General features: G+C 43.0%; 2 long non-coding RNA genes across 2 annotated transcripts; both read left to right on the top strand.

Moving 5' to 3' along the window:
• The first annotated feature begins 9,469 nt into the window (after positions 1 to 9,469).
• On the top strand, positions 9,470 to 37,822 carry LOC148110807 (uncharacterized). Its single transcript, XR_015724817.1, has 3 exons — positions 9,470 to 9,615; positions 35,598 to 35,733; positions 35,835 to 37,822. It is a non-coding gene; the product is annotated as an uncharacterized LOC148110807 (long non-coding RNA).
• A 3,093-nt stretch (positions 37,823 to 40,915) lies between these two features.
• LOC148110806 (uncharacterized) lies at positions 40,916 to 50,994 on the top strand. Its single transcript, XR_015724816.1, has 3 exons — positions 40,916 to 45,362; positions 46,833 to 46,895; positions 49,560 to 50,994. It is a non-coding gene; the product is annotated as an uncharacterized LOC148110806 (long non-coding RNA).
• The last annotated feature ends 18,929 nt before the right edge of the window (positions 50,995 to 69,923 follow it).

Below are 69,923 nucleotides of genomic sequence, written 5' to 3'. Positions count from 1 at the left end.
TATATGAAGTTCTACTAAATGGATTTTTTGGAGATGAATTTTTTTTTTTAAAGGAAAAAAGGATTATACACCTCCTACGAGCAGTTACTTATAGAAAAGCATTTTTGTGTTGACTAAAGAGTGAAACTGCCTTCATATTTTAAGTTCTGATTCATAAACTAGCTCAATGCTAAAACTGTAAGGACCCACAAAAGTTATGCCCTGAAGTTAAATATTTAAAGCCTACTATTCCACTTACTCAATAAAACCTGCGGGACTATGTGAAAATCACTATGTTCAACTGGAAAATGAATATCCAAGTGTGTTTATAAAGTTAACATTTATTATTTTGACAGGTCTGTTTTGTACTGAATTTTGAAATGCTATTCTTGGTGAATTATTTACAAATTAGACATGGAAGAGTGACAATTCACTTTTCCTGAAGTGAGACAGCACATGTTACAGGAAGTCATAAGACAGGAATCCCGGTTTTAGCTCCGACTTCACAGATGGAGAACTAGACATGTTAAGAGATTTGCAAGGAATTTACAAGACTGCAGAGGTATACCACATAGTCTCCAATATTATAAAATGTGAAGAATTCTTTGTATTTGGCAATGGAACAGCATGGACAATTAAGCCACATGCTAAGCATTTTTTTTTGGCTAACCATTTTTATTATGTTTTGCTTGCTAGAAAAAGCCCAAGCACCTAAGGCACCAAGAATATATTGGACTACATTTAAAAATTAGCCATGGTAAAGCTATAAAGCCGGTAAATTACATGCAGACAACAGCAAAGACTTTATGTACAGTTCTGATAAAAGAGTCACTTCAAGTTTAGATATATTTATTCCTGAAAGAATCAAAATCAAGTCCAATCAGTGATGTACTGTTTTTTTTTTTTTTAAACCAACCTGGTGGTGATTTCTGGTAAAGTCATTTCGATTAATAATAAAATCTCATGACATTTCTCATGTCTCAGAGGCAAAAAGGATTAGTAAAGCACCAGAGTTTAATGAAAACTTGAAGCAGAAAAACTTCTTTTTAAGCTACGGAAAAATGAGCCTAATTTCCTTGGCTTTGAAAAAATAAATCTGTAATTTCAGTAAGTTTTAACTGTCTGAAGCATGTAAGTCTGCTTCCTTTACTGGGTGCATTTCTACAGGAGGACTCTTTCCTGCCCCCTGCCTTTCAAAGTTGTGACCCTCCCAAGAGGGAATCTTTCATTAAACAAATACATTTTCTGTGCCTATTACATAATAAGTGTTCTGCCAAAAACTATGGGGCCTAGAGTTTAAAACAGACAAAAAATTTTCTCTCAAAGAACTTACAAGCTAACAAGAGATAAATATGTGTTATACAAGAACTTACACACACACACACACACACACACACACACAGCTGGTCAAGGATAAACTAATCTTTATAACTAGGTTGCCTATCAATTCCCTCCAAACAAGTATTTAATAACAATGATTTAAAACCATAAAATTCCAGTTTGAAATGACAGATATACAATGAATTATGGGAAAAAAAATAAAGCATGAGCTGGCTATTTATGGTAATCTTTCTACCGATGCTGATCTTTTAAAAATATTTATTATTTATTTATTTATTTATTTATTTATTTATTTATTTATTTAAAGTAGGCTCCACGGCGATCATGGGGCTTGAACTCATGACCCTGCCATCAAGAGTCAACAAACTACAGAGTGAGCCAGCCAGGTGCCCCTCCTATTGATGTAGATCTAATTAGTAAGATAATGAAAACAATGTATTTTTTTAAATACCCTGGCTAGAATACTTCGTCCAAGTGAACTTTTATAAACCTAAACTATTACTTTTTAGGAACAAAAATCCCAGTAATCATTAATAAAGCCAGAAACATGAAACCTTTCTTCACAAAAAGATTATGCTACAAAAACAGTGATGAAGACTATATGCTTACTGTTATTTCTTGCTCAGGGAAAAGGCTCTACCAGCAAATAAATGATTTAAGCTCTCAAGGGCTCAGTTTAGTCATCTGTAAAAAATGAAGGAGTTACTATTCCCTTAATGGTAAACGTTGGTTAAGTTTGAATTCCCCCAATATAGTAGAGTTTATGAGAAATACACTATACCCATACAGACATCATAATAAACTGTTCGTAACAAATAATTCTCAAAATATGGTACTTCAAATGAAAATGTTTCACTGAAAGTTGTTATAGCTTGATTTGTACCTCATTCTACTTCCATGTCTTCATCTTTATTGTCCTTGCCACTACCTAGAACAAACTCCCTTTTATCACTACCTATCCAAGTTCTTTAGTATTCAGTTTATATTCTCACTTTCTCATAAAACTTTTCTTCACTAAATTCCTTCTCTTCTAAACTTATGGCCCTTCAAGACAGTAGTGAAGAACTGACATTGTGCCATGCATACGTCCTTCTTTCTTACACTGCTTTTGTCATCTCCACTATACTGTATGTAGGTTCTCTGAGGGCAGGAGCCATATACTCAGGTTTTACTGTTTACAGCAACTAGCACAATGCATCAATTAATATCTATAAAAATACATAACTGAATAAGTTTTCTTACGATTATTTCACTTACTATAAGAAGTCAACGGTCAATACATGTTCACTGAATAAATGACTAGACTGATAAATGACAGTAAGTTAAACCAAAGCCATTAGTATTACTGGTCACAGCAAACAAAGCTGCTACTGATACTTTCAAGGAAATGATACTCCTTTAGGAGTACAAATAGTTCGGAACAAATAACAATTTTCACTTCAGTGATAAGCAATGTATTTTTGAGTCTCCTATTTGTCAATCATTTACACAAATAGGGATAACAACCCTCAGAAATAATGGTTATTCAGCTTTGGCTAAATTACAAGCATTTTTAGTTATATCTATACCGTCACATAATTATAACCAGAAACTCACAGATAACCAGCTCATTAGAAATACTCTTAAAATTGAAGAAAGAAATCTTAGTTTCAGAGAAGATTCATTAACCTTTGGGCAAGACATTTCCTATTACCATCAACTTTCAGATCTACCTTCTACTTGTACACCAAGGTCATTCTTAGCAATTTTAAGGTCCCACTTAATCCTCTCTTCTACAACAACGTTATCAGTCTTTACTTCTCGCCTTTTGGCAAAAAACTCACCATCAATCCCTCACACCTCTTACTCTCTAAACCTTGCTCTTTATATTAGATTATTCAGAGATCCTAATTTAATCCAAGAGCAGAAAGAACACTTATAAGCGCTTTTCATCTTTGTTCAGACAGCCCATCTCATTCATGGTAAACTCCTTTATTACTTCAACTCAACCATAAGAAAAAGCAACTCGGGCATTTAAAAGTTTATCAAGGAGTATTACTTTTCTTAAGTTGAAATTCATGTAACTAGCCCCAAGAACTGATTAAATAAATGCCAAGGGTAATTTTTCAGCATTGGAGGTGTAAAATAGTGTCTTTTACTTATTTGTTGGAATAAACACCAGAATATGAAAGACTAGTAGCCCCCTCCCTTCTTTTTGATAACCAAGAAGACCCGTGAGTAAGACTCTAGGTAAAATATAACAAAACATATCTCTACAGGGCCACACCTGGCAGAGCTAAGAATGCAAAACAAAACAAAAGAGAGTGTGTGTGTGTGTGTGTATTAAGGGGAGAAGCATTCTGAATAAGGAAATCCAAAAGCTACTCTTTATCCAGGTTTCAAACATGTCTCAAAAACCAACACTTACAGATAATAGTATAGGATAAATTCAAAACCATCTTTTCTTCTTACAGCTTCAGAAAGTTGACCAGGATTATTAGCTCTTCTATCATGACTGAGTTAGCATATAAAACTGGCAGAGGAAAACAGTCATTTTCACATTATCAGTTTGTCCCTTTAGTTCATGATCTTTACCTCCACCACAAAAGACAATTTACTGATTCCAGGATACCGTGAGAAATCATTTAAGTCTCTGGCTGCCCATAGGTATGTTTCAGAAGGAAAATTTTCTGCCTTTACAGATTTCAATTATCTATCTCCATCCCCCCCAAATCTGTAAAGACGAGTGCTTTGTAAACATTTTGGCTGCTGAGCAGGTAAAAACCAAACATGTCAATATTTTATATAAAATACTGTAAATCCTCAAAATACCGGTAAGGCGATATTCTTACATGAAGAAATTTCGCACATCTGTCAACTTGAGCATACAAAAAATGAAATACACCACAACAGGTTCATTTAATGACTTTTTTTGAAAGATAAGAGACTTGTGTGTGTCTCTGCTGCTGGATTATTAGTTATCATTTTCTTTCTAAGTTTAATCAACTTAAAACACAGCATATGTATTTTAAAGATAAATATACTAACTTCATGTAAAATGTACTATAGTTAAATACTACTTAGAAGAGCCAAAAAGGGGCGCCTGGGTGGCACAGCGGGTAAGTGTCTGCCTTTGGCTCAGGGCGTGATCCCGGTGTTATGGGATCGAGCCCCACATCAGGCTCCTCCACTATGAGCCTGCTTCTTCCTCTCCCACTCCCCCTGCTTGTGTTCCCTCTCTCGCTGGCTGTCTTTATCTCTGTCGGATAAATAAATAAAATCTTAAAAAAAAAAAAAAAAGAGCCAAAAAAAGAGAGAGGTACTGAAACTTGTTTTGTGTTCTAGTTGAGATGAGTATTACTTGCTCCAGTTAGCTGACCAGGGACCTCCAAACACACACACACGCATCATACACAATCATCTAAGCAGTAAAGTCTAAGTAAACAAGCATATAGGTGAAACTCATTTATTTCTTGCTATTTATATATTACTAGCTATTATTTATTGCTATTTACTTAGGTATCAAATATAAAACCCACTGATAATTACACTAAGAAATACTGGAAAATCATCAAAGAAAAAGTTAATGAGAATATAAGAAAAAAAAACACACACACAGGGGAAAAAGCTAGCACCCTAATCAGCATTACTGGGTAGTAATATTGCATGAGAATAGTACACTTAAAAAAAAAAAAAGACTGGACTACATGAGATGTCTTTTCTCATTTAGAGAAAAAACTATAGACACTTTTTGGCTGCAATAATAGAAGTCTGTTCAGTGTACAAGAATCTCAACAAGAGAGTTAATTCAGACTGAACTTACTTTGTGAGTTAACCTTTATACAACTTACCTTTTCATGCACGTCTGGATCATTTCACTAAAACTTAAAAACTAGAGCTAAAAAGGTAGTAAGGCAGTTCAAATAACCACTTCCTGTCAGAAACTGGTATTTCTCATTTAAAAGAAATGTCTTTCATTTAAAGAAATAAAGGCATAATGACAGATTCCCTTAGCTTAAAAGGTCATACAAGACCTAAAAATAAAATCAGCTTACTAACTGGTTAATAAATACAGGTACAGCCATACAATGAGATGCCTCATTAAAAAAAAAAAATGAAGCTTTTCATGTACTGATATAAACCAATGGCTAAGCCATTTTAGGTGAAAAAACAAAAGCAAGATATAGAATAGTGTAGATGGTATACTATCATTTGTAAAAAAAAAAAAAGTGTGGAGCATGGGGTGGGGAATACATACAGTATTTGCTTTTACACGGATAGAATTACCTTTGAAAGGACAAAGAAGAAATTGGTAATACTTGGGCAATGGGAATGAGCATGAAGGTCTATCACATGACTATCTGCTGTATTACATTTTATGATTTGAATTATGGACTACCTGAATGAATTACTTATTAAAAAAATAAAACTGGAAGTATAAATATATAATCTTCCTTTCTTCCATTACTTCACCAAGGGTGATCTGATCTCTCCTTTGTTTTCTTATGACATATATTCTGCCTTATTAATCATCATGTCCCCAAAAGTTCCTTGAGGGTAGATATAAAACAGTGTAATTCATCTTTGGATTTGTTGCAGCTTCTGGCTGAGTGTATTAAATGTAGTAATAATAATAATGAATAATTTTTAAAAAGATAGGAAATGTTTGTTGAGCACTTGTGAAATACTAGGCATTTAATATGTATTAACTTATATAACACCCACATTTCTACAAGGTAGAAATAGTACATTTGTGACCAAGGAAATTGAGGAATGGAGAAGAAATTTGCTGAAGGTCCCTCAGACAGGAAGTTAAAGCTTTAAGATGAATAGCTATCACTGAGTCCCTAAGGAGGTACTTTATAATTATCTCACAGCCCTATAAAGTAGGTGGTATTCTAATTTAACAGATAAGGAAACCAAGGTTGAAAGATTTAAGAAAATTCACAGGTCACAAAATTTCTTGAGGGTAGGCAAATGATAGTAGTGGCAACAGCAGGAATGAAACCCAGGCCTGAGTCCAAACCCAATGCTCTTTCCACTAAACTACATTCTCTGTCAGAGTAAATGCTAACTATATATTTGAATTACCACGAACTACTGCCTCAAGTGATTCTGCAGTAGAGATGAGTTCACACATGAGTAAGGAAAAAAAAACTTGCATTTTTTCCATTCCCGGATTATCTAGTATATTCTTAAATTCAGATTTGAGCTCTAACTATTCAATAAAGAAGCCATCACTGGAAGTGACACTGTACATCCAGAAACATATGCTTCTAAGACTTTGACACAGGCTCCTACAAACAAGTCTATATAACCATATCTGATAAATTATTTTATGGAACAAATGAAATTATAAAATTCAGCAATATAAATTTTCAGCAAGAAAAGGAAGGTACCATTTTATGAATCAGGTTTCTAAATTTCCTTAGGTTCTTAACGTGGAAAAAAAAATCATTAAAAAAGGGGTAACACCAGAACTTTAAATTTCACAAGAAGTGGCCCTTTAACATTTTTCAGTGTGTCTGAGTCAAAGATTTATTCGCTTTTTGAATAGATGTATCCATTAAAAAAAAAAGGGTACAAATAGATTTAACTGTAACTTTTACTGATCCCTGAGAAGTGACATAAATGTAACTTATAACCATGCTCCAAGTGAACATTCAAATATTTATGAATATAAAAGTCTGAAACATTCCACTTGGAATTGCTAAGAGTTGCACATTATGAATCTATGAATAAAACAAAATTTAAAAGATCTTTTGGATAAGACAAGAAAAAATCCATCAGAAAACTTTTTTCCCCTTTTAATTCACAAAGAAAAAGTCCCTGTCATACAGTCTCTGTAAGGGAAAAATATTCTACTCAACTGATGCTGTCTTGCAGAAAATCTTATGGAAAAACAGTAATCTATGGCATCATCAATACTATAATTACTTCAGTGTTTGTAAATAAAATCACCTCCCCCATCCTTATGTAAAAACTCTTTACTGCATCTTAATTAATTTTCTCAGCAATAACATACTGCTAATGTGTGGTTTTTTAAAAAAGATTTACAATAAAGTAGGTTTTGAAAAAGTGACTTGGATACAGAAAAATCAAAAGACAGTGCTTCTATTACCAATCACTATTTATTCTTGAGAAGAAACCTTGTATCAACCACAATACTATCCTACTATGACAGTATTTTTAAAACAAATAACTTGTTCATCTTTTGCACCACCTAAAATAACCGTTTTGGCTTTACTTTTAAAGCAGGAAATGAGCTGTGAGTGTAAAAAGATTTCAATAGCTGGCAACCAAAGTATCTTTTACACCAAACCTTTAGAAGGCAGAACTGATGCAAGCTTAAGGCTAGGATAAAATTCTAACTTCTTAGGAACCTATCATAAACTTAAATAGGTCATATTCCAGGTCCTTTCAAAACTGTCTTTTAATCTTCAATGTGTCAGTGATTTTTCTGCCGTTCCTTTTTCCCAACAGGCAAAGAAAAAATAAGCCTTGTGGTTTAAACTACTGTCGGTCCCCGGCTGGAGTTACTTATTGCATGGGAGGCAAACACTGGATACTTTTAAATGCCTATTTTTAGAATTAGTATTAATCAATCTCTTGTTTAAGTTTAGACAGAAACATGTGGGAAACCCGGATCCAGAGGATTACCCAAACTCGGTCCCCCCCCCCCCACAAAGTGATGTAAAACAAAAGTGCATCGGCTAATATGCGTTTCAACGAAGTGTTTCAGAATGATAGATCTCAAGGATTATTACCTTACTAAAAGGGTTAAAACCGAAACTGTTTTCAAACACCAGCTTCCCTTTTACAGGATCCCAACAGTTTTTTAAAAAGTTTTACAAATATGTTTTTTCTTAGCACCCCCTTCCTCCCCAAAGAATGCATTTCCATAACTACTGACTTAAAAAAAGAATGAGGGAAAGAGTAAAAAAATTATATTAAAAAGCACGGCTCTCATCATGTCAACTAAGCAGAAAAGAACAGAAACAGTATCTCCCCAATGGGGTGGGAGCGGGGGAAAAGGGCATGAATAAAATACAGTACGAGAGGAAACCTTTGGTTTCGAACTTTATTGCACAAAGAGAGTGGAAAGAAGAGTAGGTCAGACGTTGCAGCGCTTCCCCTCGCGAAGCGGGCATGGCAGACACCGAGGCTACCGGGAAGGCAGGCACCTTCACCTCCTCTGCCCTCAACTGTCGCCTTCTTCCTCCTCCACCCCCCGCGGGCACCCCGGCGGCGCTGCCCCGGCGGACGGCCGGGCCAGGTCGGGCCAGACCGGGGGCGAGGCGGGCAGCGGGGGCCGGGCGAGCGGACGGGCGGCGCGGGGGGCAGCGCCGGGCCGGGCGGGCGGCGGGCGGCCTCCCCCGGGGCGGCTCCCGGCTCCCGGCTCCGCGCCCGGCCCGGCCCGGCGGCGGCGGCGGGAACGCGGGCGCCAGCTCGCCGCGGCCGGCCGCCCGCACACACCCCCGGCCGCCGGCTCCCACCCCGCCCGCCGCCCGCCGCCCCCCGCCATGAGCGCCGCCGCTGGCTGCAGGCAGAGTCGCTGCCGCCCCGGCCGCCGCTGGCTCCAGTCCGCCGCCATTATTCTTTGTTCGCTGCGAGCGGCGGCGATGTTGTGGGGCTCGGGCGGAGGCTCCATCTTTACCGCGGCCCCTCCTGCGAGGGGAAGGCCCCGAGCGCGGGTGTCCGGCGCCTCCCCGTCCCCCCTCCGTCCCCCCGGCTCTCTCCGGCTCCTGCCTCCTCCTCCTGCTCCTCTTACCGGTGGTACAAGCTCCTCCGTCACTGCTTTCGTTCGCGGCCCGGATCTCGCTGGAGTTTTATTCTCTCCCCCACGTAACACACCGCGTCAAACTACACCTCCGCCGCGTCACTCACCAACACTCCGCTTCTCCCAGCCGCCCGGGCCACAGGCAGCAGCAGCCGCCGCCGACTGAGGAGCCGCAGCCAGGGAGCCAGCCAGCGCCGCCCAGTGCCGAGTGCGCAGCGGCCGCGCACGGAAACAGCCGAGCTCGGCCCGGAGGAGCTCGAGCGGCCCCGCCCCCCGCGCTGGAGGCGGAACTTGCCGAAAGCCTTCGGAGTCCTTCGGCCGAGGCGAAGGCGTTCCGCCGGGATTGGGGTGGTGGCTAAGGTGGGAAGGGACGGGCGGGGGAGGAGTGGTCTGAGCCCCACCTCGCCGTTTTGCGGATAAAACCCGGCGGCGGCAATATGCAGGAGGAAGGCGGGTTCGCGCGTGGCCCTGTGGGGAATTCCCTTGGGGTGTCGACGGCTTGGTGGAAACCCCCGCGCCTGCCTGCCCCTGCGGCGGTAAGCGGCGGGCTCTAGGGCGTCTGCGGCGCGGTGCGCCGGGCCTGAGCCCTGGCCCCTGAGCGCCTCCCGCCCCGGGAACTTTCAAAAGCTGCGGGGACGTGGCCGACGCGCCGCCGGGTGTGGGACTCGGCTGAGAGCCGGAGTCGGGCGAGTTGGGAGGAAGGGCGGCGGAGGCTCTGCAAACGCCCCGAAGCTTGGGGCCTGGGGCGTGGGCCGGGTGCCGGGACGCGGGGCCCCTGCGCTGCCCCGGCGTGGTGGCGCCCGCGTGGGAAGGGTTTGCCCGGCCCGCGGCCTCTCCTCTCCGAGAGTCAGCGGAAAGACCTGGCGGCCGCTCGCCTCACTGTTCGATCTCGGGGGATGGGGGGGGGGCGCGGAGGCCCCGGGACTTGTGGCACCTGGCGGGGTGCAGCCCAGCAGCCAGGCCGTGGATGACCTGTTCGGTCCTGGAGGGCCTCCGAGTAATGACCTGTCCCGACCGAGGTTGCTCTGGGACATTCCAAAATATGACCCCCTTCCCCCACCTGCCCGCCTTTTTGTTCTGGCAACCTCCCGGGTCGCTGTCTTTTCACCGCCGTTTCTTACCGCTGTGGTTTGCACCCACTGCGCCCTTTTCTTCACCACCCACTCCCACTCTAAACCCGACAGTGTGACTAACGTTCCTTCGACTACTGAAACTGCTTTCTCAGAGGTCGCTCAAGGCCACGTTTCTGACTCTTCTTTTTACTGAACTCTGCAGTCCTTTCCCCGGGCTCTCATGGCTTATAATTCTTCTGTGCTTTAAAGCAAACCTATCTTTAGGAAGCCGACCGAGAGGACCGAGTGGGTTCAAATCTGACTGAGCCCCACCCCTTACTGGCTTCCTATCACAAAGAAGAGTTGCTCTTCCTGGTACTCTAGATCCCCTTCTGCTCTCTCAGGGACTTTGGGCTGAAGAGGATCCCTCTCTCCTTCTGTTATATTCAACACTTCCTTCACGGCTGGCTTTTCTAATACTTGAACATGCTCAAGTCTCATTTATTTAAAAATATTAAAAATATTTCTCTCCAGCTATGACTGCAGTTGTGTCTTACCCAATGGACATTCTCACGGGTCCCACTGCTCAGCCCTCTCCAGTCTGGCTTCTGTTCACCACTCACCTGAGGCAGCTCTGAACTGTCACCTACAAGCTTCAGTCCTCCTCTTACAAGACCTCATTCTAGCATTTGGAACTATTGACTACACCTTTATTTAAATATTCTCTTCCCTCTGCTCTTATTTCGGTTTTCCTCTTATTTCTCTGATTGTTCTTTAACAAGCAACTTCTCTGTTATTCAAATATTGGAATCCTGCAGAGCCGAGCCCTCGTGTACACTTTTCTTGGTGGTCTCATCCTCTTCCAGCGGCTTCAGGTACCCTCTGCCAAAGACTGTCCAACCCATACCTCAAGCCTAGATCTGGCTCTTGAACTCTGAATTCATATTTCTAACCGGCTTTGGGACACTTTCATTTGGATGACTGGGCCATGTCAAACTCAACCTATATATCATAATCCCTCCAAAATCCTCTTCTCATAGCCCTTGGATCAGTGAGGGGCATCCCATCCATCTACTCAGTTCAAGCCAGAAACTTGAGATACTTTTGACATACATCCCAATCACCTAGGCTTCTCTGCCTTAAAAAATTGAATTTGTGGGGTGCCTGGGTGGCTCAGTCGGTTAAGTGTCCGACTCTTGATTTTGGTTCAGGTCATAATCTCAGAGTCGTAGGGATCAAGCCTGGCTTTGGGCTCTGTGCTCTGTGCTGTGAGTATGCTTGAGATGCTCTCCCTCTCCCTCTGCCGCCTCCCACCCCCCACGCTCTCTCCCTCACTTTAAAATAAATAAAATCTTTAAAAATTTTTTTTTTTGATTTGTGGCCTCTCCTTACTGATGGCTACTTTTCATACTGTAGTATAGTCAACCCTCATCATTTGAAGTCTTGCAATGACTACCATCTAGGTCCAACAGAACTGCTTTTGGCTTATTCCAATCCAGTTGCCATGCTGTACCAGAGTCTTTTTTTTTTTTTAATATAAATCTGATCAAGTCACTACTCTGCTTGAATTCTTAATGGCTTCCCTTTGCTTACTGAAAACAGTCTAAGCTCCTTATCATGGACACCAGACCCTCTACGATATGGGTTTCTCATTCTCCCCAACTTCCCCAATTGTCCTCCTAGCTCTCAGCACTCCAGCCATATTAGTCTTTTTATTTTTTCTAGGCTCTTCTCCCTCTCTCTCTCTCTCTCTCTCTCTCTCTCTCTTTTTCCTACTGTAGGCTCTCATCTCAAGGTACTTACACATGTTGCCCCTCCTCTGGAATTCTTTTTTGCTACCCACTCCCCTACCAAACTGTAACTTCTCAGTTTATTTTCCGACTCACCATACATACTTATTTAAGTCTGTGCGGGTAAGAATTATGTCTGTCTTATTCACCACCAGCTCTCTTCCTCCCCTCCCATTCCTAGCACCAGCAACAATTTATAGATTGTAGCGGTGCTTGTTAAATATTTATTGAATAAATAATGAATATATCTGGTCCTGGGCAAAGTTCCTTAATATCTTGGTGTGAAATCCTGGCTCAGCCACTTACTAACTATGTGACACTGGACAAATTGTTCATTCTTGTCCCTTAGTTTTCCCGTCTGCAAAATAAAGATGATAATAGCACCTACATCATCGTGTTATTGTGGTAATTAAATGAGACCATTGATGGAATGTGTTCTTGGAACAATGTTTGACATGTAATAAGTTGATTAAAATGTTGCCTATTACTACTTTTACTTGCATATCTCACCCTTATGTCAAATACATTTTCAAAATTGAGCTTATCATCTTGCTCTTCTTACCCTATACATGACACCAAATTCTTGAAATTATTTACTCATAGCCTATTTTTGTCATCCATCAAAATGGTAGTTTTTTGTTTCAAAATTTCCTCACATTCTTCCTATCTGTCCACAATGACCTTCAGTTAGGCCCTATCTCTTCATATCTTACTTGGCTCACTTCCTAGGTGCATTTTGACTGCAGGCCCACGTCCTTTACTCCCTCGTGCTCTGTCGTCAGACCTGTGGACCTTCATCAGTTATTACACCCTGTATTCTCCTTGAGTTCTGCTCTCTTGGCCTCTGTTCTCACCTAACTTTGTTCACTCACTCATTCATTCAATCGTCCATTCATCCAAGTGCAAGTTATTTTACTAAACATTTTGGATATACTCCAAAATTGAAATTGAGTCTCTCAATTTCATCTAGTCTTCTCTAGCATCTCTATGAACCATGAAAATGAACTAGAAATGTCAAACTTTAAACATCCATTTTTTGTCTCTGGGACTTGGAAGCTACCTTTATTTTTGACTCAATTACACCCCTGGAAAATATGATCAATATTGGGAAAAGTAGAGAAGAGCACATGGATATAACTTGACTTAGTTTATGATCGATAAGTACCCTGAGAGAGATCCAGAAAAGGGGGGAGATCTCATAAGTTGATTATAAAAGACTTCAAGGAGAAAGTGATATCTGAGAGCTTCTCTCTAACCACGGCTTCCTTTTCCTGTTATTTTTCTCTCTTGCTTCCGCTGTTGAACCTGACTATCACTCTCACTACAAACTCAAATTCCGTGAGCCCTGCCTATTCTAGTTCATCATCTCTCATGACTTAATTCACTCTCCTACCTAACCCCAAAGCCATGGTGACCTATTTCTTTTATTCTAAAAGTAACTGTTAAACACCTACTTTGTGCCATGCACTCTTAGAAACTGTGGGTAGAGTAGTGACTAAAACATTGTTTCTGTCTCAAAGGTACTAAAATCTTCAACCTCTCCTCTTTCTGACATTTCTTTTTTGTCTACTCCTTTGTGCTCTCATCCAGTCTCATGATTGTAAATACTAGGTCTATACTGACAACTTCCAAAATTATACCTTCCCCACAAATCACTCCCCCAAACTCCAGGCTCATTTAAACCAGTACCTACGCACACCTCAACATGGTTATTGTCTTAGCCTGGGTTTCCCCAGGAAGCAGACCTGAGGTGTAGGCCTCTAAGCTGTTATTTTATTAGGGAATATAATCCCTGGGAAATGACAATAGGGAAAAGAAGTAAGTCAGGGGAAGAGGCAGAGATTCAGTCAATAGGATGGATGCTAACACTACTCTCCCCCCCCCAAATTCAGATACCTCCATTTTGTATGGGCCGGAACATGAAGCAAAACACTGTCGGGTGGTTATGGCCTGAGGTATGTTGGGTATGGCAACAGGGGCAGAGTAAGAGGCCAAAGGATCTGAGATGCTATAGATGTCTAATAGACACCTCAAACTCAATATATCTAAATCTGAACTGAATTTCCCCCTCACATCTGTACTTGCAGCTTTTCCCACCCTAATAGCTGAGGTTAAAAATCTTGGCACAATTCTTAGTGCCTTCCTTTCTCTCACACCTCACATATATTCCTTTAGAAAAATTTATTGGCTATACCTGCAAAATGTATCCAAATCTGACTGCTTACCACCTCCACTGCAAGTGAGCCAAGTCTACAATACCTTCATTTCTTGCCTGGATTACTGCAATTGCTTCTGAAGAAGTCTCCTTACTTCTTGCCTGGCCATATACCAGCCACACTTCTGCCTTAGCACCTCGGGGCTGTTTCAGTGCCTAAAATGTTCTTTTTCCAAGTATGGAGAGAGTTAACTCCCTCACTTCCTTCAAGTCTGCTGAGGGAGAAAGCACTTTCTCACTGAGGCCCGGACCGAACTAACTTCCTTCCTTCCTTCCTTCCTTCCATGCATCCATCTATCTCCTATCTATCTATCTCTCTCTCTCTATCTCTCTATCTATCTATTTTTTGCTTTATTCACGAAGTTTTATTTAGAGTTACTTCCTCACACTGGATATAAATCACTGCGGCAAAGACCCTGAAGCATTCTCAAGTCCTTGATTGTCCAATTGCTATTCAGAAGGGTTATAGCAATTTACACTCCTTTAAGCAATGTATCAAAGTGCCCACCTCAGTCCATCTTTACTCTGATTGCTTATTTATGAGTGAAAAAGGGCATCACATTGTGGGTTTTTTTTTTTTTACCATACTATTTAAAATTGCAACTTGACCCCCACCTCAATCACCACCACCCCCCTGTACCCACCTCATTTTTCTGGAATCTCCATATCCTGTTAATATTTCTTTTCTGTGGCACTTACTACCTTCGAACATACTATTTTACTACTTTTTATGTTTACTGTTGACTGACTCCCCTGCTAAAATACAAGTTTTAAAAAGCAATATTTTCATTTTGTTCACTGATGTATGTCAAGTATTAGAACCATGCCCTAACATATACACGGTGCTCAATATGTATTTGTTGAATGAGTTTCCAACTTGCCTGTCTCTGATCTTCGATGGTTCATACTGTTCAGATTTATTTTCTTGGTTGCTTTTGCAGTTCAAATGAGGAGGTATATAAAAGGCTTTCTTCTTATTTGGTTATTACCTTATAATCTTAATCTTAATGTAATTATCTTAATGAAATAGATATCAATAAAGATTTCTGGATCAGAAAGCAGTTGAAATCATTAACATCTCTCTATTTATAACAGCAAAAAGAAAAAAAAAAGTGAATGACCCAAATATCCCCACTATCAAATAGTTAACTATTTAATTTTTTTTCCCTTATATGTACATGTACCTCTTTTAATACTCATTATATTGTAACTATTCATTCACTTATCTTCATCCTTCATTGAACCATGAGCTTCCTAAAGGCAGAGTGTTGTTTTGTTGAACTTGTATCCCTAGTAACTGGTATATAATAGGTGCTTAGTAATGTTTCTTGAATAAAAGAATGAATGCATGGTTAGAGTTTCTCCAGCACTGGTCAAGGGAGAGGTCCCTTGCCCAGTTGATGCAAGCATATGATCTACTGAGTTGTCCCCAGCAGTACAGAGGGATGCTTGAGGCTCTTCATAGTTGGAATCGGTGCAAGTTATCAATGCTCATGAAGTCATCTTGTGATTTTCCTTTCTTTTCTTTTAAAGATTTTATTTGTTTATTTGACAGAGAGAGCACGTGCGCACAAGCAGGGGGAGCAGTAGGCAGAGGGAGAGGGAGAAGCAAGCTCACCGCCAAGAGTAGGGAACCTGATGTGGGGCTTGATCCCAGGACCCCGGGATCATGACCTGAGCCAAAGGCAGACGCTTAACTAACTGAACCACCTAGGTGCCCCATCTTGTGATTTTCATTGTGCTTTCCAGATAGTTTTCCCACAGAAAAGAGAAAGCACTGACCTGTTATAACTATTCCTGGTCTGTTTACCAGTTATAGTTCCCCATGTAAATTAATACATTGCTTCTTAAAATTAATCTTAACAAGAACAAAAAACAACTCTTGACTTCTACTTCTTCCTCCAGCTACTGTCTCATTTTTCTTTTTCTTTTCTTTTCTTTTTTTTCTCTCTCTACAGTAAATACCCTTGAAAGAGTTCTATATTCACTGTCCCAATTCCTTTTCTCTTATTTTCTGTTAAATCCTCTGCAACTAGCTCTTACCCCCAGCATTCCACCTGACTGCTCTCCATGTTACTTAATCCAGTGACCTGTTTTTAGTCTTCATCTCACTTGACCTGTCAGCAGCATCTGACACAGTTGATGCCTCCCTCCTCCCTGTAACACTTTCTTCACTTGGCCTCTGGGACGCTATGTTCTCCTGGTTTTTGTCCTACACTACTGGTCACTGTTCTCAGTTTCCTTTCCTCACTGACCTCTTAATATTGGAATGTCTCAGGACTCTGTCCTTGGACATCTTTTGTTCTTTTTTTTTTTTTTAAGGATTTTATTTATTTGAGATAGCGAGAGAGAGAGAGCACAAGCAGAGGAGCAGAGGGAGAGGGAGAAGCAGACTCCCCTCTGAGCAGGGAGCCCAACATGGGGTTTGATCCCAGGACCCTGAGATCATGACCTGAGCTGAAGGCAGACACTTAACTAACTGAGCCACCCAGGTGCCCTGGGACTTCTTTTGTTCTTGTACTCTCTGCTTTAATGATCTCCTTCAGTCTTATGACAGTAGATATAAGTAAGTTCACAACTCCTTAGTTTCAGACCCAGACTTGTATATCCAAGTACCTCAGCATCCCTACTTGGATGTTTAATGGACCTCTCCGTTTTATTATAACAAAACTGAGCTCCAGATCTCCTCTCTCCTCAAAAACCTCCTCAAAAACTCCATCATTCCCATTGCAGAGGCTGACTCAGCAACTTTTATACCCCATGTCCAATCTGTCATCAAATCCTGTTGCTCTCTTTTCCAAATATATGACCACTCTCCCCATCTCCTCTGATACCACCACTCCCACCTTTGACTGGGATTTTGTATCAGTTACCCTTAATCTTCATTCTATTCTCAACATAGCAGCCAGAATGATCCTTTTAAAACATAAAGTAACCATGCTATCACTGTCCAGAACTATCCAGCGGGTCCCCATCTCACTCAGAGTGAAAGCCATGATTCTTGCAATTGGTCTATAATTCCCATTAGCTCCCTGCTCTCACTTCCTGTTATTCTTCCCCTTACTTTTCTTTGTTTGGTCATGTTGGCCACTTTGCTGTTCCGCAGATGTCTTGGACATGCTTTCTCCTCAGGGACTGTGCACTTGTTGTTCCTTATGCTTGGAATGCTCCTTCCAGACATTTTCATGTCTTCCTCGGGTTTTGTTTAGATGTCCCCATTTCTGTGAGGGCTTCTCTTCTGATGAAAATCGTTCACCTTATACTCCACCTCTCTTTGCTCTTTTGCTCCCCCATCTCCCTTTGCCACTTTATTTTTCTCCATAGCACCTATCGCTCTGTGGTGTGCTATATACTTGACTCACTTGTTGTATTTATTGTCCATCTGATCCCTCTAGGGCAGGGACATTTTTTTTTTCCACTGCTGTGTCCTTAACCTGTAGAACAGTGTCTTGTACATAGCTGGCATTCAAATATTTGTTGACTGAATGTAGTTGAAATTCTGGATTAAATATGAATCTCCTGGTATTTGGTTAGCAAAACAGATCCCCTTCGGCCTGATCACCTTGGGATACATCCGAAGATACTGAGTTTCTGTACTGCAGCCTGTATCATGAGGGTCCCACCCAGGTACGGGCTGCTCATGGGGCTTGATTGCAGCACGGCCATGCTGTGTGCCGTCTCTGTCTTGGTTCTGTATAACCTGAAGGAGATGAGGACCTCTTTGAAGCTTTCTTATTTTCCCATGTCCCAGAGTCAGAACTGAGGAACTGACCAGCAAGATTCTGGTTACTTTTAATTTCGATTTTGAGGACTAAATGGTAAGCTACCAGGACCGCGACGTTCTCGGCTTCCTGTGACTGAACTCAGTGCCACATAAACAAAGTCAGATGGCCTATTACCCCCTAGAAATTATGAAGGGGCCAGTGGTCGGTGATTGAAATCAGTAGCGGTAACAGGTGAAGATTTATTGAGTCCTTACTTTGTGCCAAGCACTGTTCTAAACACTTTTGCTGTGTTGATTAATTTAATCCTCACAATAACCCAATGAGGGGAAATAGTAACATTAGGAACATTTTATAGATGAGTAAACTGAAGCACAGAAGCGCAAAGAAATGTCTCTGAGATCCTAGAGCTAGTAAGTGGCAAGGTAGAATGTGAACCGGACAGTCTGGCTCTAGTGTTTTACTCTCAACCATGGTGCTCCTCTGCCTGCTTATAGAGGGGACAGTGGGGAGGGACTTTGCATTGAAAGGAAAGCAGAGTAGTTATGATTTCATCAGTATAATTCCACCATTCTGAAAGCCCCATAGTAACCCAAACACTTTTCTTCTGGCATAAGCCTATTGCCATTTTCACACATGCCACAAGAATCAGGCCAACTAGCTTCCAAGATATTGCCCTTCCTCAGCGAAGAGTAGGCTCCTTGAAACACTACCACATCACTCCCTTCCCTCCCTGCTTCACTAGCTCCTACGCTTTAGCTGAGCTTTGAAGGGTATATCATTAGCTCTGAGCCCTACCTAACTGTTCTCCCCATCACACCAACACCCCAGTCCGGTTTAGGGGCCTCTGTTTCCATCAAAGTGCCTCTCACACTTACTGGTTGTGATTTAATTGTCTAGTCCCCTGCTAACTATAATCTCTAGGAGGGCAGAGATTACATCTGCCTTATTCATTGAGATATGCCTAGCAAGCATGATGTTTTTCACATTGGAGGAGTTCAGTAAAATTGTTTTGAATGAATAAAAGTGGTTTTTCCATAGAATATTATATCCATGCAATAAGGTGAATTTTCTTATGGCCAAGTTAGTCCGTCTAGCCTGAAATGAAAAAGATAATTTTCTTTTTGTCTGCCTGTCAGCTCTTGGGTTTCCATGTTATCCTTGGCTACACCCTTATGCTAGTTGTCATTTGGTGCTTCTTTCCACCTCAGATTCAACTATCATTCAACTGCTGTATGATGTCTCACTAGGGTCTTTGATGTCTATGTGCTAATTTAAAACTGAAATAACTTTTCTGGGTTTCAGTTTCCTTGGCCATGTATTAAAGACACCTAATTGACTTGCACAAGATGAAACTGTAAATTTAAAGATGGATTTGAATTTAGAGCCTCCAATTCTAAATTTAGCTTCCTTTTTTCCCATATAGATAATGTTGACTGCCTATTCCCATCTCTGATCTGTGTCTACTAGGCCATGGGTAGCACCTGTATTACTGAGTGATAGCCGTATTTCATAATCTTATCATATGTACCTCCTCCACAAGCCTTTTTTCCCCTCCCCTTTGTTCTGTTTATCACTTTTTATTCATTTTCTTCCCATTTCCACTCTGCTGGCTCCTCTCCCAACCAGTGGCACTCAGGGTGTATGAAAACATTCTCAGGCCTGTCCTAATCTTGTATATGGATTGAGGGCTTTAGTGATAATTGGTTATTTCTATTATATGCTCTCCTTACTTATATCTATTTCAGAAGTAGATAGGAGAAGAATTTCACAGATTTGAACCAGGACACATACTATCTGGGCTCCTGATTAAACATACACTTTTTGTTCTCTGTTCGTTCCTGAGCCTCCATAGCACAGGACTAAGAAAACTTCAAACCCTAATGGTATAGACAGAATAATGCCACCCCATCCCCAGACACTCATGTCCTAATTCCTGAAACCTATGAATATGTCAGCTTACCTGGCAAAAAGAACTTTGCAGATGTAATAAACTTAAGGATTTTGAGATGGGGAGATTTTTTGGGATTATTTGGGTGTAATCACAAATATCCTTAAACGGGAAAAAGGAAGGCAGGAGAATTAGAGTCAGAGCGAAAGAAAAAAAAATCGAAAGATGCTCTGTTTTGAAGATAGATGATGAGGTCATGAGCCAAGGAATACAGAAGCCTCTAGGAGCTAGAAAAGGCAAAGAAACAGATCCTCCCCTAGAGTGTCCGGAAGGAGTGCAGCTCCACCAACACCTGGATTTTAGCCCACCAAGACTGATTTTACACTTCAGACCTTTAGAACTATAAGATAATAAATTTGTGTTTTAAGCCATTAAGTTCGTGGTAATTTGTTACATTGACAATAAGAAATTAATTCAGCCCGCCTAAGGACAAAAGGAACAGGAAAGGAAACCATAGCAGTTGAGAAAATTCAGCACATGCTTAGAAGATGGGCTAGATGGAAGGAAAGTAACAGATGGAAGATGGAAGAAGCTGATACCTGAGTGCCTGCAGGAGGGAGAAGGGACAGCAACAAAAAGGAAGTAACCTGTCCTGTAGGAACCCGAAAGGGTTCAGGAATTAGAGGTCATGCCTGATGCATCCCATGTACAGAGCCCAGGAAAAGAGGACAAAGGGAGACCTACAGAACATTTGGCTAAATATGTAAGTTATAAACCCAGTTAACAAACTGCAAACTAAAGTTTATTCTGTCCTATCTTGAGAAATGCAGAGAAGGGACTTCCATTTGGGGGTATGCCCATGCATTTAAAGGATTTGATCAGCATGACAGAGAGAAACCAACAGACTATTCAACCAACTAACCAACCAATCAACTGGAAAGCCTGATACGTCTGACTATATGAGATGAGAGTTAAAGTGGTGGAGAGTTTTGAGTTAGTGATATGTGCTTAGACAATCACATAAATGAAAAGAACAGTACAATGATTAACTCCAGAAAAAACCAGAAAGTTAGGCAGGAGAGGAAAATTAATTATAGTCTATTATATGGTTCAAATAGAATTGAATACAAGGCTCTAAAAACATAACTACCAATTATTAATCTAATTAAAATTATGACAGGCACCTGGGTGGCTCAGTCGGTTGGGTGACCGACTCTTGATTTCGGCTTAAGTCATGGTCTCAGGGTCGTGGGATCAAGCTCCCTGTCAGGCTCTGTGCTCAGCGTGGGGTCTGCTTGTCCCTCTCTCTGTCTCTCCGCCTGCATGCTCTCTCTTTCTCTCTCTTTCAAATATATAAATAAAATCTTTAAAAAAATAAAATAAAATTACGATATATAATGAAAGAGCACGTATGTGGTGGGCATGCAGGGAGGGAGGAAAATAAACCCTCATTTCCATAATGCAAAGTCAATAAGTAATGCTTAAAGCAGAAATACCAAGTTGCCACAATTAAAACATGTGTAGAGATATGGAGGTCAATTCCAAAGAACCGGTTCAAAAAATTCACAGTGCCTGTCTCTAGGGTAGGGTAAGTGTTCAGTGAGAGGGCTGTGGATTATGCAAACTATGAACACGTGTAGCTTTGCTGAAACTAGATCCTTCCTTTTAAAAAGGAGGGGAATAAAAGATGATCTTAAGGGGAAAAATTATTGAAGACACTTTCCTGGATTTGAAAAACATGAGTATTAAGATTGAAGGAGATACTCAAATCTCTTGCAAAGAGCCCATGTCTAAGCGTATGACCATGCAGTTTTCGAATACCATGTATAAAAACAAACAGAACGTAAAAGCCTCTGGGAGGGGCTGCAGGCACCTACAGAGGACCGGGATGAGAGTGGCACTGGACTTCTCAACAGCATCACTGGAAGCTTGAAGGTGATGTGTTAGTGGGCTCCGATCTTGAGGGAAAATTATTTCAATAGCAGTATCCTGTTATTTTTAGACATGCTAGATTTTTGCCTATCACAAACACTTTCTCAGGAAACTACAAGAAGGTATGCATTACCAAAATGAGGGAGTAAACCAAGAAAGAAGATCCAGGAAACAAGTGCATATCTGTCAGCTTATGGTATGACGCAATCACAACCAACACGGAAGTCTCGAGACCATGGTTTACAACTAAGGTTTAACTTTTACTCACCCAACGTGTTCACCATGTAGTTCTGTTGTCATCTTGATAGTGGGACAGAGGCTGATGGAGCAGCCTCTACCCCGGACATTATGGCTAGCCTTGTGGAAGAGGGAAAGAGAAAGAGAGAGAACAGATCTTGTCTGTCTCTTATGCTTCTACCTTGGGATGACACATGGATTGGCAAGTGACATGGTGACTTCTGAGTGTAACATGGCAGAGATGTAAAATCCTTCCATAGAGTGGAACATCACACATCCTGGCGTGGGCTGTCAAGGGGGTAAGGAAGTACAATCCACCATTGCAGGAGCAGCAAATATTTTGAACAAGAATATAATCTATCTCAAAGGGAACCCCTGGAGAAGGAAGGTAAAAGGAATACCTCAACAGCACCCATGAGAAGGAGGAAGAGAACTTCAGGAGGAAGGTCAGGCTGGCGGAGGGGGAGGAACTGATGGCGACAGCTTTATGACAGCTCTGATTGTTAGCTGGGCCACCTCTCTGGGTAGACCCTAGAAGATTTGGAGTGGTGGGGTAAGAGACTGCTGTTTCTTCACCAGATTTTTTTGCACAAAGTTGAGTTTTTTCAAAAACTAATGTAATAATTTAATGCAAATTTAAATTATTTTTTAAGTGGGTAGAAGCTGACCTATATGGTGTCTTGTGTGCTTGTGTGTGTGTGCTTCCGTGATACGTGTGTGTGTGTGTGTGTCCGTGTTTGCATCTATGTGTGTGATCAGGCAGTCCTTCGGAAACTGTAGTTGGGAATTTTTGTTACCTGTCTGCCACAAGGTCAGTACAGAAATTGAGAGCAAGCATTTCTAAACTTTAATAGCAATTCAACAGAGTATTTTGTGTCTGTTGAAATCAATAACACAAAATGTGAAGGTTCTATTTTGTATTCCTTGTTTTTACATTTTGTTTTCTAGTCATTCATTTGTACTGTATTTTACAAACATCTGCATGGGATTGGAAATTTTAAAAAAATTTGGTCCTTCACCTTTTAGAAGCACTGATTCAGGGTATTAAAGTAAAACTCTAGGATAAAAGTATTTGAGGATTATTGTCCCAGGACAGTCAGCAAATGACCAGTGCTACCTCTCTGACTACGCTGCTTCCCGCGCAATTGTACTCGGAGAATTTTACGTAGAAAGAACAGAAGCATATTGAGGTCAACGCTCCTTGTCCTTCTGTGACAAAGTTATTTACGATATGCTCCTCTTCATCCAGCTTGCCCCCTCAATAAAGCACCTGGAAAGAGTCCAAAGAAAACAGTTGTGTTTTCCAAGAAACCATGGGAAAACAGCATTAGCAACCCTGAGGTGAAGACATTTGACTTTCTAAGGCTAACGGGCTTACTTTTTTTGCAGTTCTGTCCAAATTCTGCATTTGTGACTTCATGGCTCTCATGTTCATAGTCAGATACTTAAGGCATTAGTAATAATAATATAAAAACATAGGGGTTCTCTTGCCTTTTAAACTGCTTCATTAGGTTCTTGCTTCTTTCCCTTCAGGCTTTAGGCGAATGCTACCCAATGCTTAGTAAAAGGAGACAAAACGTCCATACTTAATGTCTGTGAGGGCTTAAAAACTGGTGCTTTACTGTGATAAAGTACAATATAATTTATCACAGGACACATTTCAGAAGGGCCAGAGTGCATTTCTTCCCCGGAATAGTGACATTTCTTTTCAATACATGAGCAAAAATGATGAAGTAGGCTACAGTTACTCTGGCCATTTTAATGCTGAAGTTCACATGTGTCTTGGTAAAACGCTTCTGGTCTCTGTTAGTTGTGGTTTAGTCATGAACGTTGTCTTGGTGACACTGGAAAACAACAGCCGGCTCCTGTCCTAACAGGAATTGTGACTACCTAAACTCGGGTGCAGGGTATAGAGGTTTAAACCACACCCTGAGAAGCACCCCATCTCTGCACAGTGAAAGGCTGTCAAAACCTGGTTAGCTTCTGAGATAGGAGTCACTGTGTCTCCTGAAACTCACCATATCAAGGTATTTGACTTGTGCAGTTAGGTATTTAATGAGTGGTTTTCAAGTTTTCTTTTTCTCACACAGCACATTTCTATCAATAACATCCAAAGATGGAGTGGTGGGGAGGAGCTTTTTACAAAAGCTTTTTACAAAAGCTCCTCCCCCCATGCTTGTAACCCCTCCCCTCTCCCCCCCCCAAGGAATTTAGTAAGAGTTTTCTTGTTTGGGTGTGTAAGGATGATAGGGAAGGAGAGAATAAATCTTTTCACCTGTACACATCACCAGGCAGCAAACGAGCATAAGAGCCCTTCAAAATGTCAATGTCATGACTGCCAGTGTCCCTTCTCTGTGTAGACTTTTCTTAGCAAGGAATCTGGTCCTGTCAACCAAATTGTTATATTTCAGTATTTGACATACTTTTTTTTTTTAAGGGACTTGTCAATGACAATTTAGTGTATGTTTCTGAATGCTGCATGAACCACAGTGCTGCTGCTTCCAGGAAATCTCTTCTTGCCAACAGAACTTTGAGGAAGACAGGCATGCCCATGCCTCCTCAGCACAAGCAGATTTTGTATTGTTAGGGTCGTGCATTTGCAGATCAGAAAAACAGCTTTGTTTCATCCTAATCTACTGGGTTGGAATGAGTATCTTCACAGTTCTGAGATCCTCTTAAAATAAGAGGTCCCTTAGTAATCTGTTCTCAGACTACAAAGGAGGGTGATAAACATCAATGGAATGGAATGGAATTTACTAGAATTTGGCATGCTCCCAGCCCTGGCTCTTGGCGGGGTGGCATCTTATTCTAGGATCATGGAGTCTTCTCTACACTGATTTTCTTCCAGGATGGACCCCATCCTTTTTTTGGTCCCTCCCACCAGTCAACTACCTTGTGTAGATTTCATCTCACGAAACTGTAAATGTTATTGTCTAATATGTTACTGTCTGACACCCCGTAATGTTACTAATATCTATTCTACAGCACAGTGCTAAATAGTTTTTGTCACTGTGGTTTTGAAATGAACCAGTAGAATACTTTTGTATTTGTGTGTCAGAGTTTCTCCTACTTCTTCCAGGAAGGCGGCACTGAATCATTTTCAGGACTTTTTTTTTTTTTAATTGAACTCTAATCAACATACAATATCCTGGTTTCACTTTTATATAACCTCATCTGTCATTGTTGGTCCAAGATTAAACAGATAGTATTTGCACTTTAGGCTTACATGACGCAAGGTGTGAAAAGACTTAGAATCAAAACAGCTTGCTGCAGCCCCAGAACGTTTACTGGAATTACCCATAACACAGCATGAAGCCAAAGGAGTTTTAAAAACACTCTCTCTTTCTTTCCATCGGGGCTTGTTCTAAGTTGTTGCTCACTGTCAGAGCTCCCTGCACATAGGGGGGCAGAGCACCTCTGGTGTGTAAGGAGGTAGCTTACCCATTCAGGTATGAATTTGCCTAACCAGACGGACTCTAAGCGCCTCCGGGTGGGGACAGAGTCTTCTCATTGCTTTAGGTCAGCACCTCCTTCTGTGCCTGGTCATTGACTTGAACAGAGTGAACCAAATTCAAAACACAGGACGCAAAAGACTGGAAGGAGAGGGCCAAGAGGAAGAGAGGGTAGGCATGCAAGACCTGGGCTAAAGATTGCATTCTTAAAATTCTTAAAAGTGAGGAATTTATTAAATCAGAGGCTGAGGATTTCTTCCAAGGAAGACATGGCAGAGTACAGAGATGATATGGGGCATACAGGAAACACATTCATTTTCCTCACCCTTTGGAGCTTCCTCTAGGAAGGGTGGGGTGGGGGATGGAACTCCTTCGCTGGAGTGTGGTGCGGTGGGTTGCAAAAACCCCTGGATCTCGCTTAGTGCTGTCCCTGACTCACTGTAAGTGATTAGTAAGTATTAGATATTTTTATCACCATATTTATCGTATCCAATCAAAAGATAGTTTTGTATCACTAAGAAAAAACTGCCAATTAAGCTATTACATGATGATTTCTTATCAAAATTGTTTTCTATTTATTGAAAAAGTTTTGACTGATTTAGACAGATTTTATAAATCATATTTCATCCTCAGGCCATATATAAAAAGGAACTGTTGCATGTTCAGAGTCTAATTCATCAGAATCACTTTCTGACTCAGAGACGTTGATTTCTGTGTTTTTTCCCCCACAATGTTTCTGTGATATTAAGTGTTGGAAATTAGAAATGCAGCACTCCTAGAGCGATCCTCTGCCAAATCCCAGATTTTCTTGCAAACCACTGCCACACCCTCTCCTTTTGCTGTTTCTATCTTTTCAGGAAGTGTCCACAGAGCATTCTCAGGCAACAACCAGATTCACACTCTTTCTTCGATTCCTGCACAACGCGTCCTAACTTCTTTCTTCCATGGTCTTCCCCACATTAGTTCGTGGTTAAGTCCTTTGTAGGAGTTGCTCAGGAGAGAATTCTTGGAGTCATCATTGCCTGTCCTCTGCTTTTTACACCCAACATCCAATCCCACCAAGATTTCAAATCCAGAACCTGGCTCCCATCTGCCTTCTTCCACTGCTGCTTCTCTAGCCTACGGCATCATCATCTTTCACCTATAATCACCTCCAACAGGTTTTTCTGCTTTTGTCTTGGCCCCGTTACAGGTCTATCGTCAACACGGTGGCCTGAACAAATCTTGCAAAACTAAGTTAGCTCTTGTCCCTCCTCTACCTGAAACCAAGCATTAGCTACGGGTTTCACTCAGAGTGAAAGCCAAAGTCTTTGCAGTGCTCCCCCTCCCCCGGCCCTGCATAATTGACGCTCCCTGCTTCACCCCCCTCTTCCCCTCCAGCTCCCTTCTGAGCACTTCCTCCAAACTCACTAGCCTCCTGGCTGGTTCTCAGTCTCACCAGGCATGTTCTCTTTGCCCTATCTTTCCTCTGCCTGGAAACTGCCTCCAGGATCTGTGGTTTAACTCCCTCACCTCCTTCAGGTTTTGCTCGTATTCTCACTGAAGCCTCCCTTGGCCACTTGAATTAATACTGCAACCCGAACTTCCCTCTGTACCCCAGTCCACCCTGCCTCCCTTAACACACCCCACATTTTCTTTTTCCATAGCATTTAGCAGTATTACATACTATAAAATTTACTTATTGATTATGGTGGATTGCTTATTGCCCTTCTCACAAGGGCAGGCATCTTTAATTTGTTCGCTGATGATTCCCAAGTGCCTAGAACAGTGCCTGAGAGGCACCCATTCAGTACTTGTTGAATTGCACTGAACTGTGATAATCCCATGACCAAGATCAGCGCTAGGAGCCATGGGAGTATATGGAAATGGCCCGCACTGAGCAGGTCAAGAAAGATTTTGTGAAGGAGCTGATGCCTGAGCTGAATTTGTTTCCCAAGAAACAGACTGAGGTAGCCGAAGGAATCATGAGAAGCAATGAAGTCACGGATGCGAAGTCCCCCCTTGGGCATTGTTTCAGGGGGAAATTCAGATTGGATACTACCTATGATTACCATTCAGAGCAAGGAAGTCAAATCCCATAGGCAATAAACTTTGTAAACAAATGTTTCAACAAAGCTTAGTTCTGTCTGGGTGTACCCCATTATTACCATGAGCACTGATAACATTTCACGGTCAAACTGCTTTGGCCAGGAATTCCAGTCTGACCAGCCTCAATCTTTGTTTTGGTCAGTAGAGTAGCCAGTAATGAAATGCTAAGGTTCTGCTAGCCAAAATAGTAGTTAAGGAAGTTTATAGTGATTATCTTTAGAAAGGAATGCAATGACATAGAGATTTTTCTCATTTGAGGCATTCTTTCAGTGCAGACCAGGGATTGTCCTTGGAGAGGGAGCCCTAGCTATTTCAGTACTTGGGACGAGACACAAATCCACTCTCAAATCAGCTTTGTAACTTACAATGTATGATTTATGTGTTCTTAACAATCTGTGCCATCTGGTGGCTTCCTATTAAATAATTATTCTTGATAATTAGATGTCAAGCTCAGTTGTTTCTAGCTGTTGGAGGAGTGTATGTGCTGTCAACGTGTAAATATAACACATTTTAGAATTGTACACTCTTTACAAAGTTTACCTGCGCCCTTTGAATTTCAGTAGGCAGATACAAGACCCTTTCCGCCTTCCCAATGTTGACTCTTTTCGTAGAATCACCTAAGCTCAGTCCCTGGGTGACACACATTAATCAATATGCATTATTAAAATGACTAAATTAAATAAATTTTGATCCAGAAGAAACAGTTTAAGCCTCAAGGTGTTGGGGAAACCGAGCTTAGTGTGCTTTTGTGTCTGTAAAATAAGTCTCATCATAGTACCTATATCAGTCTTTATGAGAATTAATATGTGTTACAGGAGCTAATATATGTAAGTCTTTGGCATATTTCTTTTCTAGTAAACTATTTTTTTAGAACAGTTTTAGATTACAGAAAAAGTAAGCAGACAGTACAGAGAATATACACCTGTATATCCACCCTTCGCCCCACCTTAAGCTCGGTTTCCCATTATTAACATCAAATATTAGTAGGTGCATTTGTTACAATCAATGAACCAATACTGATATGTTACTATTAAGTAAAGTGTGTAGCTTATTCAGATTTCCTGAGTATTTACCTAAGGTCTTTTTCTGCTTTAGGACCCATCCAGGATACTATATTATATCCAGTAATTGTGTCTCATTAGGCTCTCTTTGCTGTGACAATTTCTCTGGCTTTCTAGTTTTTGATGACCTTGACAGTTTTGAGGAATACTGGTCAAGTATACCGTAAAATGCCCCTCTACTGGAATTTGTCTTTGGCACATTTGAGGACTTACAAGAATGTTGGTTGTTATTATTATTATTATTACTACTTCAAATTCAGGTTAAAATGTGGAACAGAGGTGGGATGTTGGGAGGGATAGTTTTGCTGGATGTTCAGTATTTATTAATTATTATTTAATTTATTTAATTATCAGTTATTTTTTTTTTTTTTTTTTTTTAGATTTTATTTATGTGACAGAGAGACAGCCAGCGAGAGAGGGAACACAGCAGGGGGAGTGGGAGAGGAAGAAGCAGGCTCACAACGGAGGAGCCTGATGTGGGACTCGATCCCGGTACGCCGGGATCACGCCCTGAGCCGAAGGCAGACGCTTTAACGACTGCGCCACCCAGGCACCCCTAATTATCAGTTATTAATTTAATTATTATTAAATATTTTATATTTATTTGAGAGAGAGAGAGAGACAGCACTAGCAGGGCGAGGGCCAGAGAGAGAGGGAGAAGCAGGCTCCCCACTGAGTGTGGAACCTGGTGTGGGGCTCAAACCCAAGAAGCATTTGAAGTCAGATGCTTAACCAACCGAACCACCCAGGCAGCCCTAGATGCTCAGTATTTAAATGAAAGATTTATTTTGAGACTTGGTCAGTTTATCAGTGCTGAAAAACTGGACAGACTTGGTTTCCCTACATCCATCCTTCCATCTGTCCATTCGATCCAGTCGATATTCCCCAAGTCTCTGTTGTGAGGGTAGAAATGTGTTAGATGTTGAGGATTCAATGATAGAGATAACAAAACTCCCTCACAGAGCTTCTGGTCAAATAGGGAGACAGTTAATGAGCAACTAAAGAAATAATCTAAAAGATAGCTTATGACAAACAAGGAAAATAAAATATTTTTATAGTTAAGAATATCTCTGTAGGTGAAGGGAAGAAGGATTACTTTATGAGGATGGTGTATTAGTTAGGGCCAGATTTAACTGGGAGGGACAGAAAACTTTAAAAAAATGGAGGCATAAGCAAAATAGGGATTTCCTTGTCATGTTCAGGAAGTCAGGGAGTCAGATCAGCACTCAAGTGGCAGGCCCACAGAGTCAGGACCCTGGCTCCTTCCATCTTGTCGCTCTGCTGGGCGTGATTTCATTCCCTAGGAACATCTCATAGTCGAGGACAGTTTCTGGGGCTCCAGCCATCACATTTGAATTCCAGCCAACATGAAGGTGAGAGACAGACAAGGGAACACCCCTTTTCCCATTTTTGCTTATTTCTTGCTGACCAGAACTTAGTTGTGGCCTTACCCCACCATTTGACCTAGTATTTATCCAGGTGGCCAAATGTACCAGTTACCCATCCCAAGTGTTACTGCTATAGGACAGCAGTTCTAAATGCATCAGAATCACCTGCAAGACTTGCCGAAACCCAAGTTTCTCATTCAGTAAGAGGCAAGAATTTGCATTTCTAGCAGGCTCCCACGTGTTGCTGATACTGCTGGTCCAGGACCAGGCTTTGAGAACCACTACCCACCCTAGAAGAAGGGGAGCATGGATATTTGGGGAGTAGTCTCTGATTTGGAACATAATTTGGACTTTGCTCATTTACATGTTTGTGCTGAGACAGATTATGCTTTGTGAGGTCAAGTCTCTCATCTTCGATATGTCAGATCTGGAGAGCTATACACAATTTAGTCATTTTTGTACGAGGTTGGTATTTTGGTTATCTATTGCTATGTAACAAACTACCCCAAAACAAGCTTAAAGCATTCATTCATTTGCAATTTTGTAGGTCTGCCATTTGAGCAGGACTCAGTGCAGAAGGCTTGCCTCTCTTCTCCATGTGCGGGCCAGTTGTGACCAAGGCTGGAGGATGCAACATGGCTTCACTCACTCATCCGGGGCTGGGCACCTTGGCGCTCCTCTCGGAGACTCTTTCTAGCAGTATAGCCTGAACGTCCTTACTTGGAGGCTTTCTCATACCTTTGCAGATATAAAAGTTTATACACGAGGAGAACACAGTTTGGAATAAGTTCATCAACATTTTCTTGTTGGCCTTCTTTCGATACATGGCTATTTTGATTGAAAGTTGCGATCTCAAATTTTGAAAGTCAGTATTTAAAAAAATAATGTTCTCACATCCATACAATGTGAATTAATGCTCTAAAAGAGGGCAAGTTTATAGTGTATTTTTATACGTTGTGTTACTTAGGCTGAGGGTAAGAGACTCCTCTCCCTCCGCCCCCAATGAAATCTCTACAAGTGCTTGAAATTCCACCAGGAGGGATTATTTGTTCAAGCATTGCTCATTTTCACTGGATTCTTACGTAGCAAATGCTTCTGGGAAGGGAAGGGTGGAAGTAAGTAGCACTGTACTATGAATAATTTAGAAGAATAGTCTTCTCAGAGAATCCTGAGAATCCTGGATGCCTTTGGAAGAAGGGGGTGCTGAAGGCAGGAGCTTGGCCAGATGGGGGTGGGGGCTGAAGAATGGTTAAGATAGAGTTACCAAACCTCCATTTCTCTACCTCATACTGCCGCTTACTTAGGTGGCATGCATTAGGCTTACGTGATGTTAACATAACCGATTCCGTACCGACTTTTTATTGTGGAGAGAACATTTTGTTCCTATAATATGATATCATACATTCTTTGTGTGTGTGTGTTTTTTCCTAAACACTTCCCCACAAAGAGTATTTCTTTACCCCTAAAATAGCTCCAGCTGCCTGCGTGGAGATTTTTCTCTTATGATAACTTTGAGCTTTTGTGATTTTCCTTTGGAACAGACTCTCTCCTCCAGCCCTTCCCTCTCACCCTAGTTTCCAAGGTCCAGAAGACAGTGCTGGCGTTCTTCTGGCGCTCTGAACTCGCCGGTCCACTGTGGGAAAATTCCGGCTGGGGCGGAGACGTGCTGCTGGCTCTCCAGGTGTTGAATGGACCGCAGAGGGGAGCTGCCCCGCAGCCTGTGTTTTCCTTGTTTGAATAGCAAGCTTATTTCTGTCTTTGATTTCCTTAAGGGCACTGGGTCTCTCCTTTTCACGTCTGCCTTCACCCAGTGAAAACTAATCCAACTCAGAAGCCCCGAAGAGTTATATTCTCGGGAGCTGCCTTTGTTCGAGGAGCTAATACAGTGCAGAGCTGTGGTTTTATTATTCCTGCAGAAAGCCAGAGCCTGTTCCCTGCTTCAGATGAAAAGCTCTGTGACTAACAGGATTCTTTCTTCGTAGCTTTCTGTTTTTGGGTTACATTTCTCCCATTAGCTGCCAGGTTGTTTCACAACATTTCTCCCGGCTGAAGTGATTTATCACACAGAGTGAAGGAGAAGTGGGGACTGTCTGCTTTCCTTTGACCCCCTGACAGCAGGGCTTCTACTCCTGCAATCAGCACAGGCCCACAGCCCGTTACTTAGGGGGTGTGGGCCGAGCAAAGGAAACCTGACTCACAGCTGTTACCGTTCTGGAGAAGTCCCGGGATAGGGGCGGTGAGCCAGTTGGGGTGCAGCCTGCCTCCTGGTTCTCCCTCCTAAAGCCAAAGGCTCTTGGAAGACAAGCCTTGGTTTTGCAGCCAAACTAGAGATGGAGGTCCTTCTGCTGTAGTCCTGGGAATCTACTCCCTATGGATTTTACAGTTAGCTGGCGGCTGCTGTCATGAGAGTGACCAGGATTCTCTCTCTTTTAAGCCTCCGTGTAGGCTCCCACCCCCAACTCCCTAAGCCGGTTGGCAGGATCCCAGGGGATACCCACAGGCTATTGAAGACCCCTCTTGTTTGAGTGTCCTGTGTTGCTCTCCTTAGTCCCTCTTTTCTTCCCAACCACTTCATAGAGACAAGCATATTTTTTTGAAAATAAGTGGCAGTCGGGCAAATCCAATTAGTAGCTTAGTGTCATGACAGTAGCTGAAGAACCAGGCGATAAAGACACTCTAGTCTTGACAGTTTGCAGAGGTCCACATGAAAAACAGGTGAGCCATGGGCAATGAATGAACTGGACAAAAGTGCTCATTTGCTCACGAGGTGGCCCAAGTGGATGTCAACAGATGCAGAACAAATGTAAATACCATCCCTGGTATCCTTTTGGGGAAATCTGTGCTGATGGGTCCTCCAGCCTCCAGCCTCTGTGCACAGGCTCCAGGGAACACCTAGAACCACCCCAGTGTCCGCTCAGTGTGCTCTAAACGTGTAACCAGGACAAGAGAAACCATGCTGAGAATTTGAAATAGAGGGAATTTGATGCAGGTAAGTGTTTACCCGGGAGACAAAGAGCTGAGGAGCCAGACAATGGACGGTGAGATAACCTGAAGAATGGGAACAGCTAGAAGCCACCGCTCCTACTTCTAAGCTGGAGGTCAAGGGCGGGGGGGGGGGGGGGGGGGCGCAGGGAGGTGCTTTTTCACTAAGGAGGAGGAGGCCTGAGGGGCCTGTGGTGGAAAACCACTGTGCGAGTCTGTCTGCTGAAAGCTGGAGCCAGAGAGGAGATACCAGAGACACTGCCTTAGGCAGAGAGGGAGGGGGCGAAGTTCCCTGGGAAACACGGCTCACAAGGGTCAGTCTCCTGAGACCCGACCCAGCGCAGGGCAGCAGAGATAAGGGCTGGTGCAGGCAAGGAGCCCTGTGTGTGTGTGTGTGTGTGTGTGTGTGTGTGTGTGTGTCTGTCTGTGTGTCTGTGTGTCTGTGCGAGAGGGGCGGGAGGAGATCAGAATCAAGTCTCCCTGGGAGACACCTAGTGTCTGCAGTGCCAGGAGGGACTCCTGGCTGTCCTGACTCCTGCTATATAGTTCTCGCTAGGAATGCGGGGCACATGGATGTATGCATTTATTCAAGAATCACTGAACTATAATATTTAAATTGTACCTCAATAAAATGTAAAAATACACACACACAAAGACTATTAGGCTCTGGAGTCACACTGTCTGTTTGCTACTAGCTAGCTGTTCCAGACTGAACTGTTTCCCCTCCTCCCACCTCCCAAATTCGTATGTTGAAGCCTTAACTCCCGGTGTCAGTGCATTGGGAGATAGGGCCTTTAAGAAGGGCACTAAGGATAAGTGAGGTTATGAGGGTGGGTCCCTAATCTCATAAGACTAGTGTCCTTGTAAGAAGAGAAAGAGAAACCAGAGATCTTTCTTTCTCTGCACAAAGGAAAGGCTGTGTGAGGACAGCAAGAAGGCAGCCATCTGCAAGTCAGGAAGAGAGGCTTCACCAGAAACCAACCCTGCCAAGCACCGTGATCTTGGTTTTTGAGCCTTTAAAATGCTGAGAAAATAAATTTTTGTTTTTAAATCACCCAGTCTGTGGTATTCACTACAGCAGCCTGAGCTGACTAATAGACTAGCTGTGTGACTTTGAGCAAATCACACAACTTCTGTCTACCTTATTGCTTCATCCGAAAAATGGAGATAACGAAGTTCCCTCCTCACAGGATTTTGGGGACAATTAAGTGAGATAAGATTTCAGAGCACTCAGCATGAATTATCACGTGTAGCTCTTACTCTTCATACCCCTGCATTTTTGCCTCAGTCTCCCTGCCTGGAATTCTGGGTCTCACCTCTCCTCAGATGCTGTCTCCAGCCCCCTAGCCTCACACAAGACCTTGCCTCTCCCTGTGTCCTCTTCCTGGCATCCTCCAGCTGACATTTGGGGTCCTGTTGGCATTGCTCAGACTGTCACCTGCCTTTCCTTTAGCTGTCTGTGCTCCACTTGCTGACACCCTCTCCACCCTGAGAATGTCATGTCCCTACAACTATGTGCTTTAGTGCATTCGTCAAGTGGCTTGTGGCTGAGCCAGCTGTATTGGTTTCCCATGACCCTGTCCTTTCTGGTCCTGGCTGCATCCCACCAGCCCGGGTGCTTGGGTTGGCCCAGCATACTTCCTACCTCCCGCAGCTCTCCAGGCCACTTGCACAGACTCATGGAGCTATGGCAGCCCCAGATTTCTTTTTTTTTTTTCTTTTAAATTTTTATTTTTTTAAATGTTATTCATTTGAGAGAGAGAGAGAATGAGTGAGAAAGCACGAGCCTGGAGAGGGAGAAGCAGACCCCCTGCTGAGCAGGGAGCCCAACGCAGGGCTTGATCCCAGGAGCCTGGGATCATGACCTGAGCCGAAGGCAGATGCTCAACTGACTGAGCCACCCAGGCAGCCCAGCTCTAGGCTTTTCTGTCTAGAAATGCATTGGGCTGGAAAGGGGTGAGTGGATGAGCTTGCTTTAGTATGTAGCAAAATGCTCTTTCATGTTTTTTTTTTTTTTTAACTTACATTGTGGACTTATTTGGGGGTGGATTTGGGGAGAAATAATGAAAATTATGAATGTTTGTAGAGTTGGGGGGTATGGTAACAGGCAGATTGGAGACAACTTCCAAGCATCAGTCCCTTACTGGGCACATTGTTGCGAGTTTTATGTGGTATTAGAATCCATGGTTGTCTGTGTGAGGTTTGTTGGGTCATTTGTAAGCAGTGGTTTTCAGGTGTGCAGTGAATCATGTCTATTAGTTTCCAATAACCTTATATCTCAAATTTAACAGCGCAAACCAACACACGTATTATCTCACAGTTTCTGAAGTTTTTAGTCTTTTAAAATTGCACAAATGATACAAGCTGGTAATAACAAGTTTAAACACTGAGAAGTTTCTAAAGCAAAAATGATAACATATGCCCTTATTCCCCTGTATTCTAACTCTCCTGGAGAAATGATTACTGGTCGCTGTGAGTACATCTACACACATTTTTTGCAGGATTAGATGAACATACGCTCATAGGATACATTCTCCCCCCCCCTTTTTTTGAAGCAAGAATGAGCTCACACTTCAATTAGGTGGGACTTCTGTTTGCAAGTGATAGAAACTCTGCATCAACCATTTTTGGCAAAAAGAGGAATTTACTGGCAGAAGAATTTAAACCACAGGACTCAATGTCTCTGTCTTTCTCTCTGCTTCTCACAGACCAGCATTCTCTACAAGCTGGAACTCGGGTCACCAGAGGCTGCCTGGCTCCCAATGCCAGGCTTCCCCACGTAGAGGGCTTACCCCTTGCCTTTAGCTCTAAATAAAGCATTCCCAAGAAGGACGTTGACTGGCCGTGAGTATCATTTAAAGTACTTTTGGCTGCAAATAACATAAACCCCAACTGCGAGTGACTTAATAGAGATTTGTTCTTTTCATGGAACACGATGTCTACAGGTACACAGTTGTTCTGGAACCCAGGGACGCCATGCTTCTTCATGCACCCGTTTCTTGGCCATTCTCTTGGTACTCCCCTCAGGGTTGCAAGGTGGGTACTAGAGCTCTACACAGCACATTCTCATCTGACAGTGTCTTTCTTTACCTGGCCTCTCTCTGAAGCAAAACCCAAGACACAGGCTATTGTGCAGTGGCCTGGAGAGGTGATGGCAGGAAGCAGAAGTAAGGACTGAGGGAGTGAATCTGGGAGAGAGGGACAGCCAACATAAGGAAGCTTTACTGAGTGGGATGGGGCTGTGGGCGTCCTGCTAGCACCTTCTTAGGGGCCTTATGAAATCTATCTCAGGACCGTCTGCTGGGGGACAACGAGGGAAACATCCCTCTGTCAGCATCTTCTCTCCTCCCCTAACTAAACAATATGACAATGACATGTTTTCCAGTCAGTGTGTGTGTATATGGTATACTCAGTTTGTAGCCGCATTGTTATACAGATGGGCCACACTTGTCTAGTCTATTATTGGGAATTCAGACTGTAGTCCTGGTTTTATATCAAGTTGTCACAAACGTTGAAAGGAGCATGGCTTCCCTCCCCTCCTCCCGGTCCCAGAACTGAGGGACTTTTATCCCATTTCAAGGCTTTGGCACATTGAAAAATATAGCAATATTTCATCTTGCCAAAACATAAGTATTTCACACTAACCTATTCAGAGCAAAAATAGAAAAGAGGTAAAAATAGCTTCTGAGTAGCCAAATAGATGTCAAAGAGTTACAAATTCCGGCTGGACCGGGCAGCCCTGTGGGTGATGTCACTCTGGTTTGGGCTGAAATCTCACACACTTGCAAGAGAGAGCTTTCTTAGGAGCCTGTTTAACCTCATTTTACTTACAATTCTAACTAGCTTGGTATCCTAGTTACTATTTCCACAAATGAGAAGGGGAAGGAAGCTGCTAAAGGAAGCCACACTGCCAACTCAAATCAAAAAAGGGACCACTGGCGGCAACAAAAACAAAACAGCAGAAACAATACCGCAAAACCTTTTAAAAAATGTCCCAAACATGCAAAAGAATACTGATATTCTGCTACCATGGAACAGGAAAATAATGGAGGCTCCCAGCCAGAAAGAATTGTTACAATCACATTCAGAGTCCTCTTGACAAGGCATGGAAATGAAGAATTTATTTTATGCTGTTGTATCTTTTCATGCAGTATTGATTCAGTATGATTGTTCTTTTTGCGCAATATTTTGGAGAGATTTCCCAATATGTAGGTTTCAAATGATGAAAAAAGTTGATTCTAAAATCTCTGGGGAACATCAGTGTCCAAACAACTGGTTTCCATGGAGTTTTAGCCACAAAATCTCCTCCAGCAAACTGGTTGGGTAACCATAGAGTGATTTCTCTACCTCTCTGCGTAAGGGGGGGATGTTGACCAGCCTCCTCCTCTAATTCAGGCCAGCAGTGCTCCATTTCGTGAGTGCCCTGGGACAGTCACTAGCCATCCTTGTACAGTGGTGGGTTAAGGTTGGTAGGCAAATGTGGAGACTTGTATCCATCCTCCTAGAAATTTTCCAGAAATGTTTGGGGTGAGCTGGAATAGAGGGGGCAAGAAAATAATTTTTTTTTTTCAGGAAGAAAGGAATTTGGGAACTTTTTCTACAGAAGTTCTGTATATGACAAAATGTCATTCCTTTCTTGCTTAGTTTGCTTAATTAGTAAATTGCTATATTCCAGCTGTGGCATCAGTTAACCAGGATATTAGTGTGTTTGTGAGTGTGTGTGCTTGTGTGTGCACCCGCTCACTTGAAATTGGCTTATAGCATTGAATAGAGAATTTTTTTTTTTTTTGCTTTGTTCCAGAATCTTGTTACTTATTGCTATTATTACTGGCATCAATGTTACCACTCCATTTTGTCCATTCACTGTTATTTCTTCCTTTGTTCTTCCTGGTTTTTGTTTTGTTTTGTTTTACATGTTGCGGTAGACAAAAGAATGTCCCCCCAAAAAGATACATGTCCTAATCACCAGGAACAGTGTATATGTTGTATTACATGGTGAGAGGGTTTAAGGTTGCAGGTGGAATTAAAATTGCTAATCAGCTGGCCTTAAAAGAATGAGATTATCCTGGATTACCTGGTAGGCCAAATGTAATCACAAGGTTCTTTAAGGGAGCAAGGCAGAGGCAAAAAAGAAAAAGAGAAATGGCACTGTGAGAAAGACCTGCCTTTGATGACTTTGAAGATGGAAGGGACTCACCAGTTAAGGAAAGTACAGCCTCTAGCAGCTGGAACAGGCGAGAAAAATAGAATCTCTTCTACAGCCTCCAGAAAGGAATGCAGCCCTGCCAAAACCTTGCTTAGCCCAGTGAGACCCACTTTGAACTTCTGGCTTCCAGAACTCTGAGATAATAAATTTATGCTGTTTTAAGCCACGGAGTTTGTGGCAATTTGTTCCAGCAGCGGTAGAAAAAGGAATACACATTTAAGACATATTTATGAAGTGTTTACTATGTGCTCACCCTTGTGTATGGGGAGAAGATATAAAAGTAATGTCAACGTTGTCACACCTTCTCACAAGTGATTGATGGTTCAGAAGATGAAATAAGGCTTTATTTCTGTTATACAGACCTTTAGCTGTCATTGCGTAATGCTCCTAGTTGCACAGGTAACTTGATGAATCTTATCACCCACATTTATTAGTGCCCTTTCTCTGCTAGAAGCTGCGTGTGCAATGATAAGGGAGATAGAGTGATGAACAGTTACTTAATATAACCAAGAAGAATTCTTCCTCTCTGCTACAACACAATCTGCTCCTCCTGCCATCGTTTTCTAATCTCCCAATTCCCCAAACTCCAGATCTACAAAATAGCTGGAGCAGAGGTTTTCACCCAGCAGTGTATGTAGTTGTTGTGGTGGGTGTGAAGGGGCAGCTGAAAATACAATGCCTAGACCAGCCCCTGGAGATTCTGGCTCAGTAGTCTGAAGAAGCGTTTGGCTATAGGTTTTTTTTTGGGTGAAAGCTCCCAATGTAATTCTTTACCTTGCTTTAGAGAGTGAGAGAAATATAACACTAATGGTCTACAAAAGAAATTACTTGTTAAATGTTTTTTTTGTTGTTGTTGTTGTTATCATATAGGTGGAACCATGTTATTTAATTACAATGTGATGCAATTATAAATTCCCAACAAGAGAGTCATTCAAAATCTGCATTTGGGAATTAACAAAGCACACTCCTGAATAATTCATTTTGGGGATGAAGAGGGAGTCAGGGTGAAATTGCAAAATATTCAGAATGAAACCACAGTGGTAATGGTATGCATCAAAAACCATAGAAAGCAGCCAAAGTGACATTCAGAGGGAAATGTATAGCCTACAGGTGATTAGAAAACAAGAAAGCTTGAACATAAAGTACCCAGCTTAAGAAGATACAAAAGGCACAACAAAAATTAATCCTAAAGAGTGGGTGAGTTTGCAGAAGATTACATATAAAAGCAAAATTAATGAAGCAAAATAATCTCAGTGGCATTGGTTAATGAGACCCAAATTTGTTCTTTAAAAAAATGAATAAAACATGCTTTGGTTATGATAAATAAATGGTAGCAGTAATAGTAGCAGTGGTGGTACTGGTTGTAGCAATAAGCATCTATAATGCTCTGTGTCATGTGCTTCCCTACATTTCTGGACCCTCTTTCCCGTGAGTGACATGCTGGCCGCTGAACTGGCAGCACAGCCACATTGTGCAATGCTGAGCCAAAGCATTTAAGAGCCTCTGTTTGATCCTCCTGCTCCCTCTCTTCCCCTCCCTTTGATGTTGTGCGGTTGAAAGCCAGGTGCCGAGATAGCGAAGCCATTCCATGGAAGCAGCCTGGGTGACTGTCCAGGATGACTGACATCCCCAAATGAAGGACAGATGCTCTGGGGAATTGCTCAATTGACATGGCCCTCTGTGTGAGCAAGAAATTAAACTCTGTTGGCTAAGTCACTGACTCATGTTTTAATGTAGCACAGCCTGGCTCATCCTGACTAATTCATGTTTCATAAAATGTGGCCTTTCTAGAGGATCTCTCGGTTGTTTGATAAATGCCCATAACGTAGCCAATGTATTATGAACGTGTAAGTGCAGGGAGCGAGTGGGAAAGGAGGGAGAAGCTGAGCTCTTCAAAGTTAATTATTTTTCCTGTTTGTTGCCAGACAAATGTACCTGATGTCTCAATCAGTTACCAAGACCTACCGGCCCAGGTTGTTTGTGTCCACAAATACACGTCTACCTCAAATCCTGTAGAAGGGAGGGTTTCCGGGCACCTCCTTTACTGTTTTCTGTTTAGAATATTTCTTTTTATTTGTTCATTCACTGTTGCTTTAGGAAGATAGTAAAACTCAGCGTCAGCTCTTTTGTGGATTTCTAACTCCAATGGACTATTCATGTGATTTATCACGATTAAGTCATTGCAGCATTTTTTTCACCAAAATGCGAGCATGGAAACAAAACGCAACCAACAGGTCTCTGCATTAAATGACCTATAACTGAATTAGAGCTGATTTTGCTGCTCATTCTCATGTTCAGAGTGCAATAGAGCAAGCCGTTCATTCCCATTCATTGAAACACTAGTTCCATTTTATTTGTACAGGAATGTTTTAAAGGATCATATTTCTACAATGTATGGAATATTGAAGCATGCAGTGGTTTGGCATATGAAGTCAGCTTGTCTGAGTTCATATCCCAACTCCACCACCTTACTAGCTAGGTGAACTTGGGCATTGTTTAACCACTTTGAGCCTCAGTTTCCCTTTCTGTAGAATGGGAGTAACAAGAGTTACCACCATCTCAAGGGGTTGTGGTGGGGATTAGAAGTGATACTCTACGGAAGCTGCTCAACAGGTGTTGTCTGGATGCTGGTGGTGGCGATGGTGAGGCTCATGACTGAGCAGGTCTGAGAGTAGTCTGGCCACACAGGGCTGGCACTCACAGGCTGCTCTGCCTCTTACTGCCTGTGTATCTTTGAGCCACTTACCCTCTCTCATTTTCAATTTTCTCACATATGAATGAGGATAATTATAGTTATCTGGTACTCCTGTTGGGAAGATTAAGTCAGATAGAGTATTACAAATAGTGTTTAGCTCAGAGACGGGTACACAAGGCACTCAACAAATGACAGCTATTATTATGAAAACCAGAAATTGGAAAACTGCTATTTAGTTTACCTAGATAGCACAAATATCTTTCAAAACAATATTCTGTGTCAGCCCGCTCTTCCACTCCTTCCTGTGGCCTTAAACAGCACTATTATTATCCTCTGAATTACAGGTCAGATTCTGATACCAAGAATTCCTGTATGCTCTCTGATATTTTTTTGTTTTTTTATTTTTTAATATCTTGATTTCATGAAGTTTCACACCTGGAAACTTGAAAATCTTTTTGTTGCTGTTATGCAGATTTGACTCATCCCTGCTGGGTTTAACTCAGAGTCTGCATTTTTGTTTTTCTGCTTTTTTCTCCTTTCTTCCTCTTTCTTTTTTTTTTTTTTTAAAGATTTTATTTATTTATTCAACAGAGATAGAGACAGCCAGCGAGAGAGGGAACACAAGCAGGGGGAGTGGGAGAGGAAGAAGCAGGCTCATAGCAGAGGAGCCTGTTGTGGGGCTCGATCCCATAACGCCGGGATCACACCCTGAGCTGAAGGCAGACGCTTAACCACTGTGCCACCCAGGCGCCCCCTTCCTCTTTCTGTCAGTCTTCCTTCTGGTCCTCCCTCCTTGGCTTCTTCCCTTCCTTCTTTATAATTAGATAGACCTCCAAACTGTAATCCTGGAAACTCCCAGCAGCACAAAGGAGTAGATCTGTTCTGTGGAAGAGCAACACTGAGAAAGTGACGTCGAAGCTAACACTGACCTTTTTTGGATACCAGATGTCCATTTAATGGTCATCTACTTAGCCAGGCAGAGGCCACCATGGCTTCTATGGCTTTTGCTCTCATTTCTGCTTAAACTTTACATTCTCCAAATGCACTATTCATTTCAGATTGCAAACATTTCATAATTTTTAACCTATTTTTCTTTCTTCAATGCTACCATAAGCGTATTGGCTCCCAACTTTCTCTCTTGCTTACTAATTTTGTCCTTAAAGAAGATGGCAATCAAAATCCCATGTCATCTTGCAAAGTAACTCAACAGTATAAAAGGGTATTGCTTTTGGGTCAAATCCTGGCCACACAGGGGAAAGTGTTCTAGGCAAAGCCAACAATTTCTTCCTCAGATTCCGAGACTGTATTTGTTTGTTTGTTTGTTTGTTTGGCACCAAGCTGCAGGGGAAATTGAGTTATCTAGATTGTCTCCAAGAAAGAAGATTCCCACTTTCTGAAAATGGTGTATTTTATTTCTGGAGAAGAAAAAGTACCCCTGGCGTTGATGCTAATTTAATAGTAACAGCTATTGTGTGGGGCTTATTATCTTTTCTCTGAAGAGGGGAGGGTCATGGTGAGGTTTGAGGAACTGGGGAGAGAATCCTTTCTTCAGGCACATCTGACAAGGCTCCTAGAAGAACAATGGTGGGAGAAGCAAGGGCAGGTTTGTGGTCAGCACCCTTGGCCCTTCTGGGGAGTGGGGGCACAGTCGTGCACTTCCATTTTGAGGGGGCAAGATGGCACAATGGCGAAGAGTACAGGCTCTGGAGGCAGACCTAGCCAGCTCCCAGGGCCAGCTCTCTCATTTGCTAGTTGTATGACCTTGTCTAAATGGCTGAAGTTTCACCAAGCCGTGGTTTCCTCATCAGTGAACGTGGGGCACCAATGGTAGCTTTCCTTTGGGGCTGTCATGAGGATTGAGAGCGCGCATGGAGAGCATTTCACACAGTGCCAGGCATGTGGGGAACTCAGTAAATGTTTAGTATTGTAGCGGCTGTTTTCGGATTACTATTATGTTATTATCCTTATTAAATTCTACAATTTAATAATTTAGTTGAGGAATGACAGTTTTTTCCCCTCTTTCAAGCAGTCATGTGATCCTTGACATCTACCCCTGGCTTTAAAACAGGCTTATTTAAAATGGCTTATTCCTTCTTCCGTGTTTTCTGTTTGACTATAAAGAGGATAAGCCATCCTCTTTCCTTCCTTCTCACTCTTTTTTCTTATCTGTTTGAATACAATAAAACACCTCACCTACTGTGGGTTTCCCTGTAAGCCGTGTAGACATCAGAGAAAAGTGGTTGCTTGCTCCTGTCGTTTGAAACGTGGACTTGACTGCAGCGGATCCCTGCTGATGAGAAAGAGTTCTAGAACTCTTGGGGCCTGATTGCGTGGGTTTAAAGGACTTGGACTCTGGGTCTCACTAGGGGTGATATCATTTTTGGAGCCTGGGGACTTTGACAAGCCGTTTTTGGTCTGGTTTCAGGGGACTCCCCAGACATCTGTGTGACCTTCCTGGAGGCCTCTTCCTCCCTGGTTAATTATGTGCCAGGATGTGAGAGGAGGGTCATCTCTGCCCCCCCCCCCCGGCTTTTGTCAGCTACACAGAAGCTGGGAGAAGTAAATATCAGCCTCTGGCTGAAACCGAGAGGTGGCAAGGAGACAGAGGTCTGGAGACAGACACGGGCAAGTGAGTCCTGAAGCCGTAGGGCTGGGATATTTTGGCTGAAATGACCTGTGACGGCTTTATCACTTCATTTTGTGTTTGTGGATATGTTTCTTTACTTACAGGAGTGCTTTCACACTGAGGAGAGAAACGCAGCCTTTTCCTCCCTGTGTTCTCCTTTACTCTCACATGGCTATCCCATTTGCGACGCCTCTGACGCTTCTAGTCACCAGATGTGTGATCCCAGCAGAAATTCTCTGATACTAGTGGTGTTCTACAGTTGAGCTCAGTTTGGACGTTGCTTACCTAGAATCAGGGTCGGATCCCACAGGTCAAAGGCTCAGTCAGGAGACGGCCCCATATCAGATGCAGATCCTAGGTCCCCCGGTTGCCCACAACTTCTCCCTGATTGGCTAGAAAGTGAACGTTCCCATGACCCCCTCCTCAGGTTCAATTAGTTTGCTAGGGCGCTTTACAGAACTCAGGGAAACACGCTTCCCAGTTTATTAAACAATGTGATGAAGGAAACAGATGAAGAGCCAGGTGAAGAGATACATAGGGCGAGGTCAGGGAAGGTCCCAAACCCAGGAGCTTCTGTTCCCACGGAGCTGGGGCGTGTCACCCTCCGGGACACGGATGCGCTCACCAGCCTGGAAGCTCCCTGAACCCCACATTATTGGGATTTTAGGATGACATTATGAGACAAGATCAGTGATTAAGTCCATTTCGAGCCCTTCTCCCTCCTCAAGAGAATGGAGGGTGGGGGTATGGAGCTGAAAATTCCAAGTTTCTAATCATGGCTTGTCTTTCCTGTGACCACCCTTCATCCAGGAGATATCCAGGAGGCCACCCGGATTTCATCTCATGAGAACAAAAGGCATTCCTACACCCAGGAAATTACAGGGGTTTAGGAGCTCCATGCCAGTCACTGGGGGCATAGACCCACATATATTTTCCATTACCTTGCATGCACATGTCAACGGGCATGATCCTCGACAACCTTTTGAGGGAGGCCAGGGTGGTCCCGCTGCTATTTGACAGAGAAGAAAAAGGAATGCTTTCCCTAATACGTTTTCCTAACGAGTGGCAACGTGTTTCCCATTCCAAGTGTAGAATGTTTTTGGCCGGGCTGACCTTATTCCTAGGTAAAGACTATGGTATGGCCTTAGGCTCATTGGGAAAATCTCCAGGCACCAAATTACTTCTACTTTTCTGCAGTGATTTTCTGAAATTCTATTATTTCACGTCACTCATACATTTGATTGAATCAGCACCACTCGAACCCCACCTTCAAAATGCAGACTCCCGAGCAGGGGGAGGTAAGTCGTACATGGTAAATCAGTTTGCCAAATTCACGTCTTTCTTGGCATTCAGCTGAGTTCAGGGTGGTTAGGGATGGGAATGTTGACGGCAGATGGGGAGAAGGAGCCTCTGCATTTTCAAGCACTGTCTGAGAAGAGCAGACCTCAGAGGGCGTCTTGGTTTTCCATTGCTGTGTAAGAATGACCGCAACCTTAGTCGCTTAAAATAACACACATTTATTATCTTGCAGTTTCTGGAGGTTAGGCGTCAGGACGTGGCTAAGCTGGGTGCTCTGCTTGGGGTCTTACAAAGGTACGAGCAGAATGCTGGCTGGGCTGCGTTCTTTCCTGGAACTTGGGATCTTCTTCCAAGCTCACACGGCTGGAAGTTGGCAGAATTCAGTTCCTTGTGGTCACAGAACTGAGCCCCTCGGTTCCTAGAGACAGCCTGTAGCTCCCTGCTGCATGGCTCTCTCCACTGCTATGCTGCAGCTCACAACATGGCAACTCGCTTCTTCAAGGCCAACCACAGATTTTCTCTCTTGAGTCTCTGAGGTGGAGTGTTTGTGTAATGTCATCAAGGGAGTGACGTTATGAGATTTCACCTGAAATTCTGGATCTTTCAGCGAAGATGGGCCCACATCCTCACTGGGAAACAGCTGGTGGGTGAGTAGCCGCTGCCCCCTTGGACGTGGAAGGATCTCTTTCGTTTCCCAGAGTCCCCGCCTTCCACCAATGCTGCGCATGCTCAGCAGCAATCTGTTTTAGTCCTGCCGTGTGCCCTCGGGTCTATTGTGGGCTTTTGAGTTTGTGACCCGAGATTCTCATCTGAAGAGGCTGAGGAAATGTTTGACTCCAGGAAATGGAATAAGGAGGCTGTGGTTGAAGACAGGGGGTGGGGCTGAAGCCAACATGGCTCCACACCCTCTCCTGTGTCGAATTATAAAATCAAGAAAGTGGGACTGAACAAATCTGGGGTCTATTCCTGGTTCTGCTCTCACGTGGATGGATTTTGGTCTATAATTTAGTCTTTCTGAGCCTCAGCTTCCTCACCTGGAAAGCCTCCCTTTCCCCAGAATTTCTGATTCAATTAGGCTTGGGTTGGAGCCTAAGAATCTGTAATTTTGACAAGTGCCCAAGGTGACTCAGTGGTCAGGCCAGTTTGCAGGATGAGTCCATTCACAACTGGATATTAGCCAGCAGCTAAGGGATCAGAAAATAAGAGCCAGTATTTTTTTGGAGAAAGTCATTGACAGTTGGGGCTTAACTAAGCAGGCTAGTTTTCAGGGAAATATTCCAGTTCCAGAAAGAATACTCCTGGGAAAAAAATAGAAAAATAGAAGTTGAGAATCTGGGAAATTGAGTCAGAAACCGAACCATATAAACCAGGGTGTCATGGGGTGGGGGTGGGGGGGTGGAAGTGTGTATGGAGTACACTGGGTCCCCGCCTGCCAGCCTCCTTCCCAGGCTGGCTTCCTACAGTTCATAGTTGCTTGCTGCAGGGACTGACAACTTGTATCTTATATCTCAAAATAGTTTGTAAGCTACTGATGGGGCAGGGCTACCCAGCCCAGCCAAAAGCAGGGGCTCCGTAATTGCTGGTTGAATAAGCAAATCAATAAAAAGTAAACATTTGCCAGGGTCTGCTGCTTGGCACTCTCTCATTCCGAATCCCTCTGAACCTCTCTGAGAACACTGAGAGATGTTCTCCTCTGTCTCTCAGCAAACTCCTTCTATTGAACTGAGTACAATCTATAGAGAGATTATAGTTAACAAGGGGCCCAATTTAGAGAAAATCTTTTATTTCCAGCCAAGAACAAATCAAGTGCCTCTAATGTCCTGGTTTGAAAATACAAAGCTCTAATTTGTCAAATGAAAAAAAATCCTTTTGGTTTCTGAGTTTTGAATTCTGAAACACATTTTCTCAACCAAGGGGATTTTTAGTAACTTACAGGTGCAGAAAGTCTCACTGTAGGCAAACGTGGGTTTTATCATTACACGATCATGTTCGAAAATATGAGAATTTTGAGTATTCTAATACAACTGCTGATTGTTACAAAGCTTTGTGATTAAAAGAAAATGAGATTTATCAAACTGTGCACTTTAATATTGTTGGTCAATCATATCTCACTAAAGGTGTAAAAATAAGAAGACATGAAGTGTAGAAGGATACTTGTGCTTTATGAAGTCCTGCTGAGGGTAAGACTTTCCTTCCCTTAAAATATATTTTGGTCAACTAATTCATATATTTTTGGTCCTATCTCTTTTTAACACACAACATTGGTTTGGTTTAATAACCCAAGAGAGCCTTTAAATATTTCATAGCTGATGGTCCTGATGAAAACTTAACTCATATCAAAGTTATTTCTTATTTATGGGCTTCTGAGGGCATCCATAGTGCTCCACGAAGCATGGGAAAGACATGTTTACGCTCTGGGCCTTCTGTGAGTACTTAGCATTTAGAAAGCAGTGACAGGTATGAGCGTGAGTGGCTTTGTGAGTTATTTGGGGTGATAGCCTCCTGGGAGGAATGACATGCTGTCCTACTTGGGGGAAAATGATTATATGGGTATGGGCACCAGTCACAGCATTTGGAGTCGTTTTTCTAGAAGTGGTGATGAGCATTTAAGGGACAGAAGTGTTGGGGAGGGTAGATGGGGAAAAGAAAGGCATTTGAAATGAGGGAAACAATGTGACCAAGGCACAAAGGCGATGTATCCAGGGTATTTATGGGCGTATTTGGGGACTAGAATTTAATGGGGCTGGGTAACGTGGTGAGCCTGGATTATGAAGGCTCTGGAGAGGCAGGCCTTGCAATTTTAGCAAATGGAAATAGGAGGTTTTCTTTTTTCTTTCTTTCTTTCTTTCTTTCTTTCTTTCTTTCTTTCTTTCTTCCTTTCTTTCTTTCTTTCTTTCGAGAGAAAGCATGCACGAGCTGGGGGGTGGGGGTGGGGGTGGTGGTGGAGGGGCAGAGGAAGAGGGAGAGAGAGAATCTCAAGGAGACTCCCCACTGAGCGTGGAGCCCAAAGTGGGGCTCCATCTTACGAGCCTGAGATCATGACCTGAGCTGAAATCAAGAGTTGGATGCTTAACAGACTGAGCCACCCAGGCACCCCGGAAATAGGTTTTCTATTGAAGGCTTCTGAGGACACAAATGCTATATCAGTAATAAATTTTTTATTGAAGGGTTACTATGTACAGATAGTGGTGTAAGTGCTCTTGTGTATACTGACTCACAGCAACCCTGTGATGTAAACACTCTTTTCAGTGTCTCATTTTTTAAGTGAGGAAACCGGGCACAGGAAAGTGGCTGTGGTAGGATTTGAACTCAGGCTGTTTGGCTCCAGAGCAAACGCACTTAATCGGTAGGCTGTCTAGTACTCCTCAATGTGGTAAGTGGGTATTTAAGAAAGGTTTCTCTGGTGGTGATGTTCAGAGTTAATTGCAAGGAAAAAATAGCGTGGTGATGAGCAACGCAGCTAGGAGGCTACGGCAATAATTCTAGGCGTACCGGAAGCCATTCACATCTCTGCTTCCGACCTCTCCATTGCTTGACTTCATCCATCCCTACTAGTCCTATGCTGATTCCAGACACCATTATTTTCTGCCTCCTCTTTGCTCTTCTGCAATCCATTCTCCAGTCTGTAGTCAGAGGGTCCTCGTAAAGGGCAAAGCTGAGCGGTCGCTCCCTTGATTAAACCTTCCATGTAAAATGTCAACCCTTCATGAGCTGGCTCTCATTTTCTCCTCCAGCCCCATTTCCAGGCACCTGTGTCCTTTCACACCAATAAAAGTTAGCTGTTATTATTACCCCGTCACACCCCACTTGTCACACCATTGTATTTGCTGAATGAAGAAAGTCAGTGAGTAGGAAGTGGGATTAAGAGATGGATATGAATTAAGAGGCAGATGTCTGATTTAACACTTCCTCCCCACCTATGGGCCTGGGGCAAAGAAATCCAGAGGAAAAGGATTTACCTTTCTATTCCTAGGCCTTAGGAATCTTGCTTTTCTGACCCCATCTGGCAAATACTGTGTCTTTTAGCACTGCCCTTTTGGAGGGTCTGTTTCCAGGCCTGTCTCCCGTGCATGTCCCTTGGCTCCTCACTCTGCTGCCCAGAAGCTTGGGGGCTGGCCACGCTTACTGCACACAACTCCAGCTGTAGGAAGCTGGCCTCAGAGCCCCGCCCCTCTGCTGCCTTGGGGAAGGGCATTCAGATCATTTCAAGGGAAAAAGAAAGGATGATTCAAAGATGAGTAGATAGTTTCAAGATGGCTGACTCAGAGAATGATGAGGAGAAGAAAGCTGAAGGGGTGAAGAGGAGGAGAGTGACTGTGCCAGTGAAGGGCAGGGGGCCTCTACAGACAGCGGGGCTTGGCTTCAATGCAGTGCCTGACCTCAGGCATGCCCCCCAACCACCCCCAGCCTCAGCTCACTCTCCCTCTCTGGGGGCAATCACAGCACCTGCTTTACAGGAGTATGGAGAAGGTGAAAGGAAAACTGGCCCTGGAGCACTCAGCATGGTGGCCCAGGGCAGGAAGCATCCTCTAAAAGTCAGCAGGGATTAGTTTAAGTGGGAAGTGACAACAAAAGTGTGTGCTCTATACCAGCACCTTCCAAACTTCCTGGTCTCAGGAGGGCCCCTTTATATTCTTAAACATTACTCAGAACTTGAAAGAGTTTTGTTTATATGTATATTTAGTAATACTTAACACATTGGAAATTAAAACCTGAGAATATTTAAAATATTTATTAATTATTAATTAATTATTAAAATATTTTTTAATTCATGTAAGAACAATAACAAATGCATTATATGTTACCATAGTTTTTAAAATGAGAAATAATCATTTTTTTCCAAGGTTAAAGTACGTGGAAGAGTGGCATTGCTTTAGACTTTTGCCCATCTCCTGGTGTCTTTTTTAATAGAGGACAGCTGGGTGATCACACTATCTGCTGTGCCTTCTCATGTCATGGGACTTCTGGAGAATTCCACCGCACGTTTCTCAGAGAACAAGAGTAAACAAGGCAGATAACATCTTGGTGTTCTTAGGAAATAGTCGTAACCTCAGTGACTGTCTGAAAGAGTCCCAGGGACCTTTCAGGGTTCCCAGAACACACTTTGAGAACCACTGACCTAAAAGAGCATTTTGAAAAAACAAAAACAAAAAACGCTTTATCAATTTGTGACTAAAGATCATGCCAAGAATGAGATCGTGTATCATTGCCATCGCATGGGCACAAACTGAAGAGTCTGACAACATCAAGTGTGTCTGAGGGTGTGGAACATCTGGAACTCTCGGCCCCAGGCAGCAGGGGTATACATCGGTTCAACCACTTTATTCGACGTTACCATAATCGACTCTATTCATACTCCTACTACCCAGCTATTCCACTTCCGAGGAGAACTGAGGAACAAATTATGCTATCTTTATAGAATAGAATAGTGCAATTAACTGCTACAATGAATAGTAACAGGAATGGAATACAGGTAACCCTTGAAAAACATGGTTTGGACTGTGCAGGTCCACTTATAAGCAGATTTTTTTCAATCAATACGGAACAGTACTGTAACTATATTTTCTCTTCCTTATAATTTTTAGTAACAGTTTTTTCTCTAGCTTACTTTATTGTGAGAATACAGTATGTAACACATACACAAAATACGTGTTAATCTACTGTTTATGCTCGGTAAGTCTTCGGGTCAGTGATAGGCTATTAGCAGTTATGTTTTTGAGGAGTCAGATGTATATGTAGATTTTCAACTGTGCGGGGCGTTGGCCCCCCCAGGTTGTTCAAGGGTCAACTCTGCTATAATAATAGTAATGTGATATATTCCCATGATAGAATGCTACTATTAAACATAAATTCATTAGAGACACGTTAATATGAATAAATCTCAGAAACAATGTTGAGCAAAACTGAGTAAAAGAGATGCAAGCCCAGAGTACCATTTATGTACGGTTTGAAAATATGCAAACAAAACCATATGTGACTGGGGCGCCTGGTGGCTCAGTCGGTTAAGTGTCTACCTTCCACTCAGGTCATGATCTCAGGGTCCTGGGATCGAGCCCCAGATCAGGTTCCCTGCTCAGCGGGGAGTCTGCTTCTCTCTCTCCCTCTGCCCCTCCCCCTACTTGTTCTCTTTCTCTCTCAGATAAATAAATAAAATCTTTTAAAAACCCAAAAACCTGTATGTTACTGATGGATACATACATATGTAGTGAAAGTATACAATCAGGCATGGCATGAGAAGCACCAAATTCAGGGCAGTGATCACCCCTGAAGAATGAGGGAAAGGCAATGACATCGGGGGGAGGGAGTTTTGGTAGGATTAACTATATCTATAATGTTTTAATTTATCTATTTTTAAAATCTGAATTAAAAAAATAAAGTTCCGTTTAAGCAATTATTTGCTGGGAAAGAGAATATGGCAAGAAAATGAGGCCATGACAATAAAAATTGAAACTCTCTGTAAAAAGCCTGTGGACAGTGTCCCCCAATTCCTTCACTCACGTTGACTGTGTGGACAGGGTCCAGGGAGGGGCTGCTGAGTTCCAAAGGCTCATTTGTGGTTCATTCTTTGGCACTTACCGTGGATTTTCCCATAGAAACAGTTAAGCCAGTTGCCTACATGCCCAGATGAGGCTGGTCTGCCCGGCCCCAGAAACCTGTTAACGTCACAGCCTGCCTGACCAAGGGAAGGAGACGAGCAGGGCTGAGAAGCAGTTCCCTTGGAAAGTTTGCTGTGGCTTGGACAGCCAGGAACAGATCCTCCCCTGGCAGCCTCGCCCTGACCCTCACTCTACCTCCCTTCCAGCCCTGTGTTAGGGTAGGGGATTCTCACATTTCCGAGCCCTTCAGGGTTGGCGTGGCAGGATCCCTGTTTGGCAGGGCAGTCTGGGGTATGTATTTCTGTGGGCGGACGGTCTGCGATTTGGAGGCCAGGAGATTGGGGGGGGGGGGGGCAGACCTTCCAGCCCACACCTCTGAGTTGAGACAGCTCTTTAGCCCCATCATCTTCAGAGTCATCACTCACTGATTTTTTGCCAAGACCTTTTTGATTTCCTCTTTACTGCCAGCCTGGTTGCTCCTGGCCTGAGATTCTCTCCTCTGTTCTACAGAGGAAAGAGCCTCCTGAGGCTTGCCGTACAGTAGACACGCGGCTGCTGGTGACTTCAGAATTTTCTTATAGGCAGGCTTAGGGGTGTTGATTTGGTTGGAAAGAAGGGTTTGAAGCTGTATTTATGTACCATTTTACATAAGATGGAGCTAATATTCGTTGTCCCTAGTCAATAGGGTGGGGGCTGATGGAGAGATGAAGGTTGAGGCCAAAATACCATCCCCCAACCCCCAGTCTTCCTACCCAACTCAACAGAAGTCAATTCTCCTTCTTGCCTTCCTCCACTCTTCTCAATGTCTGACGTGAGCACTCAGCTTAGCGATTTGGGGGGAAGGGGAGAGACCAAAAATAAAAGGCAAAAGGAAAGTCAAGAATTCTTTAAGAGGAGCGCCTGGAGCTGATGAAGTGCACGACTCTTGACCTCAAGGTTATGAGTTTGAGCCCCATGTTGGGCGTGGAGCCTACTTAAAAAAAAAATTCTCTAAGAGAGTCCCATGCATGTTGGCCTTGATACGCACTGAGGCACATATCCAATTCATTAAAAATACGTTTTAAACTATATTATAAGCTTTTATCGATAGTAATAACATATATATAAAAAGATACTACTCATCTTGTTTCTCAGAGTCTATAGTCTCTCATGCTTCATTCCCCCTTCTGACAAACTGAGGGCCTCAGAGGGGAGGGGGTGGGGGAATGGGATAGGCTGGTGATGGGTAGTAAGGAGGGCACGTATTGCATGGCACACTGGGTGTTATACGCAACTAATGAATCATCGAACTTTACATAAAAAACCAGGGATGTACTGTATGGCGACTAACATAATATAATAAAAAAATATTATTATAAGAGGAAAAAAGAAAGATACAACTCATCATTCCAACCAAACTGCTCTCATTTTCAGACATTCACTTTCAGTCCTCATTACATGTTTGTATGGCTGGAGGTTATAGGGGCATAGACTGTTGATCTTATTATTCTTACTGATGAATACATGTTTCTCTGTGTTCCCACCTACTTGTCACACTTATTTATTTATTTTTCTTCCGGAAGCTGCTCCATGTCCCCCCTGGCTTTACTGAGATATAATTGACACATAACACTGCGTAAGTGTCAGGTGGTTGCCATGATGATTTGATATGCGTATATATTGGGAAGTGGTCACCACGGTATGTTTCGTGACATCCATTACCTCACGCAGTTACAATATTCTTTTCTTGCGATGAGGACTTTTAAGATCTACTCCCTCAGAAATTTTCAAACATACAATACAGTAGTCCTCATGCTGTACATTACTCCCCCAGGGCTTAGGTGTCTTAGAGATGGAAGTTTGTACTTTTTGACCCCCTTTGCCCATTTCTGCCATCCCCCAGTCTGTGACTCTGATAACCACCAATCTGTTGTTCTCTATGGTTCGTTTTTGATTTTTTTTAAAGATTCCACATACACACACTTTTTTTTTCTTTTTTAAATGCCTGGTAATACTTTGTTGAGTGGATATTAATGGATTAGAGAAAGGGTACCTGAGTCCTACCTCAGGGAGAACATAAGACCTCATAGAGTTAATGGAAGTATTAGAGGCTATAACAGATGCAGCATACTAACAGTAGTGTCACCAAAGAATAAAGGCTAATTGCGGGTTGGCTGTTTTTATCTATAACCATATCTTCACCTTTGTTCTTTAAAAAAAAACCCCACCTTTTTAAGGGAAGTCAATCTCTCCAGGGACACCCTGCCACCTCTTTTTTTTTCTTTCCCCCATTTAGAGACCAAGTTTCACGTAGTTGAGAATTCTGGGTCTCAGCCTAGCAAAAGGACCTATGTAGCTTCATTTCCATTTCAAGAAAGCAGCTCAATTCACTTCACCTTCCCTCTTCCCCACATAAGAGTTACTTGTAAGAGTTACTTCGGTGGGTGGAGAGTGGGGTGAAGGCCAGAGCAGAGCTTTGGGATGAGGCAGCTGGAAAACTGGGGCCATGCTAAAATATTTTTTTTTAAAGATTTATTTATTTATTTATTTGACAGAGATAGAGACAGCCAGCGAAAGAGGGAACACAAGCAAGGGGAGTGGGAGAGGAAGAAGCAGACTCATAGCGGAGGAGCCTGATGTGGGGCTCGATCCCAGAACGCCGGGATCATGCCCTGAGCCGAAGGCAGATGCTTAACGCCTGAGCCATCCAGGCGCCCCCATGCTAAAATATTTTTTAAGCACCACTGGGTTTTTTGAGCCAGTCACTGAGCAAGGCTGCTAGGTCCTGGAAATACAGATGAAAGATGTTTCCTGCTCTCAAGCTGCTCGCTGTATAGAAAGGTGTTGAATGCGGGAAGAATGCACAGCCTAGGAGGTCAAGGGGTCGCCTAGCCTGCATGGGGCTGATGCTCTCGCTGAGCTGGGTAGGGTTCCTCTAGGAATTAGTCCATTTATGCAATTGCATTACATGAGACAATTCAGGAGCCAGACCATGAAGGACCTTGTATGTGTGGTAGGGAGCTTCTCTCCCCTCCCCACAACAGCCCATGTAAGAAGTTATAAGGGACAGAAGAAGTGAGTGATGAAGGTTTACTCTTCCATCCCCCCCTCACATTTTCCTTGTTTTCTCCTTGACTGCCCCCACAGATTTGTCCTGAAATAGGGTTGTAGTTGGGGAGGAGAAGGGAGGGGAGAGACAGAAGGAGAAAGAAATGCCTAAGAACACGAGGTAGAGGAAAGGGGGGTTTGGAGACACCTGGCTGGTGCAGTCTTCTGTACTTAAGAGATGTATGAAATGTAGGCATCTGCAAGCCAGAGACAGTCGTAGAAATACATTTCCCATGCCACCGAGCAATTCATCAGCCCCAGACTTCATCTCCTCGTTATTTATGAGTTGATATAACTTGAATAAAGGCCAGGCAAGTTTTTCTGACTTTGGTTCTTCATTCAGTAAGTTTATTTTGGACTATTTTTTTCCTATGACCAAGTTCAAAGTTAGGTTCACACACCAACTAAAAGGCGAAGAGGAAGGACGAGTTTGAGGTAAATGAAACAGTCATTCTGATACATTCCTAATCCCAAGCCAATTTTTCTCTCGACAACGAGGCAATTAAACACAGTGAGAGGTGTTTTTACTTGTGATATATCACTATGACTCTAGATTTTATCTGATGATATATTGACATCTTAACTTTGTAAAGTTTTTAAAAATTTTTATTTATTTATTAAAGATTTTATTTATTTGAGAGAGAGAAAGAGAGAGGGCAGGGGAAGGGGCAGAGAGAGGGGGGGAGAGAGAATCTCAAGCAGACTCCGGGCTGAGCTTGGAACCCAAGAGATCATGACCTGAGGCAGAAGAGTCTGATGCCCAATGACAGAGCCACCCAGGTGCCCCTGTAAAGTTTTTTTTTTTTTAAACCATCTTTAACTTTCCAATGTTTTTTAACTTCTGTGAGGTTAAAAATATATATAATGTTTTAAAAAATTACCGAGCTTAACTTGAAATTTCTTTCCTCTGTGATTTGAGTCTAAGGCTAAGCGATGACCAAAGTACTATTTGAACATCTGAAAGATTATGTTGATTCCTTAGCAATACTTTTGAGCAGTCATTTTAATCTGCTTAAAAGTTATATGAAGACTTTTTAGTGGAACAACCATGATTCAAGAGTGATAAAGATTTCAACTCGAAGAATAAACTACATAATGTTTCAAACCTATTATGGTCTAGAAGATCCTATGTCATGCTAGGGTTTCGTTTTGAAGCAAGAAATGGAAATTAAAATCAATTGGAAAAGTCAAGTAGGAGATCATTCAAAAGCCTCATATTAAAAAGACTTCAAGGGGCACCTGGGTGGCTCAGTCAGTTAAGCATGTGCCTTTGGCTCAGGTCATGTCCCAGGAACCTGGGATGGAGACCCACATTGGGTTCCCTGCTCAGCAGGGAGTCTGCTTCTCCCCCTCCCTCTGCCACTCTCCTCGCTTGCGCTCTCTCTCTCTCTGTCAAATAAACAAGTAAAATCTTAAAAAAAAAAAAGTAAGAAAAGAAAAAGAAGAAGACTTTAAGAGGAGGGCGCCTGAAGGTCTCAGTTGGTTAAGTGTCTGACTCTTGATTTCGGTTCAGGTCATGATGTCAGAGTGGTAAGATCGAGCCCTGTGTTGGGCTCCGTGCTCAGTGGGAGTCTGTTTGAGATTCTCTCTCTCCCTCTCCCTCTGCCCCTCCCCCGTGCTCATCTTTTCTCTCTCTTTCTAAAAAAAAAAAAAAAAAAGGCTTTAAGAGGAAAATAACATGAACTGTGATTTCATCAAAATGAGGTGTAAAAGATAAACAGATGGGGGGACACTGCAGGAAGAAAAATGTTATAACAAATTTACTCTTTCTCCTTCCAAATACTTTCCAAAAATAATCAAACCCGTAAAAGTTACATAATGTGCAATTAGTAATGCTTCATTGTATCCCTTTTGGCCTTTCTTTCCCTTTTTCTCCTATGTCTGCCTGTGGCCATGTAGACAGACTCTGAAGGCATGTACTCCCCAAAACCTGTAAGGGGCGAGAAAGGACAGACCCATAGTTAGGATTTTGTTCACCTTTGTGGAAGAGATACTTGGTTTCTCTGGCGTAGACAAAGAGCGCTGGTGTTTTCCTCACAAGACACAAAATCTGGGCGGGCAGTCCCGAGCAGGTCTGGTGCCTGAGGAAGTCACGGAGGACCTGGGCTCCTTCCTGCCACTCGTCACTTTGGCTCCCCCGCCAGGCGTTGTGTCTACGCTCCAGGCAAGTGAAGAAGGAGGAAGGGCAAAGGGAAGGGCAGAGAAGCTCCACCCTGTGAGTTTTGCTTTCATTAGCCATCGGCCAGCCTGGGTTTCCATGGTCACCTCCATCCATAAGGGAATCCAGGAGCGGGGCGGGCTTTTAACCAGGTGCTATGCCATCCCAAGTAGAATTGAGTTCTTTTGATAAGGAAGAAGGGCAGTCTGCTTCTCTTCCTGATTTTAAAAGTATTTACTTTATCCCATTTGGCATAAAATGGGAGGTTAGGATTAATCTAGTTCTCTTATGACCTTTCATCTCCTGATGTACCGCAGAGTAGGCATTCAACAAATAAGTGTGGATTGATTGATTGATAGATAGATCGATTGATGCATTATCCCGGCAATTACCAAGCATACTTCATGTCTGCATGCTAGGATATTTATAAACAAAATATATGTTCCTACCTTTGAGGGGCTTGTAGTTGCAATTTCAGGCAACTACATGAAATAGAGAACAATCTAGCTGGTACAAAGGGTATATTAGCTTCGTTTGTGTTTTGTTTTTTATTTATTTATAATGTTAATGTATTTGTTGAATGGGACTTGTTACTAAGGGTGTTTTCATCAAATTGTTTGGTTAAGTATGATCAGTCGTGCAGAAAAACATAAGAGGGGGCATGAGGCACTTGGATTCTCACTGCATCATATTGGTGGGATGGTCACATAACCTTTCCGCTTCTCAGTTTCTCCGTACAATGCAGATTGTGGCAATAGCCATCCAGGCTAGGTAATGGGTGAGTGCCTCTGTAAGACAGTAAAGGGCGTGCATGGGCTCATAAATCAGACTATCTAGATTCCTTTTCCAGGTCTGTCATATACTAGCTTGTCATGAGGGATCTATGCCTCAGTTTCCCAATCTGTAAAGTGGATGAGGGTGTACAAACTATAGAGAGCTAATATAGAGGTGAAGTGAGTTAATATATGCTAAGTGCTTAGAACTTGGCACATAGTAAACAGTAAAAATGAGCTACTATTATATCATATTTCCAATTGTTTATTTAGAAGTAAAATAGAATTCGTCTAGAAGTAGGGGCTTTTTTTTCTCCCCTGCATGTTTTCGTGAGTGCTTCCTGGTCATCCCCTCTTCCTCCCCCTCTTCCTCCTTGCATATTTTGCCTGTGTCTGTTTTGACATCTTTGACTGGGCCAGCGGGGACAAAGGGAGCAGCCAAGATGGCCTTGAAGTCTGGGAGAAGCAGCTCTTCAGGCTGAATGCCCTGAACCAGTGCGATGGACTCTTGAGCTGGGTGCCAATCAAAGTAAAGCAATGCGACCTGCCGGGGGAGATGCTGACTTCAGCTGTCACTCTTGTCCCTTTTTGGATTCTTCCTAGGTCTCTCCGCCCTACCCGGCAGTGGTTTGAAAGAGATTTTATTAGGCTTTCATTAATCCTCATCTCTATTTTTTTTCTCGGTATCTGGTATCTAAGCTACACGAGAGCCAGTGCCACATACTTGGCCAACATTCTGCCCGGCCCTCCCTTGAATGTGCTGCTCCCTCTCTCTGTTGCACCGAATCCAAAGAGTGAGGTCAAGGGTTTGGAGGCCCAACTCACTTGTTAATCAACGGAGCAAGGAGGCTATTTTGTGTTCCTCCCCCTGTCTTCCATTTCCTCTTGAACCAACATTGTAAATAAGATGCTCCGTGACCCATCGGTCAAAAAGGGAATAATCAGGCAAATAAATTTTGATTATAATGACTACTCTGAACATTACACATTAATAATGAATATCAAGGATTCACCTCAAAGACAATAAAGGCAAAGTCTCCATGAGTTGTCTCTCTTCCTTTTCCTAGTTCTTATTTCATAACTTATCTGTAGGTGGTAATAGGGTTTTTAAAAGCGAGTAAAAATGTTCACCCCTCTTCCCCCAAATAACTTGCTAATTTTTATCCTGAATAAAATCCTTGGCTGATGAAATGTTGTTTGGTCTCGTACTGTTTGCAAACAAAAAAGAGACAATAATCTACACTAATAAACAAATCTGAGAATGCATTTAAAACCCCTTTATTTGCCTAATTAGAGAAATTTCTGGAGAGTGATTTTCAAAGCAAAACAGTTACAGCATTTGTGTCTAAATATATCTTCTTGCTTTTGTTCTACTTCAACCTGAGTGGTTTAAAAATTCTTGCGTAGAGTTGATGTTCCTTTGTTAAGGACACTGTTTTTTGGAATAAGTTTTTTTTTTTTAATTCCTTTTTATTTATGCAACCCTGAGCTTCCACATTTCTTGGTGAGAGTATTTCTTTCTGAACTTCAAGGGAGCGATGTCTTGTCACAGCGTTATCTGATGTTGTGGGTGTGGATTTTATTTTATTCCGGCAAAACATTGAGCTCATTCTCTCTCTCATCTTTCTGAGCACAGGGAAATGTAAACAGTGACAAATCGACCTCATCATGACTCTTTCCCGGATTTTTCTTCTGTGGTGTCACCGTCCATGGAGCTTAAATACATGGGATTTTAAGAAGAAATAATCTTATTCGATAGTGAGCAATTGCTATTATGCGAAGGACTAGCAAATAGTTTGTGAAATACCAAACGATCAGGTAATTTAAATCGGCTAGATATGCCTCTCCCATCTTAGTCACTAGGCACAAAGTGGATAACCTTCATCCTTGTAACTCCAGAAAGACTCGCGTGACACTTACATGTGAACTTAGAGCCTTTCTCTTTTAGGCAAGACTTCTCAACCCCAGCACGACTCTGTGCTGTGGGGTCTGTCCCGTGCACCACAGGACATTTAGGAGCACCCCTGGTCTCTACCCACTAGATGCCAGTAGCGTCCCTCTTCCAGTATGACAATCAAAGATGTGTCCAGATATGGCCAGCTGTCCCCTGCTGGAGGGAGGGGGGAGCTCCATGTCACCCTCGGTTAAGAACCACTGGTTTACGCTGCTCTTCAATCTGGGAGTGTAGTGACAGTTTCTCTACAAAGGGCAAAATTATTAGAGGATGTGAAGAATGAGAAACCCCACGCCATTGATGCGGAAGACAGGCACGGACGCATACACGCTCCTTGTCTGTAATAAGAGGGGGAATCAGAGATTAAGTTTCTGATGAATGAGAGGATGGGGAAGGCACAGAATGGCTAACGAAATGTCACTTTGCTAGTCCAGTCTGCTTGCTGGCTGGTGGTAGGTTTGAGAATACTTCCCAGGAGTTTTTAAGGTTTAGGTTTCTAACATAAAACATATGAACTGTAAAAAAAGAAATTTAAAAATGGTTTTAGTAGAAATCAATGATTCAAGTTCATTAAAATGAAAAGTGTAAGAAGTTTTAGTTTCTTTCTCCCAGCCTCTGTCTTTTTTTGTTATTATTTGTTGTATTTTTTATTACTCAGCTACACATGTTCATTATAAAGAGAGTCAAAAGTCGTTATAAGCCAAAGGGGAGATAACCATCCCAAATCCCAGTACTTAGATACAACGAGGATTAACATTTTGATGTATATTCTCCAAAGATATGATTAAATAGCTTCCTTTTTCATAAAGTCCACTCTGAATAATACTTTAATATTTACTTGCTATCTACTGCTGCATCATGGTAATGCTATCTTGGTCTTTACAGGATACATTTCTTCCATAGACTCAGATGTCTCCTGATTTATGGTTATTGTTGCAAAATCCTGGCGAGGTAGAAGGAACAAGGATTATTATCTCTTATTTATGAAGTATTAAAAGGTAAAGAGGGTTTAAGTGGATTACTTAATGCCACTGAGTTTATCAGGGGAAGAGGTTGGAGTAAGATCCCAGGATTTCTGCTTCCTAATCCAATGTGCTTTCCATTAGCCTGTTTTAATTATTTTAAATATAGATTTATATAAAGACTTTCTTTACCAAAACTTTAGGTGCTTTAGGGATAACTTGTAACTCAAATAATGCCTAAAAGCCTTATGGGAAGTTATGATAACGGGAGACAGTGGAGGAAAAATGTAACTGAAATGAAAAGACATCTTTCAGACTCTGCCCTCCCCTCCTGCAAGTTGGAGTACCATTTAAATGTGCTGAATGTGCGGCTGCTAGAAGATACACGTGTGCGTCACAATCCTCTGAACTAGAGCAAAAAGGTGTATATAACTGAAAGGAGTGCGAAACACAAACAAGTATCATAAATCAAAAAAATGGGCTGGGTATGCATTCGGGAGCGGTGGGGACTGTGGCAAATCATGGGGTGCATGTTCCCCCCTAAAGGGGACAGCCCCCGCTCAGCTCTAGTGGGAAAGTAGACCCAGTGGTGTCAGGTCTTCTGATTTTACTGAAAAACCCAAACTGGGATTTCTATGGAAAATATCTTGATTAAAAACAAACGCAGTGCGATCCACACTGGTATATTAGCAAGTAAGGTGTGCCTTGCCGGTCTCAGTGTATTCTTGGAGTATTTGATATTTGGCCTCAGATATTTTTAGATTTATAGGAATAACAGTTGATCTGATGGGTGAAAAATTTCCTTTCAACTTGGAAATATTCCTCAAGAGCGAACCTGATGGTGGCCTGATTTCTTCCTCTTTACAAAATACTTCCCAACTTTGTTTCCATTAAAGACATCTCCTCTCTTAGGGCTGCTGTCTACCGATTGTCCGCATCATGGCTCCCATGTAGGTGTGCCCTCTCATGGGACAGGGGATCATGGCACAGGCTTGGAGACAGCAGGCTTCTGGTCAGGAGCTCTGGGGGTTGTCACTCAGGTCTAAGAAAATTACGTTGCAGTGTCTACCCTTGGTACGGTCAGTCTGATGGTCTCCTTCTGGGCTGCAATTTCTCTGTAATTACAGGTGATCTGTCCCTGAAGGAAACAAGAAGGTGATTTTCTATGCACAACCATAAACCGTTGTTTTTACCTGAAAATATATTCATGCACTGATTTGTTTTCTTCAAATATAACAAACCCTTCTCCTTAGAATAGACGGGGAGAGTCATTTCCGGCAGATCGTGTTCGGATTAGAGACCTTCAAATAATTTTCTGTTCTGGAGTCTACTAAGTTTTCTGTTATGAGGAAAACATCTCTCCCTGGGGAACTGAATTCTGAAGGCTCAGGAGCCCAGGAGCACCATGATTTATTTTCCATTCATTTCCTCCAATGCCCTATAAAAGACATGCAAAGATTGTGCACACCCGATTCCAGATATAGACATAAAAATGTGCAGAGGGTATTGTGTTATGTAAATAGTATATTATATGCACATATGTGATGCTAAATGGATGCAAAATTCTTCAAAGTATTTTGGGAAAATAAAGAACAAGAAAACGTCCGGATTTTATTCATAGAATCCTGTTATTGAGAAGTTGGCCATGAGAGGGCAGCATTGCCCACACTAATCGCATAATGACTAAAATTGAACCTCCTAGATACTGTTTTGAGGGTCTTCCACCATTTGGTTTCAAACACAAGGAATAATAAGAGAAACAGCATTAATTATGCTGGAATAATCACCATTTTTTCAATAAAACATCTTTATTTTCTGTTCTAGGCAGCCATTAGGAGAGGCTGCTCTCGTCTTAAAAGGGCATTTTCTTGTATTTCTTCTTTCTTGTGTTTCTTTCCTTTTTCCTTTTTAGCGCGTCTCTTTCACATTTCTCTTCCGGTTCTGTAGTTTGATGATTTCTTTTGAAAAAATCACCCTGTTCTTTTATGATCCTGGCCACATTGTTTAACCCCAGGAAGACTCAGCTCCTCTGTGAACCCCACCTCTGGCAGTCTGGGGTGGTGGATAAAACGGGGTGTCAGGTGCGGGCAGGAGTTGGTCCTGCCTTTTAGAGACCCACTTTTCCCCACCCGTGAACAGCGCCTACCTCACAGGGCTGTAGTGAGGGTGTACTTTATCATGGATTTTATAAATGCCTGGAACAGCAAAGGAATAGCAGTGTGTGTGTTTTTAATTGAATGAGTTACTAACATTAAAACATCTGGAGAGATTGCATGCAATTTCTTACTGATCCGGTTTCATTCCTGCACGTTATTTACTTGTCTGGCTTGCATGGACACCGGGGTTCCTGCACATCGCTGTGTCCTTCGGCTTCCCACGGCCCATTAATTATCTCCAGATAATATACCCCGGCCAGAAAGAACAGCTGAAGGGAGAAAACTTTATTTTTGCCCCCGGCTTCAGAAGAGCATTGCGTCCGGGCCTAACAACGCTGCAGACAGTCTTCAATCTGAACAATGCAAAACCCTCAACGCTGCAATTTATCTAATTTGTTTCTTTTGTCAGATTTCATTTTGAGATTGAAGCTTTTGAGAGACTAGGAGAGGGCATTTCCTATGGGAAATTTGGTTTCCTTCTTTCGCCGGTGGCACGTTGTGGGGGGGGGGGGGAGTGGTCAGGATTGTCCAGCGGGGGGGAGGACCTCTGGGTTCTGACGGGAGAACCCAATGTCACTGGGGATCGACTCTAGAGAGGTGCGCTGTTGACCTCTTTTCTTTTTGCCCCTTTACTTTCCTTAGCCTTCCCACCCTTACATGTTAGGGTTTTCTTATTTTTAGTTTTAACCTTGAAAAAGACATTGTGTGATTTATACAATAAGGTATAAGGTTATTTCCTCACAGCAGGGGCGGGGGAGAAAGCTTTGCTCTCCCCAGGAGCCCAGCGTGGGGAACGATTTAGTGACCATCTCAGCCTACTTTGACTTGGAGAATTGTGCTAAGTTACCGAGGGAAACCCCGGCGCATTTGTCTAAGCCTTTGCTGGTAACCGTTTGGAGACGAATGTGCTTGTCGGAACTGTTCTCAGGGTGGCAGCAAACACTCAGAATGGTGTTTCTACTTGACTTACTGCATTTCTGCTCATTGAAAAACACAGCACATCGAGGGGCTGCTGCGAGAACACTTTTCAGCCTATAAATCGGGGCTGGAGGAGATGCTTAATTAAATCAGTCCGGAGGTTACAGGAAGGAAAAGCAAACCTCTCCTCCCAGAGTTGACCTGGTTCAAGTAACGTGGCAGCGAGAGATCTTGGAAATGTGTTAGTAGGACTAAGGCAAATACACCAGAATCAGGCACTCGCCTACCAGGGTAACAAGCAAGAGATTGGATGTAGAGACTTGACAGCTCAGACTTGGACCTTCCAAGAAATTCTGTGTGGAAGAAACACACGTGTGAAGATGGCTGGAGAGGCTGAGTGGCTGTTTCAGTGTATAGTGCAGAGGACCGGGTTTCTTAAACGAACCTAAATTCTACAGTGTCCTGTTATCTGCTGGCCAGGACTTGGAAGCCTAGAGTCAGTCCTATATCAGGACTCTGTGTTTAAAAGGACAAATCGTGAACTAAAACCTACTAGTTCATGAATGGGGCCACCTGGTTAGACTGCGGAGCCGGCAACAAAGCAAAGCACGTCTCTGCAGAAGGGGGAAGGAGCAGGCTGCATTTAGGCTGGGCTACCGAGTCTGTCACCAGCTCAGTAAGCTACATGCAGGAAGGTTCCACACAACCCCACTGGTCCCTCCTTTCCCCTTGAGCTCTCTCTGAGGTTCATGAGTAATCATGCGGCACCTCTCGAGAACCTTCTCTCTCCATGCCTCCCCTAATGTAAAGACAGGATCACATGCCTGAAAGAAAACGCGCAGGACACAAATGTGGAATCTCAGCATTTGGTTTTAGCCAGAAGACAAGAAGGCTAATGACGTAACTTGGATTTAGTCAAGCGAATCAGCGTGGGATGCTAGAACCCTGGTCAGGATCGTATGGCCTGGTCTAAAGCACATGTGCTCCAGTGATGAATGTCATGTAGGGAAGGAAAAATGTTTTCCTCCGCTCTCTTAGGGTCCCTGGCTGGGTCTGAAAATTAAACTGACAAAGATAGATAAACGGGAGAAAAGCACACACATTTATTTAATACCAGTTTTACGGGACATGGGAGCCTTCATCAGGAAATGGAGGCCTGAAGAGATGTTTGAACTGAGCATTTCATCGCTAGGCTGGATGAAGAGTGGAGAGTCATGGGAAGATATGATGGGGCAAAGAGTAGGAGCTCAAAGCAGTAACCTGGGGGAAACGTAGCAAGGTCTGTTGGTTTGGACTCCTTTCAGTGTCCCTCTGTCTTGGGAGATAAGGATGCTCCTTTCTTTCCTTATAGGAAGGGCACGTCTCACGCGAGGCTCTTATGTATGACCTGCTTGTGGGGGAAGAGGAGGTCAGAGAGCCCTTCCTACACCCGCTGAATCTCAAACGCCTGGAGCTAAATATATTCAGTAGACCAAGGCGCATATTTTAGGATAGTATATCCAGAACTGCATCAGTCATGATGTGAAACCAAGGAGTCAGTGTCTTAGAATCATTCCCTATCCCCTCACATCTATAGTCATGTATTGATTATGTGTGTTTTTCATTCATAATTTTCCATGACTCATTATTTCCCATGATACAGCCATATCAACCCTGTTAGCCCCTTTGGATCTATTTGTTAGCTGGATCAATTCTTGTTAGGACTTTGGGTTAATAGTCAGAGTAGGAGGAAAGAAGAGCTTTGGGGCGGGCACATATTCACATCTCCTGTGTCTGAGTAGATAGACAGGAACCTCCCCCCACCCCCAACGTTTCCTATGTCATCCCTTACTCCCCGGCACTGTCTTGTTTCCCACCCCCCTCCTCCTGTTTTCCTCTCCCTTACAAACTACAAAGGGGGTCTGAACGACACAGTGAGGGTTGAAGGAAGAGGGCAAGGGTTTGCCTCACTCTAAGCAGCTGCCCCTTCTCTCCATGTCCTCAGTAATGAACAGCAAAGAAATGAACAGATGAGGGATCAGAAGTGGAGAAATAAGGACGGCAAGGTGAAAAGGTGTGTGGGAGGCCTGCAGAGCAGGGAGCTGAAGGCAGGGAGTTGAGATCCGGCGCTGGGATGGTACAATGTTTCACCCGAGCAGTCACCCACCTGTCTGACCTCCGCTGTAAACTCAGGGGCTGACTGGAGGTGCTCTTGGGCTGGCTCTGGGGCTCAGGAGCCCATGATCCAGGGAGCCGTAGTTTGCAACATAAAACTCCTGTAGCCCACTTTTAAAGTTAATTTGTTAAAAAAGAAAGCTGCCTCTGAACTGTATATTTCTATCCCATTATCAATGCGGTTATATATGAATGACTTATTAGAACCAATTGGGGGGATAAAAAGCACCAAAAGGCATAATAATGAAACAGGCAATGATACTACCAGACTGATTCCGGTAAGTGAATAATTTGTTTATTCCCTCTGTACTTGGGGTTGCCACTAAATCTGGACTGGAGAAACCAGTAAATATTTTTAATGTGACAAGAAAATCAAAGCGTTCTGTGCATGGCACGTTTTGTTACTACAAGTTTTATTTCTTTTTTTATGATTAGCCATAACCTTTTGGGCCCGATCTCATCCAAGAGCCGCGTGCAATCCCAAGAAGGGTGAGAGGCCAGCTAAAGCCACTGCCATGTGCTGGGCCATCTGCCAGTAATTCACGCGACAATGGCCGGGCCCTTCCAATATGTTGCATGGAGCCGGCTTGCGACACAATTCAAGAATATTTATTTTTCTTGTGGTGTTAGCATATATATCTTAGGCTAATTATAGGGAGGGGTTCAAAACCTCTTCGGACCCACACCGTCCCCCACCCAGCTAACACCATTGCATTGTGCCTTTTGATCCACCTGCTAGCGAGTTTATTCTCTTCTCTCCAGTGCATTAAGTAAAGGAAACACGCACACACACAAAACCATCTGCCCATCCTTGTGAAAACCTAATAAAAATACTAGCAAAGAAAGGCAGGGCTTATTTAATTTGGGTTAGTCGTGGGCAACGTGAATTTCCTTGTCTCAGATAGCTCAGAGCTTGGAGAAGTTCTATAAAACTCAGAGAAGGCAAAGTAGAGCTGCTGAATTTCCCTTAGCAACTCCTACCTGGCGCATAGAGAGTTAAACTTAAGAAAAAAAAAAATTGAAATGCAATCCTGGCTCGTGTTACCCATTAGCTGGGTATATTGACCAAACTTATAGTCAGATAATGCAAACAATAACAAAGTTATTGATTGAGGAGATGTCAGGCAAATAGGTACTTATCATGATGCTGCGGATAAGCTCGGGGTCTCCCTCACGTGGCAGTGACAGAGGCCTATTGATTCTGCAGTTGGTCATCCGTGGTTTCCAGCCCACATGGATTCTGCAGGCTGACTCCACATGCAGGAGCTGGACTTCCCCAGCACAGCAGGGGGGCGCTGACATCCCCCAAGACAATGCCACCCAACCCGGGCTGTGGGGAAAGGAAGGGCTGACTTCACAGTGAAAAGGAGCCTGTGAGCAAAATCTAACATGCCACTAAAGGGTCACAGAACACTGTGGGGCTGTCTCCTCCGTAGGGCGTGCTTCCTTCCCCGCGGCTGGAGAATACACACTAGAGCGGGTCCTTAAGCCGCAGGCATAGTGCTGAGCTCTGAGCTGACCAGTAGGGGTGCGGAAGACAGATGAGACCCGCAGACCCTCCCCACTGAAAACCAAATGTATCACCTCCACAGCACATCTGCTCCCCAACCTGGGCCTTCCAGTTGGCAGGGAAATCTGGCCAGACGTATTATTATTGCTTCTCCCAGCATGTGATCAGCCTCAGGCATTCATGGTTGATTGTCTAAATTTTAGATGTGAACCAGCAAAACGCCATCTCTCTTAGCACTTTTAGTATTAGCCGATTATATGGCCGTGGAGATGTAATAATACTCATTAGTTTTTTGGATGGCCTCGCAAGAAAAGGATGCTTGATGTCTGCCAAACAGAACTGGTGATTGTTTTGACACTTGAGGGTGTGAGGGAGAGAGGGAAGCTGGCGTGGGGGGTAGTGTGGAGGATGAGATGAGTGGGGAGTTATTTATTTCTTACTTTCCCATAGATAATTCTGTAGATGATTTGCTGGTCTCGAATGCAGGGGAACAAAACACTCTGTGTTCATCGTTATCAGTCTTCTTCATGCAGAATGACACCGAAGGGTATGGGATATTTACAAAAGGTTATGCTCTAGGAAGGAAGACGAATTCCATTCATTCATTCATTCCATCATTCATTCAATGGATATCTACTGAGGGTCTACCACACGCCAGGCTCCGTGCACAGAGCTGGGTAGTGTCGTAGGACAAGGCAACCAGCTCCTGCCCCTTGTTGGTTTCCATCTGGGGAGGGGTGGGTGGGGCAGAGAGAGGTTCGCAGGCGCACAAACACGTTTAATTACCCATTGCCCTATTTTGGGAGAGTTAGGTTGTTTCTAATTTCCTTGCTCCTCTAAATAAGCAGTGGGCCCCTTTTGGAGGCCTACGGTTTTTCTGTGGGGAAACCACTGCTGGTTTTAAAGGCATCACTGTCTGAATCGGGATGTCCCGCTTTACAGAGGTTGTTTTTGAGCCTTCTTTCTTGGAATTATTTTTCAAAGCTGACTCTTACTATCCTCAGTCCTTTGAGGGTGAATCTCATTTGGCTACAGAAACAGTCAAGTATCATCTGGCCTTACATCTGGTGGGTCATCTCCATCTTCTTTTGTTGTTAAAAATGTGTGACTATAAAGTAAGGAGACTGATTTTGGGGTTGGGGGTAAGGCTTTTAAAAGCACTCTGAAAGCAACTCAGAGGGGGGACTTCTAAAGCATTTTTAGCACTGGCAGCATGTTTGCTAGAGGGAAGCAGAGCAGACAGCCCAAGGGCTTGGACATCAGGGCGTCCTCGGTCTCTCCTGGACTCCTGTGTTTCTGCTCTGTGAAGCCGGGTACTTGGCCCACTGTCAGCCTCAAGCTGATCATTTGCAAAATGAAGCTAATTTTATCCATCACACAGAGTTATGATGAGGGTTAAATAACATAAAATAACTAACAGTAAAGCATCTGGTACAGTGCCTGGCATATGGCGGTTGTTATTATCAATAATACATGAAGCACTTCCCAGAAGGAATACATTGAAGGGAACTACTTTTTTTTTTCCCCCTTAAAACTGTAACTTCCAACCTGTTTATAAAGGTATCAGCTTCATGCGCAGGAGAGTTGAATATTATGTGCTTGCTGCCCCAGTTCTGCTCTCTGCTTTTCTCCAACCTGCTCTTGCCCTGTGTGGACTACATTGGGCAGACCTGGCTGGGATTCTCTGGCTTCTGGATGCATTCAGACAAGGGTGGCATTGACAGGTAATGGGAAGGCAGGAGAAGAGAGTGGTTGGGGTATTCATTAGCCCAGGCCTTCCCAGCCCTGGGGTGCTTCACCATCTCTGCAGGATTCTTTTAACCCCGCCCATACCCACAAATAAACTCTTTATGACCATCTCCTTAGGGACCCTTGCTGGAGCCCTGACTGACCCAGTTACTGCATACTTTATTAGTTTCTAGTTTTGATCTGTTGCCCTAAGGTTGAGATTAAAATGGTTTGATTGTGTTGACTGTGTCTGGAAAGAGAGTGGGATCTTATGAATTTTGAGCCATGCAAAAAGCAGATTTTTCACAGAGACACTGAGAGTGGCCGTCAGAAATGCGTATGTCTGGCGCTCAGTTGCTTTCTAGGCAACCCGCGGGATTTTGCTCTTCCCTCTGTCCTCAGTAACGTTGCACATGTCTTCATGTTAAGTGCTTGCATTGTCAGAGGAGCACTCAGAATAAGTAATGTTGCTCAGTGAGTCACAAATGGAACCCATGTCAGCCAGTGTCGTGAAATGGATCTATAACTGGCTTTTTGTCCCTCAATTTGAGATGATCTAATTCAATTTCTATGATTTATAGCTTGAGAGAAGACACTTTCTGTCCCCCTCCCGAACTTTCATTCTGTTTCTCTCTTCCTCCCAAATTTCCTGGGATCTGAAGAGAATTCATTTCTGAAAGCGAACCTGAGCCTATTCCCACAGCCTCACGCTAACGTATCATCACTTTGTTTTACCATCGACGTTAACACCGGAGATATGAAATATCACAAAAGCCGATTTGCATCTTTGATATGGAGATGAGATTTCTTTTGTGGGAAAAACAGGTTTCTGAGAAGTTGACTGTGCAGGTCATGAGGACAGTGTCCTGTCTGGTCCAATAGCCGACAGGACCTGCTAATTTAAGGATGGGCTCAGGGCTCCAGTAGCTTCTGTTGTGGCCACTGTCTGGCCTACATCCTTCCACCAGGCTGGCACATTATTCCCAGCTTCCCTTTCTCCAAATATTGCCCTGGGCCAGCAGGAACCTCTGTACTGGAGGCTACTGTCCTCTCCACGTATCCTGTGTAAACGATTGGCGTGAGGGCCCAGAAGGCAAAACTCCTCTAAAGGGCAGCACCTCCCAGGTGCACCTGCCTTCCTCCCCTCTTGATGCCCTCCTTCCCCGGTCGGCCCCCTTCACCTTCTGACAGCTTTTTACTTTTGCCTATGTC

This window comes from Ursus americanus, chromosome 1 (genome assembly GCF_024610735.1).
Source record: "Ursus americanus isolate L20-20 chromosome 1, mUrsAme1.1.p, whole genome shotgun sequence".
NCBI lineage: Eukaryota > Metazoa > Chordata > Mammalia > Carnivora > Ursidae > Ursus > Ursus americanus.
The sequence above is the reverse complement of the archived record's forward strand: the minus strand, read 5'-3'. Positions and strand labels throughout refer to the sequence as shown.